The sequence below is a fragment of the Cupressus sempervirens genome, chromosome 3 (genome assembly GCF_028749045.1).
Source record: "Cupressus sempervirens isolate cs-2001-9-10 chromosome 3, ASM2874904v1, whole genome shotgun sequence".
Lineage (NCBI taxonomy): Eukaryota > Viridiplantae > Streptophyta > Pinopsida > Cupressales > Cupressaceae > Cupressus > Cupressus sempervirens.
In genome coordinates, this window is record NC_143120.1 from 350705141 (window position 1) to 350777229 (window position 72089).

General features: G+C 35.0%; 1 protein-coding gene across 1 annotated transcript; it reads right to left on the bottom strand.

The window, feature by feature from the left end:
- Positions 1–7674: 7674 nt before the first annotated feature.
- On the bottom strand, positions 7675–45518 carry LOC149566429 (nucleophosmin). The gene is made up of 7 exons (XM_089819785.1): positions 45125–45518; positions 29148–29258; positions 21484–21552; positions 12853–12984; positions 12089–12166; positions 11859–11981; positions 7675–8094 (listed from the first exon to the last, which is right to left on the bottom strand). Exons 1-7 carry the CDS (start codon positions 45326–45328, stop codon positions 7876–7878), a joined length of 936 nt encoding a protein of 311 aa, XP_089675911.1. The 5' UTR covers positions 45329–45518; the 3' UTR covers positions 7675–7875.
- Between the last annotated feature and the right edge of the window lie 26571 nt (positions 45519–72089).

The window sequence follows — 72089 nt, forward strand, 5'->3', positions numbered from 1 at the left end:
TTGAATTTGTGAGAATGGATTGTTTTTATTAAGTAAAGTAGGTTTTAACGACTACCTAAAATCTAGCAATTAACATAAGTATCAAACATTAAATTCAAAACACGAAATAGACAACATAGAAACAATAGCCCATAGAAGACCAGTAGAACAAGACCAAAAAAAAAATAGCCTCTAGAAGAGCAGACTAGCCTAACAAAACTAGAAACCAAAGGAAAACTTGAAAAACCAAGGGTTCTAGTCAGGAAGCGGTATTCTTGACCAGCTTAGCAGCCTTGAGCTCTAGCATATCCATAGTCTCAGTTGCATCACTGATCGGCTGAATTTCATTAGGAGAATCTTCCTTGTCCCTCTTCTTGATGCTCAGTCTAGTCCTGTTGTCAAGGCCCTCTTCTTGGGGGTGGACCTCATATTTTTTGTCCCTGTTATGCTCATTTCCCTTGTCATCTTTGACCCCTATGCTAACATCCATCATATTGTGCAGTTGTTTGATATTATCATTTAATGCTTTGATAATTTGGAAGCTCTGGTTAGCAGTGTTGTGGAGAGAGCTCTCCATTTTGTCCATCCTTTTTTCCACCTCGGTAACCCTATTTTCCTTATTGTTGATTTGGTCATGCCCAACATACCCCTCCATCCTTTCCAGCCCCTGCAATCTATTTTTAATCTCCTCAACCTCGTGGAAAATCCACTTGATTGACTGAAAGTTGTCCACCATGCCATTTCTAGCATTATTGAGGAGATTCATCTCCACTTCCCTAGCATTCTCATTGAGAATCACCATGGCCAGATCAATGAGCTCATCCAGATGAATTTTGTCATCATTACTCTCCAAAACCTTGGGATGAATAATTTCTTTGACAATGCCCATTTTAGTCATTTGAGTCTCAAAGTTTCTTCAGCCCCTTTTGTCCCCTTGGAGCCGATTATACATGGGTAAAAGCACAAATCTGTGTCACCTTTAATAAAGAAAAAGAATCTCAGAACATAAACTGTTCAACTTCAATGACACAAAAATGGTATTTGTGTTTAGAATTTGAATATGTTGTAAACTGATGAAATGTGTGAAATTGGATGAATTTTTTGTATGTAATTTTTTTTTATTTTTTTAAGTAAGAATTTATTCATTTTTTAATATTTTGAAATCCTTTTATGAGCTACAAAAAAAATAGGGTGTAGTTCTCGTCAAACATGTATATGCAAATCAAAAATTACATATTCTATAAGAGGACTCTCTCCTCTAGGGATAAATATAAATTTTAAATTTTTTTGATATAATTTACTATTTTTTTCCTTTTTTGAGTGAATCTCTTCTCAAATATTAAAAAAATCTACTTATGATATTTTGAAATTATAACATATTATAACTAATCAAAACACTATAAGATTTATATAATGATAATATTGACTCCAAGATCTATAAAAGGGTATTTTTAGTTTTTCAAAAAGTTGAGTTTTGATAGAGAAATGAGATTTGACCAAAATAGGTTTAGAGACCCTAAAAGGTGACATAAATATGTGCTTTTACCCACATTTGGTTTTATCCATGCTATATTCCTCATTTGTCTCTTCCTGGACGTGAAGGCGAGATTCCTGCCTTGTACCAGAATCCTAACCAGCATTCGTGTCATTGCCTCTTCTCTTCTTGGTTGGGCTATCCACCTTCCTATGAACTGGGACATTGCTTGTAACCTCCTTGTTCACATTGATATCCTCCTTCGTGTCCATACCCTCATCCTCATTGTAGTCATTTGTAGAATTAACTTTAAAAAAAATATTTTTATCTGATGAGCCTTTCCCAACCTTGTTGATTTTCTTCTTGGGTTCACTTTTCTTCTTGTTTTTCCCCAAATTCTTAATAATCTTAGCAACCTCCTCATCATCATCTAGATGAAGCCCTCTATTATCCTCATTATCGGATGGGAGATAGGAGCTCTCAATGTCCTCCAAGGACTTGATTTTTTGGGTTGTAGATCTACCACGGGTTTGAGCCTTAAAGTGCTCACAAATCAACAAAAGCAAGCCCTCATGAAAAGTAGGATTGACATAAGATTTTTGTTTATACCTTGTGATATTCCTATTAACAGAGAAGAAGAGGTAGTAAGGGATGGAGATTTTGGTGTCATACTTGAAGTTGTTAAGGATGAAAAAGTGATGGGTTCGGACTCTATCATACCTAGTATCTAGTATGATGTAAGAGATGATCGCCCTAAGAACAAACCTCCAAAGTTTCTTTATGAAAGTCAGTTCATAGTATGCCCTCGTCTTCACCAAATCATTATTCTCCTTAGCATTCTTGGCAAAATCTTTGATAGCATTAAGGAAATCTTCTTTTCCCTAAAGAATTTTATGCCCTCAGAAGGGGAGTTAGTGACCTCTGCAATAACACTTTCATTGACCTGGAAATTGACTCCATCAAATTTTATTTTCTCTTATCTACAAGAATTAACCATAAGCTCAGTCATCGCAAAGTTCCAACCATGTAATCTCTCAATGTAATTCGTAATACCCCCTTCCTTCAGCTTCTCCCAGACCTTTGACCTCCTTTTCCATTTCATCCTTCGGCTCTCTATAGTGTCTTTCGTCCACCATAGTGTTGTAATGAGTTGGGATGTTGCTCTGCAACTCCTGAAGAAGTGAACAACCCTATGATAATTCTCATTGTTTCTTAGCTTGCTTTTGCCCTCAGGATTATAAGAGAGATTGCATATACAAAACACCCATAAAGCATGCCAATAAGCCATCAGTTTAAGTTTCCTCATGTTTGACCTGTGCTTAGCATTCATTAAATGGTGATTGGAATTTAGAACATTACCTATCATCATTACTTTTAATAATTCTAGTCCTTCCCAAGATTCTCTCTTTTTCAATCATGCTTTTAACTTCCACCAGAAGCCTGTCACCATTAGTCCACCTAGTAGACGTGTCCCTTTTGACTACCTTGTTGGTCATCCAATTAGCAACAGGATTAGCCTCTTTATATTCATGTGACACATAGACCTTCTCAAATGTAAATAGGATTAGTTTCTTCTACCATATTCTCAATAGACTAGGAAGGTGAATGTTCACCCTTGAGGCACTTAATGATATTATTTGAATCCCCTTCAAGCCAGAGCCATCTAACTCCAGTATCTTGGGCCAGCTTAGTGGTGTGAAGGGCAGCACAAGCCTTAGCAAAGTGGTTGGTTTGGTGCCCCAAAGGAAAGGTGACAGCTGCAATGCCAAAGCCATAGCTATTTCTTATCACCCCTCCACTACTAGCTTCCCTCGGATTGTCCTTTTCTGCCCCATCAAAATTGGCTTTGTGCCACCCTTCTATGGGCAAAGACCATTGGCATTCTTTTCTTCTCTTCTTCCTGTCATTATTTCTATTGTCTCTTGCAAATGGGTTAGTGCCTTTGCAAATAAGAAAATTTTTCATAAGGGCATTGTGGATTTTACCCAACACAATCTTGGCAGGAAGGTTGGCATCCCTGAAAATACGATTATTATGTTCTTTCCATATCCCCCAACTAAAGTGGAGAAGAGTCCATTTGCTAATGGTGTGAAGATCAGTTCCCTTCCAAGAGTTGTCCCATTGACTAAAGAAGTCAATGATCATGTATGGGGCACACCAATCCAAACCAAAATCTTGACTGAACATGGACCACATTTCTCTCATAAAATTGCAATGAATAAACAGGTGATCCACATACTTGACCTGGTTTTTGCAAAGAACGCATCTATTAAGAGTATAGAGGCCCATTTTCAAGAGATTATCAATAGTAAGAACCCTATTTTGGAGGAAAAGCCAAAAGAAGATGTTGGTTTTTGGAATAAGGCCAGGGTACCAAGCATTCACCCACACCGGTTTGGAAACTTGTTTCAACAAAGCTTGGTACCCAGAAGCCACTGAGTAAATGCCATTAGAAGTACTCTCCCACACTAACTTGTCCCGATCATTATTCAAAATCATAGAATGGAGGATAGTCATAAGAGGTTTGAGATCCTCAACGATAGAAGAAATGTCTCTCCAATCTTGCCCTAATATGTAGTCGTTGACTTTAATGCCAAACTTTTGAATGCAAGTATTAGCCCATCTGTCATAAGCAAGAAAATTGATGAGAGGTCGCTGGATCAGCCAATTGTCCTGCCAGAAGTGAATGTCATTGTCATTCCCCTCTCTCCATTTCACTTTGCTTTTGGCAGTTTCTCTAGTTTGAACCTTTCGAAATGACTTCTTCATTGAAAAGGTATCTGATGGGAGGTATCTGTAGGTATTTGTCCACCATGATATCTCTCCAATCCCCATTGCTGGAAAAGATTCTCCATACCTATTTAGCTTAAAGGGCATTGTTGAGAGGTCTCAGTTTTCTAATGCCCAAACCACCAAAATGTTTGGGGAGGCAAACATTATCCCAAGCAATAAGAGGGAATCTCTTATGTTCTTTTGAACCAAACCATAGAAAATTCCTTTGGATCTTCTCCATAAGGTTAGCATACTTACTTAGTATCCCAAAGAGGCTCAGCACATAGGTGGGAAGATTTTGAAGGGTGGATTTAACCAACTGAATTTTGCATGCTTGGCTAAGGGTGATATACTTCCAACCAGCCAGTTTCTTGTTAAACCTATCAAGAAGATTGTTCCAAAAATAATTAGGGGGTTTGAGGCCTAAAGGGAGACCCAAATAAATAGAGGGAAGAATACCAGTGCCACAACCCATAATAGTCGACATCTTCCTCTGTCTTTCAACTGGGATATTGATGAAAAAAGATAGAATTCTTGTTCCAATTAATAAGTTGCCCAGTACCCTTAGTGTAAGAGCTCAAAACCTTTTTGATAGCCTTGGCTTCCACAATCGAAGATTCACCCCCCATAATGGTGTCATCCATGAATTATTGATGAGAGAAAACCAAGGAACCAGAAGAAGATTTAATCCCTTTCAAAGCCCCCAAATTTATGTTAGCTGACATCATCATTCCCAATCACTCAGCTAAGATGATGAAGAGGATGGGCGATAAGAGGTCCCCTTGCCTTAAACCCATCGAGGGTTTGAAGAATTCTGAAGGAGAGCCATTAACCAAGACAACAAGAGAGGGAGTAGAAATCATTTGGTTGATAAGCTTCAAACCTTGGTATCAAAACCAAAGGCTCTAAGAACCTTGATGAGAAAAGACTAGTCAATACAATCATAAGCCTTGGACAGGTTGAGCTTGAGGAGAAAATCTTCTCACTTACCCTCTTCCAAAGAGTGGATGACTTCATGAATAGTCATGATAGAATCTAGGATTTTCCTTCTCCAAACAAAACTAGATTGTTGAGGAGCAATGATAACAAGGAGGATCTTGATAATCCTATTAGTCAAGGCTTTAGAAATAATCTTTTTGAAAGAGTTGCAGAGGCTAATGGGTCTAAAAAGATCCAAAGAGTCTACCCCCGAAACTTTTTGAATAAGCACTAAGAAGGTAGTGTTAACCTCTGTCAACAAACTTATTGCTACAAAAAACTCTTGGACAATAGCAAAATTATCCTTATATTCCTTCAATGCTCTTGGCAAATTCTGGACAGCAACAAAAATATCATTGTGACAATTGGTGCATAGACTAAGTTGAAGAGCTTCGAGAGAAGAAATGGCTGGACATAATATTCCTTATTGTGAGACCTCACTAGCTTTTTCCCTAGTCATTTTTCTTAATTCTTCATTTAGCCACAATTTTACTTTGATACTGTTGATGACAAACATGGTCTAGCTAGTAACAATCATTATTGTTATGGTAAATGGATGTTGGTATAGTTGTATTAAACAAAGGAGATGAAAACTCCCTATATAGATTTACAAAGATGTTTCTACTATAAACAATCATGAACTAAACATGACAATGGAAACTACTTAATAAATTAAAGACTAACTACGATGACCTTAGTTACCCAATTTTCCCCCCGACCCTTTGAACCAAGCAAATTTTGAGTCAGTCCTTGGTCTTAGTCCCAACTCCCTTTTGGGTTCCACTTGGGTTAAAACCTAGGGAGGTTGGTTTCTCCAAGATGAACCTAGGTCAAATCATGGTTGAAACAAGGAAGACCCATGCAAGCTGAGTGCAAACTAGGTACAATTCCATTGAGAAACATTCTATAGTTTAGTGCAGAAAATAATTATTACAATATTTGAATAAAGTTCTTTAACATTACAAAACAACATTTGTTGAAGCTCAAATATTTCTTACATCAAATTAAACTAGCCCTCAAGATTTCTTCTAGTGAAATTTTCATATCCAATTGTTGGTAATGACCCTTGCTTAATTAATTGGAAACTTTGTATAGTGATGAATCATATTTTAAGCATTAAACATTATCTTGAATAGATGAAGGGAGTTGCAAGCTACTTACATAACATTTTTCAAGTAGGATGTTAATTACAAACTAACAAGCTTTATGTACAATGAAAAAGTAATAAGTGTTTGACAATTAAAGAAATATTGTAATATTCCAATACTCTCCCTTAATGGTTGTCATCTAATTGTTGTCTTTTGGTCACCGCTTCTTTAAAAAAAATTGTTGTTGTTGAGACGTTCCTTGGATCTACAAAATGTAAATGACCAAGAAACCAAAATCCATCCATAAAAGAATGGAGAAGGGTAATAATGTCTAACCGTATCAAATCAGATTGTTGCAACTGAAGAAGAATTACATCACTAGGTTGAGCAAATCCTAGAGGAAAAGCCATATTTTCAACAAGATATTTTAGAAGATCAAGGAGAAAGTATGACCCCTAATAAACGTACTTTGAGGTTGACGAGGTGACATGATTAGCTCATCCACAAATTGGTGTTGGTTGCCACAAATTGGTGTTATCTCTATCCTTCTACATAATATACATTAATCTAAGTATGTGAGGTTGACAAGGTGATATGATTAGCTCATCCACAAATTGGTATTATCTCTACCTTTCTGACCTATATTTCAGAAAACCCCTACAAACCTCTCCTAGCACCGTTATCTTTATCCCAATTCTAAACCTAGGAGTCTCACTTTGCAACCTTCGTGGCATCTTCTTCCAAGCTAATTTCCCTAAAAATCACTAGGATTGTGGTTCATTTTCATCTCCATTTCCCACTCAATCACCCGTAATCTATCCTACCATCCAACATCCCAAGCACGCTAAAACATTTATCTAGCCGCAAAGATATCGTGGCCTTCCACAAAAGCTACATTTTAATCCTTGGCAAAACAAGCAAATCAGTTGGCAATAAGTTAGCAAGACCTATTGTATTTCGAATTAATATCATTTGGAAAAGCTTGAATGGGAAGGATGTGTTTGAGGATAGACCCGGATGTATTACCAAGGTTAAAATTAGAACCAGTTGTTTAAAAAACAATAGTAACCAGAAGTTGTTTTGACAACCAAAAGTTATCCAAGAATAAAATTGGCTTTAGCATAAGCCATTTTGTATAGATACTGTCATCTTCAAAAAGCTTTAAAAATGCTCAATGCCATATAAAGGGTACTGTTTCGCGTATCCAAACTCCTCTAATCTAAGACAATTAATACACATCTGGAAGGCAAATGGGAAACAGATTTGAAAGACTAGAGATGAACAATCTAATTAGTAGCACATGAGCATTATAGGACACAAAAAGCAATGAATGGTTTTAAGATCTGATTATCAGACTAATAAGAAGACATCCCAATAAAAAAATTGAGAAGCGAAAAATTCAACACTCATTTCTATATTAATCTCCGTAAGAATACCCCCCACAGAAAATTTTCTTATCAGCGTCTCTTCTTTTGACTTGAGGCTTCAACAAGAAGGAGGAAGCAGGGAGAATATACAGCTCTATAAACATTAACTGGAAGTCCTAATTATAGGACTTTTATTTAGCTGTAAATGTGCAAAATGTTACAACTCATTTTTAGTAGATTTCTTTGACTTGGAACCAGGCTTTGATCCTTTATACCAATTCCTAACTTTATTAGATATTGTACGAAAGCTCCGTTTTGCACTGAGAATTGCACGGTTGCTTTGACTTTTCAAAGTAAGTAATGTAGATTGGGCTTTGGAGACTAAGTCTTTCTTCCAATCGCTTTTCCCAGATTGCACAAATCTTTTAGTATTCCCCTGCGCAGACAATTTGGTGTTACTTAGCAATCAATAATATGAACACACCAAAACGGACAAGTAGAAGGAAATTAACCTGCCACACCTGCTTCCTACTAATTGAAATAAATTTAACTGCACAATCCTTTCAGCATTACTAACTCAAAGAAGGAAGAAGTGTTATATACAAGAAGCCCATAAAAAGTTAGCACTTTTAACGTAATTATGATATTGCCCTTTTGGAAAAGGAAGTATACGTTTTGGCAGTCTTTCGAATGTTCACTAAGTAGATTGTTTTTCGGTAATTTGTTTGGCCACAGAAACCAAAATGACTTTCACAGTTCCATTGATAAATTAGAATGCATAATCTCCTCACTCTGCTATGAACAAATAGATTCATCTGTTGGGGACAAAATGACTTATGAACTTCACTTCGCAGTAACCTAACTCCTATAATAAAGAGTTCTAGTCATCTTGAAGGTGGCAATCTTCCCACACCAAACACATATCGCTGCTTCCATAACAGATACAGGTAGAATGCATTGTAACATGCATTACTCCTGTGTTTTGAACTCTTTTGCTTATCAGACCAAAGATGTTTCAATGAATATTTGGTTCCAGTGGATTGTGCAATTTTAATTTCTCTACATGTCTCTCTTTTTTATGTGTTTTATCTCTTGTACTGTATGTGACAATTACTTGTTTCAATCTGCAGAAACTCTCAGACATAAACAACGTTTGCATCAAAGAAACTAGTACGGTTATGATAAAAAATATGCTCCTCTTTATGCTTCCATTCTATGAATTTGAACAATACATGAATTAAAACCAAAATCTTCTCTAGAAATTCCAGGAAAAAAAGGCGGGACAGGTGGTGAGCTGTCCCCTACCAAGGAAAATAGCTCATAGCTAACCAAGGGTTCAATCAAGAGGGCATGAGATATATCACACTTCCCAACAACTACCTGTGTAGAGATTCTGTGACCAAAGATGAATTATTATTAGCTACAACTTTAGCCCAATCACCGAGGGACTACAACCTAGCATCTCAATCCTCTCCAATAGACTTCTGACATTTTTGTTTTGAATCATGGAAAAGAGATAAATCTATTTCTTAGAATTCAATGCCTAGGCAACAGTGTAGGAAGGCTACATAAGTTAAAAGCTGCACATAATTCTGATTTCACTTGTTGAAGAGTAGTGGGCCCACTCCCTATGATGTCAAGAATTTATAAACTACAAGTCACAATGTCATCACCATCACTTTTGATATAAGATTCCGGTTGGAAAGACTTCTTCTGAGTCCAGAGTCCTGGAGATGCTGGTCAAGTTTTATAGATCAGACTTGTAGAACTTGCTTAAGCACATACAATTATCAACCTGTACACTAGATGATTATCATCAGGTGCTTGAAAACTCTTAGGCTGCACCATATAGACCTCCTCATCAAAAAAAAAAATCAGTAACGTATCCTTAAAATCTATCTAGTACACTTTTCATTCAGGTTAGAAAGACTTCTTTGAGTTCAGCATCCTGGGGATGCTGGTCAAGTTTAATAGATCAGGCTTGTAGAACTTGCTTTGGCTCACACAATTATCGACCTGTGAAGTAGATGGTTATCACCAGGTGCTTGAAAACTCTTAGGCTGCACCATATAGACCTCCTTGTCCAAAGTTTTATTAAGGTACCCTTAACATCTATATAGAACACTTTTCTTCCAAACTATGTTGCTATGAAGAATACTTAATATGTGAGCATCTTGATTTGTAGCTGCAGCAGCAAAAGTCCCACACTATCTTCTTCTGTTGCAAATATCCTTTTGCAACAAGATGAACCTTACACTTAAAGTTGAATTCAATGGGTTGCTTAGCGGAAGGCAACTCCTCCAACTCCCAGGTATGATTCTTCATCGAGGTATCGCATTCAACTTTCGTAGCAGCTTCCTGTTCAGGTTGTCCTCCCTCTGAATATTTTTGTGTTTGAGGCACCTGAAAAAGATTAATGAAACAGCAAAATAAACATGCTCAACTGCTGGACCTGTCAATTTATTCTCGAGAAAAGTCCTTGGGTTTGCCCTTATACCATGCAACATATAGATTCTCTGAATTTCCAGATGTACACTCGTCAATCTCTGTTTGCTTGGTTACATTCTTTTTGCAACAAGTGCGTGCGATTTTTTAAACAAAAGTCAGAGTCAGATTTTCATCAAAAAGTTTATGACTCACAAGACGGTGACAAGAATTTGACATTCAAAGGTAACATCATCCTTGTCTACCTTTTTGTTTCCAATGGTGAGTTGATCCCTCGAATTCTTCATTTTAGGAAGGTAATTAGGCAAAGATCCATTCTGGCTGAGTTTGATGGAAAACAAGTTCTTCAAAGAGAAAACCTGACATTTGAAAATTTGGTACTTGTGTTTTTAGTTACTCCCACAGTTTGCTTGCATGTTTGGCATTACAATCTTCTGCAATAAGGTCATCAGACAAGTAGTTTTAACAATAGCAAGGCTTCCATATGATATTTAAGCACATAGTCCATACTTAGAAATCTGAAATAGACTTCAGATATTAAAATTCACTGAATCAACTTCAGTGACTCCAGGAGAATTAAATAATCTGCCATTTGTGAGGCAAACATGTATATGAACAGACCTTTAAATGTCAAGATTTATAGACCATAATATATATATATATTCAAAACTGTACATACTTGGGCATGAAGATTTAGTTTTACAGACCAACTGTGTTTATTCCTTTTATTCGCATCAGCTTTAAAGCAGTTTGAGACCTCTAGAACATACTTTGAAGTTTGTACTAAAGTCAAGGACTGTTGAGTTGCTACTGAAGGCATAGCAGGATACGTATAAGCTGGTTGGGCTTGTACGGGATATAGGTTGTAAATTTGTAATGCAAAGAGTGTCTGCAAGTAGGGTGAATATTGTTGGTTGGGTAGTATAGGTTGGTTTGTTTCCAACTTTCCATAGGTTGTAGTAACTCATGGCATATATTTAATAAGAGAAATTTTGCAATTTCTACTTGTTCTCCTTAGGCTTGGGCATCTGTTGTGTACATTGCACAATTGTTGGTTGGCTGTTCATCTCACCCATCATTTTGCTACATCAAGCTCCCTTTGATCATTGCGTGCAATATAAGGATTCAGCCACCTTAATATTATTTTGTATATACAGTTACAAAATGGTACTACAGATAATCTTCTAGAAGGTATGAGGCAAGGCTGATGTTCTATCAGGTGGAAACCATAGCATTAGCCATTGGAAGGATCTGACATCCATGCTTAAGTCCACAATAAGCTGGCCATTCTTATCCATCCATCTAGGCTCAAAATATATATCGTCAGCTCTTTTTGAATGATCACATCATCATAGGGGTTAAAATAATATTGGTGGATGCCTTCTGCAAGAAGTTGTAAATCTGATCCAAATTTTTTAAATACGAATAATTAATACACGATGCAATTGCATAAGAGCAGCAGTAATTAGCAAATAACTTTGTATTATCAAAACTACTGCTCTTTCCCTTTGATTACCTTTTAATACAGCTACTTGATTGTTCATCTATGTGGCTACAAGATGGATTATCCCCACATTGACCATTTTTCTATAAAATGATACAAAAGCTTCAAAGCTTAGAGTTATTTTGATTTTTATCAGAAAAATGTGTAGCAGTACTCAACTATAAAAAAATGTTTTTTACTAACCTAATATTCACAAAAAAATTTGCATAGCACTTAGCATTACAAATTTATTCATCAATGTTCATACTTACAAAGGCTGAAGCAATGGGATTGTCCTCTTCATCATCTTCATCCTCATCATCACCTCCAAAATTACGCATATTCAATATATCATCCTTTGAATACATTTTCATATTTGGTGCACCAGGCATGTCCTGTACCAGCAATTTGGCCCATGAATGTGACTTCTATCTAAATTCTTGTACCCAATGCAGCTGTCCAACTTTGTCACAAGCAAACTGAAAAAGAAAACTATACTTACAGACATAGATCTCAACATCTTTTCCATCTCAGCTTCTTTGGATGATTTTGGAACAAAAGGCTCCCCTGGTGCTCTATCCTGCAATAAAAGGAAATATTTCATCTGAATTCTGTGAAACAAGTATCAATCTCAAATTGATATAATATTTTAGGATGAGTTAGGACCCCTGAACTACATAGAAGATAAATTTAAAAAAGGCTCGGCCATTATACAATCCAGTTTAATGGATTGGATAGAAAAAAGTAAAAAATCTCCACAAAATGTAAGAATTTGATTCCTAGAAATGGATCTTAAGGCTATGGACAAATACAAAAAGTGGTGTGCCCTTCAAAGGACAAAACGTAACAATTGAAAAGGCAAAAATCAACCAAAGAATATCAAATACACACAAATAAAGATTTAAGTCACAAACAGCATTTTTTCCAGCACCAACCATATGAAAATTGCAAATGCTCTACCTTCAAACTCCCACCCACTCCTACGATAATATACCTCTGCACTTGAAGCCCTGCCAATGAACAGAAGGCAGCCTAAAATTTTATGGGCAGCTGGTAGGGTGGGTTGGGGGAGAGAATTTTTTGTGGTGGTTGGTTTGGAGGAGTTCTCAACTCAGTGAAGCTTTGCAATAACTATCCAATCTGTTAATTATCTATAGACTAAATAAAGAGGAAAATATCAAACACACGAACAATGTTGTATCAGGAAAGATTGACAACACGGGAATTTGAAGTATCAAAATCATGAAAAAAGTCAATTATCCTCACCTTCGGAACAGGAGGTGGTTTGTTTGAGCAAACTTTAGTAAGATCATTACAAAGGAGCTTTGATAATGCAGATTTTTGTGGCTCACTTTTGAATAAGAATTCTGCAACATCAGTGTCATGATAACCAATCACCTGCATGGTATTAAAAGGTCAGAGAATCTTGTGACGTGATACCTCTTTGATAAAAATATTTTCCACAAAGAACAAGAAAATTGAAACACATAAGGGAAGAAACTTTTGGAACCATCAACAACAAATCATCATGTATGTCAATTAGATGATAATAAGTCAATGATCCTAGTTAAAGTTAAGTACATTTAGATGTCTCCAATTCACAAGCCTAATGATCTAAAATATAATTGAGCACAACAATAGGTTCTAGCAAAGATTTAACAATTATTGCCAATATCACTTTTCACAGAATATTGCGTCAATGCTTTCAAAGATTAGCTGGATTTTGCCATTAATTTTTAGATGTGCACTTTAAATACAGGCCTCCGTGGTTGTGAAAACCCTAAAATAAAGCCACTATTTTAGATGAAATAAGAAATATTAAAAAAAAATCAGAAGATAATCAGAAAAAAAGCAACAAAAATGAGTACCCATAATTTATACATGCCTCCCACATAATCCCAGCAACAGACTGCAAACCAGAAAATCATTTTTTTGCCAACAGTAATTATGGTTAAGTTATAACTACATTCCATTTCATTGGATTAGAAAGAAATAATATATTTAAACACAAATAACCTGAAAAGGGTCACTGGGACTCAAAGAGAAAAAGAGAAAAATAGAATGTAAAGAGGTGGCAAGCAACCCCCATAGAACAAATGGAATCAAATATGAAGCTGAAATACTAGGTTTTACAGTCATCAGAGACTATCTTGGAGGCTCAAAATGTCAATGGAAGGAACATGAATCATTGAGTTTTAAGGTTTAAATTCAAGCATCTGCACAAAAAATATGAAAATAGTCAATGCATTACTTTTACTTGAAAGAGCAAGGTCTTAAAGTTCACCATCTAAGAGGAAGTATGGACACCAAAGTTCACAATTCACAGCATTTTTTTCTAAATAATACAATAAAAAATATACATTCAACTACAACAGGCAAGATGTTCCAATACTTAATCAGGATATGAAATGCAAATGATCTCTTAATAGATATTCATAAAATAGTAAGCTTATGTTGAGTTAATCCTCTAGTAATAGACATCCTATCCACTTCAAATAGAATACCAATATACAATCTAATCCAATCACTATAAGTCTACATCCTACTCTACTTAGAGATTTCCTATCTAAATCCAAACTTGATCTCTTATTCAAGCTGTGACAATATGTACCATTTTTCCTCTAAATGGCATTTAATAGTACTACTGCATACAACTTCTTGTGTAATTTTCACACCATCGCCCCAAAATTTTTTGGGGACCCCCTTTTTCGGGCAGGCCTTGGCAATTTCGCAAGTGTTGTAATTTTTCGTTTGCCTTTGCAAAATTTTGGAGTTGTCCAGAGGTATTTGAATTGATGATTTTACACCTTGGATGCCTTCAGGCCAGGGGGGATTTGGTTTGTTTTCACCCGGTGCAAAACTTGATTTTCTGGAACATGTAATTTCTTCTTTAGGCCAAACAGATTTCAACAACAACATTTTTTCAATAGTTAAAACCATGGTTACCAGGAGACCCGTCTCCCCCCTAAAAGTGGCGTCTTGGAGACCGAGACGCGTCGCGGAGACTTTTCGCGTCTCTGGAGACCTCAAAAAAGGTTGGAGACTTCATGACGAAGTCTCCTGAAGTCTACTCGTCTCCTAATCCAAAAAGTAAAGTCTCCTCGAAGTCTCCTGATAAAATATAAATGTAAAATATAATATTAAATAATTTTATATATTTTAGCCCTCATTTAAATGTTTTTAATGCAAAAATCTAAGGTACTATATGAATTTCGTAACAACTGCTTCGTGATGTACGTCACCTACAGGAACACGATACAAGTCTAAGACAACATATTGGAAGCTGTATAGGATTGCAGTAAAGATCCCAAATCACATAAATTTATGCGGCTGAGGAATTAGGGTGCAAAAACTGTTGTTAGTGCATTAGAAGATAGTATTACGTATGTTACAAAAATCTGATATGCAAATGCTTGATAATAGTATTATTCGTCATGAAAACCAAGCATCTATTTGCTGATAAAGACTCAGCCATAACAGTGATAGACTAGAGGTTTTATGTATGTTAACATGAATGTATTTGGTCCCATATTTCTGTTTTTTCAAGAGGATATCATGTTTCAGTTTGATGTATAAGTCGTATTTGTTATTTGTACCTGTTTATCTGCTGTTGGCAATATCCTAGTACCAATGTAGGAATCTTTGTTAGTTGAATCTGTGTAACTGGAAAAAAAACACTATTACAAAATGATTTACTCCCTTTTAAATTAAGCAATCCTAACTCTTAGTTAGAAAATAGAAATCCTAAGTGTGTCTCTATGCATGCATCGATGTTGAATAATTCAATAATTTTCACAAATTTTTTGTAGCAATGCCAATTTGTCAAGTTTTAAAATCTATTTCAGTAATGTACTTTTGTATCTGACCGCTTATTATTATTATAATCTTTGACAGTTTGACTCTATGAATCTATTTTAATTTTTAATGTGACAACACTAGTATTATTAATTTATTATTTACTTTAGTCTTTTAGTCTTACGGTATTACTATTTTGAAATTTTGAAATTTTGTATTTACTTTTAGTATTAGACTCTTTAAGTTTAAACTATTAAAAATTTATTTAAACAAAAAAAAAAAAAACTGCCGTCTCCAAGTACCCCCGTCTCCTATTTGAAAAATTGTCGTACCGGTACCAGTACCAGTACCGGAGACCTCAAAGTCTCCCCGTCTCCCGGTGACCTTGGTTAAAACGATATCTGGCAGGATAAGTTTGCAAATTTTGGACTTTAGATTTTTTTTTTGAAAATTTTGATATAATTGTATAAGCTTAAGCATTTTCAAAATGAATTTTAGACTAATGATGTTTTGGAAATCTTGAAAAAATTTCGGTGAAAAGAAATTTTGATAGTGAAATTGGATTTAGAGTTTGAATTTCGAGTGCCAAGAAAATGATTTATTTTGTTAAAAAATTGAAATTGTATTGCAAAATTGAAATTGGATTAAATTGCAAAATCTTATTAATTTGGTTGAAACTTTGCCTAAAGGATTTTAGAAAAGTTAAAGGAAATTGGTAATTTGCAATTGAAAATTGATTTTGGCTTGCTAGATTCGATTTTAATTATATTTTAATTGTCAAAATGTTGTTAAATGAAAATTTCGACATATCCTAGGCTTACCTTGCTTCTATTTAGCAATTCTGGATCAAAATCGCAATTAAAAGGGGTCAATTTCGCTATGGGGCTAAATTATTTTCATGTTTTATTTAAAATTGGGCCATCTTTGGAGGTCTAACTTAAATTTTGTTTCCCTCCAAGTAGGTTGGCCCACTCTGGAGATCGACAGGAGGATATAAGAAGGGGCTTCCCTCCTCTTATTTCCTTATTCATTCCCACCTCCTCTTGCTTGGTTGAGCGATTTTCTTCCAAAGGAGCGAATTTGTCCTTGGCAGCGATTTTTGGATGTCTGATTTTTTCTCCTTGGCAGCAATTTCTTTCTCCTTGGATGGACAATTTCTGCCATAAAACAATTTTGGAGGAGAGGATCTGATTTTTGCAAGATTGGCAGCAATTTTGGGGTCTGATTTTTCCTCCTAGGGAAGTGAATTTTTCCTCCAGCTATGGCGATTTTATTTGGTGAAGAGGCAAAGTGACTTAGACTAATTTTTTTTTGCAAGTGTGGGCAAATTTAGAAGGTCGAGATTCTGATTTGGAGCAGATTTTTCTGCCCTAAGGCAGCAATTTTCCTTAAGTTGGGCAATTTTGGCAAGGAGGTCGAAATTCTGATAAAAGGGGCAGATTTTTGAAAGCAATTCATTTGCTAGGGCATCATATTTTGAACAAGGATTGAAATTTTTGAGATCAGATCTGAATTTGAAGAGGCCCGATTGTTGGAAGAAAGCAGATTTAAGGTATGATTCTCATTCATTTTTAGAGGTGAAGATTGGTTTTAAAGGTGGATTTTATTCCTTATTCTCGGTTGGTTTGTTTCTCTTATCTTCTTCTTGCACTTCTCATCCACCACTTCATCATTTCCATTGATAGGCTGAAGTTGGAAGATATAAGTATAGATTTCATTATAGGACACTTGGAGAGGCAAAAATAAGCTAGACCACCCTAGGATTGAAGTTAGGAGATATAAGTGTAGTCCATCCTAAGGTAACGAAGAGGCAGAAATAAGTGGTAGTCCCACCCCTAGGATTAAAGTTTGGAGATTGATAAGTACGGAGATAGGATTTGGAGAGGCAGAAATAAGCTAGATTCCATCAATAGAAAGAAGTTTGAAGATTAATAAGTGTAGTCCATATCATTTAGAACGAAGGGGCAGAAATAAGTGTTTAGGATGTTAGATGTTAATGCAAACAAGAACCCAAAAGGAACGAATACCAAAAAAAAAAAAAAGGCATGATGCCTAAGACCACCTTCTTCTCGAAAGTGAGGCGAATAAGTGATACCAATATCGGCACGGTGAATATGGTAAAGTTGAAGGATAGATTGAAGGAAGGACAATCCCCCATGGCAAAGAAGATCTGCAAGAGCGGAAGTGTACATGAGGCGGCTTTCCCTCCTACCTTGCCTTGTCCAAAATTGGTAATGGAGTGTGCATCCCGGTTTGATATTGTGACCAGGTCCATCATTTTTTTATGAAGGGAAGAGAGTGTTGGCTAACATCAACGGACAAGTGGTCGAAGAAGTATTTAATATTCCCCAGCATAAAGGCATGACAGTGGTAATGATAGATCAAACGGCCAAGTTATTTTAGGATAATCAGGATGCCTACTTCATTCATCTAAAGTAGAATTGGTTACACAAGGGCAAGAAAGGAGTTACCAAGTCGTCAAAGCTCATCAAGTCAAATTTCAAATCAGAGTATGGTGACCTTATTATGCTTCTCAGCCGAATCATGGGCATGTCTCAAGGTATGCAATTCGAGAACTGGATGTACTAGTTTATTGATGAAATTGAAAATGGAAAGAGAAAATTTGAGTGGCCTAGAATTATAAGTGAAAATTTAGAGTTGCAACTAAGGACAATACAAATTCAAAAGCAATTCTATATGGGGTCCTACCTTTTCTATTTGATTGCGAGACTATATGAGAATCCTAGACTTAAGGCCTTAGGAGTGATTGGCAATGGGCCGAGGCAATGTTTGGTGCATGAGTGTTATCCATAGCTTCATTTGCACAACACCAAAGACTATAAGATGTTTTATGACGCATTTGCCATGAAGACAATAAGGATATTACAAGGGACACCTGCTAGGAGGCTCTCATCAAAAGCAAAGGCAAAAGTTAAGAGGTATGGGAGTTGGTTCATCCAAATTCCGCAATTTACATATCAGGAAGTACAATTTGTCCCAAGAGACTTCCAAGGTACCCACCCGACAAGATAGTTTTGATGGAGTTGGCTAGGCAACTTGAGCATTATGACAAGATTATTTAACTTAAAACTGAGATAGGGACTACATCTCATTTGGAATAGGCAATGATACTTGTCTCAATCCTGTCACCTTTGCAACTACAGAGAAGGAGTTAGAGCAATATCATCTAGGATGGTATAAAGCAAGACAGGGATTCGATCCTAATGGTCTTATCAAGGCATCTCACAAAAACACATTCAAACATATTCCTACTATATAAGATTTTTGGGCCAATGCACAGGATGACTTTCATGTGAGAAAGCTAGCTTTCTCAAGTTTGTCAGTGGGCATGATGAGGGCAATCAGATGGAGAAGCCTTGATATTCCCAATCAACTGGGAGATGATGAAAATGTGCCAAGAGCAGATTATGATACAGTGGATGGAACAGAAATGGGTCCAGTGCATTGGGATGATCATTAGGATCCTTCTTTAGAGGCAGTTACAAGGACAGTTGATCTACATAATGCGTCGTGGTACAATGAGAAGTTAAGGCAATTACAAAGTCGGAAGGTACGCCTTACTTATGAGAAGATGAAACCGGAGAAAAAGGGTCTAGCGGAGTCAATCAGACAGAAAGGTAGGGGCAGTAGCTAGCAACAAAGAGCAGTTAAAAGCAAGAAGAGAAATTTAGAGGTTAAGAAAAGTAAAGAACATCAAGAGCCTCCAACAAAGAGACAGAATGCAGCACTATCAAGGGAGAGCATAATTGAGGCCAGGAGCCAAGGGGTTAATACAAGTGGACAAAGGGTCTCGGTAGAGGTAAACTCTGATTCAGAATCAAGTTGTTATAGCGACAGTACCGAATACTCTCCTCTCTCGGAGAACCACCATGGAGATGATATGACAGTCACTAGTGAAGAAGAGGATAGTCCAATTGATATTGAGGAAGTAAGCTAGGCGCCTGAGGTCGTTGGTGATGCTTTGCTAGTTGAACCGAATCCAGATTTGGGGAGATGCACTACACCACTATGGTTAAGGCAAATGCTTATGCCAAGAGGCGAGGTGGTGACTATCCGAACAGTTGAAGATATTCAAGGGTTAGTGGAAAAGGAAGATAGCAAGAAACAGAAACAAATTGCAAGAATGGTGGCAAAGGTTATTAGCTGGCTAAGAAGATGAAAGAAAAGGGTAGAATCATATTAGAGGATCATTTGATGTAAGCGCAAGTGACAAATTCTCCTTTCTTCTTGGGTAGGATAGGTGTCTGATTCTAATTGGCTACCATTTTGGTGTCTTCTCATTGGTTGCCACTTTTCCTTTTTCCTCATTGGTCCATTGATGAGGTGGTGTCTTCTCATTGGCCGATGGGGTGGCAACCCTAATTAGGGTTTCTAGGATTTGATCTGGATTGTTGATTTTGCCTCTTAATCTCTACCACTGGTTGTAATTTTGGCCCCTATATAAGACCATTTGCTCTCATTTGTAAAGGGTTGAAGAAAATTGTTACTTAAGATAATACCAAAATTGCTTCTCTATCATTGTTGTGTCTTGCATGGCGATTAAGAACAATCAGTGTTATTGCATGGTTTCTACTTCCAAAAGTTAGAGTTCAATTCCATTGAAGTTGTTAAAGTAGATTTTATTTCAAGAAAGTTGTTAAGCAAGAGTAACAATAGATGGATAGTTGCATGGTGATATTAGTGGATGTTTGATAAGGATCCATAAACTAGGCCACTAGCATCCTAGCGGCTTGTAAGGAAGCCTTGCGTGGTAATCTAGTCATTTTCCCTCGAATCATTGCGTTTGTGGAGGTAGAGCCACTGGTAAGCTTTCATCAAATTTGATCCCCATCCATTTGCTAATCTTTCCATTCATAGGAGTAGAAGTAAAGCAGCGAGTAGTTCAATAGTTGGAGTTCATTCAAGAAGAAAGTTAGAAAGTTGGGAGCGTAATTGGTACACGTACCCTCCATCATCACCATCAACATCATTTGGCACTAGTATACATTGCAAAGCTAGATCTCATCATCATCACAGCAAAAGTTTGACATCCTTGAAAGAACAATGTAAGCCTGCCTACGTGACTAACCAGCAAATCACATTAATATAACTGAGTTAGTATCCATAGGTGTAAGGAACCTTGGAGTTTTTCTCATGTTCTTCATGAGTATTTACTTTTCAAGAGAGGGATTGAGTGTTTGGTATTCTATATCAAGTATTCAATTGCTATATGGGATTGAGTGTTTGGTATTCTATATCAAGTATTCAATTGCTATATGTTATGTAGTGGTACAAAACTGACATCAACACAACTCTCCTTCACTGCTTTGACCATACCTAGCACCATGAGATTACTTACATCATAACTTTTAACTTCTACATGTCTTAAGTTCTCTCTTGAGCCTAGCCTTATATTCATTTATTGCATATTCAGATCTGAATCATAAAAGGTCAAGAACTTAGTAATTTGTACTGGAATGTCAGGTTTAATCTAATTAAAGAGATTTGTCATCTTATTGTACAGTAACTAATTAGATTTTCCTAATTTAATTAATCAGTTATGAATTTGTACTTCTTAATTGCAAGATGATATCTTCTATAATCTTGATATCAAGCTCAGTGGAATCTGTACTTGAAGAAGCCTTTACAGCTTTCTCTGTTGTTCTATTGTTTTCTTGTTTAATTCTTGAATCTTAAGTAAAGCTCATGAGATTTCTTAATTTAGAACCCAGGGCTTCTCAATTTGGAACATGCCAGATAAACAGATTGCCTGTCAAGCTTTGCTTCAGAAACTTTTATGCAATTTGGCGGTACAATTTTATGCCAATATTGTGTATTGTTTTGTAAGTTTGCTCTAGTAGGTTACATATTTAAGAACCCATGACAAATATTCACACCTACTGAATGTAGCAAAATGAAATCCATGTACAATATTAGTTTCAACTTAGAAGTAGAACTAACAAAAAAGATCAGGAGAATGCTCACTTTCTATTGAGATTGAGAATGCATTCCATTGGCTTATAATTACTAATTGACTGAAAAATAAGACACGGTGAATCCTTAAATAATGTCTAGAACCGAAGTACATCAGGACAATAATACCTCTTGACAAGCCCGTTCTATTGTCTTGCATTCTGAATTACACTCTCCCTCTTCTTCTTGTTCAACAAGCTGAGCACACACAATGTATAGCCAAACTTATCAATCTTAATAAACAAATAAATACATAATGCAATTTATGTCAATGAATGTTTATATATATACATCAAACTAAGAAATTCATCAGTGAAACAAGATAAAAGAGTAATATATACTAATAGTTAGAAAGGATTTTCATTGACATTAAGGACAAACGTCCAAAGAATAACTGCCCACATTTTTTAGAAGAATCTCATTATCAGCAAGAAGGCATAACTGAAGAAATATGGTTTATCAAGTTCAACATTATTTGCTTTGACTCTTAAAAGATCTTTGGCATTATCTTGAATTTTCGTGACAGAAAATCAACATGAAAATACAGTTTATGGTTTTTTTTAAATCTCTGTTGGGAATATACTGAGCTAGATACAGTATATTGAAGCTTCACATCTAAAGGCAATTTTTTGTCAAATAATCACAGAAATCGTGGCATTGTTGTAGCCACCAATGTAATGCCATTGCGGGGGGTTATCGGGACGAGTTTCCAGAACAGGAAAAAAGGGCCTTGATTTGGGGAGGTGGGCAGGGGATATCATTCTAGAACATGAAATGATGTTTCAGTGTAATATACCAAATTGAAATACTTGCACATAGCAAAATTGCAACACGAATCAGAATCATTGAACATTCAATATAGTAACATAACATACCCAATAGTAACATTCAAAAATAAAAATAAAAATAGAAATCCAACTTATTAGCCAATAGAATTTAATTAGTTCTATCAAATATCAATTATATCATAAAGATGATTAGAATGAGTAGCATCATACACGATATGAATTGTGATCAGTATCAAAATGAGTAGACAATCATGTCAAAACGACAAAAAGTAGCGATGGGAAGCCTCTAATCATCCCCCAAGCCAAAGTCCTGAGCACTAGAACTACTAAACTTCTCACGCTCAAGATCTAACAAAGAAACACCAATAAATCCTATATTTGTTTCTAGTGCAATCTCATCCTCATCAATCTAAGATCGATCCTTTGGCTCTACATGCCATCATGTTGTTGGGCTCTCTTTGTTCACCTGTGTCTTGCAATCTACAATACGCAAGACGTTGTGTACGACAACTAGCTTCTTTGCTTTCTTAGAAGTAAGTTTGTTCCTCTTAACATGGTTAATAAAGCGCACAAGCACCCAAATACCCAAGTACCTTGACATCACCAAGCAGCCAAGTGGTGTCGTGACGAGGCGGTGAGTGCAGTCGCAGTGTGGCGACACTTGGGCAGTGGTGAGAGTACAGTATTCCAAGTACCCATCCCAGGGATGTCCTCACACCAGGTACTCCTAGGTTTTGGGTTGGGTGTGCATCCCTAGGTTTCACTGGTAGCCACCAAAGTCCAAATAGCTCTAGCGCCATTGCGATTGCAAGCATCATGCACTTGCTAATCCATTTTGCTCACAAATTTAAATCTTTGCAATGATACTAATGGTATTCATGCCAACCAAATTGATGCTCAAAACCCTCCTTGGGCTAGTGCCTTTATGAGCTTTTTGCTCCTATTAAATTACCATGCTCGTGGGCTTGGACTATTCATGTTAATGTTTTGCATTCTAAAATTTTTAAAAAACAAAATAGATTGCTTTAACAATACACTTTTAAATAGAGCTTACCAAGGTGTCTAAATAAAGACATTGTCTAAAAAAGACCAAAGGAAACTAAAAAATAAGCCCAAATGACCATTAACTATGGGTCTAGAAGAACAAGCTAAATTTAGCAAGAACTTAAGATACTAATAATAATTTAATACTCTCCCTTATTGGTCATTCTATGAACTCCCTTGCAAAAGATAGTACACGTCTTAAAGTTACAAATCCTTAAGGATATTTTGTTACTACTGAGACCCTCCCTGGATTTGTTCAGTGTCAGTGACTAACAGTAGGGAAAAAAAATTTGTCCCCTTCTTCAGAATGATCTACAACGAGCGAGAGAGAGAGAGAGAGAGAGAGAGAGCTTGTCACTAACCCTCCCAACATCTACAAAACCATTGACCAAAATACATCATAAAAATATCCAACTTAATGTTGGAATTGAGATACCCTTCTCTGTACAGTTGTTAAACCCTCCACACTATTGCAAATGAGCAAGATGCCCGAAAACCAATTGCATAGTACCATGATTTAAAGTTTAGAAAAGCATATTTTTTCAGAAAAAATACTATAAACCGAAATCCCACTCAAACTTCGCATATTATAAAAATAAAAAATTGATTTATAAGGAGAAAATCGAACAAAACCGATCACAGTTTTTGAGGTGAAAAGTTAATCAAAACCAAACAAAATTTTTGAGGTGAAAAATTGTTCAAAACCAAACACAATTTTTGAGGTGAAAAATCAATCAAAACTAAACAACCTGAATCAAAGAATACAAAATAGATAAAATTTGAGGAAAACATTATTAAAACCTAGTAGATAATTTTTGAGGAAAATTTGTTAAAACCCTTTAGAATTGTTTTAAGGGAAAAAATATTTCAAACCCCAACATAATTTTTGTAAGGGAAAAATTTATGAAAACCCATCACAATTTTTTTAAGGGGAAAACATAAGCAAACCCATGAGAGAAACCTTCATATAGAAAAACAAGAGACTTTGCATGGTAAATCAACACATGCAAGCGACATGCAACTCACAAAAAACACATGCATGCACATGCGAATACATGCAACCCTTGAAAACTAGAGACTTTTGCTCAAATCATGAAATTGTGCAATCAAAACCCATGACTGGGCTTGTGGTTTTCAGCAAAATTCTTTGAGGATGAATCACAAAATTCATAAGATACCTCCAACAAATTTTATTTTAGAAAATAAAAATAAATAAATAACATCCAGATCAAAAGAGACAAATCTTATGAAATCCCATCGACCCCTTGAGCTACCATGAAACTTTTTAAAATGGAATAGATTGTATTAACAATACACACTCTTAAATAGAGTTTACAAATGCTAAAACTAGCATCAACTGATAAAGCAAGTTGTTTAAATAAAGACAATGTCTAAAAATAGAGCAATCTAAGTAAACAAAAAAAAAAGCCTAAATGACTGTTAACTAAGGTTATAGAAAATAGCCTAAATTTAGCAAGAACCTAGGACACTAAAAATAACATAATATATTCATATCGAGGGATTGTTTACTGCCATGTGTAATAAATTAAATACATGAAGTATCAATAAATATGACAATACATGCAAGATTTAGAAGTAAAATAAATCTTTATTTGCACATGAAATTATTATGGAAGAAGACCTAAGATAACAGCCAAGGATTGGAATTCACAGGACTGCATTATACTACCTTATACGATGGTACTCAATATATTTAAAGGAAGTGACATTTACCAAGAGGAGCACAACCATAAACCAACCAACACTAATAACTACTCGAGAATGAAAAACAAGCAATTCATACATTGTTAACCAAGATTATCAAATCATAATAATAGATATTGTGTGTGGACTACAACGATGAGATATTTCCATTCGTGGCTACACCTAACTTGAGCTACACTAAAAATCCCTAATGTACCAATCAAATAATAATGCATAGATGGAAAGGATTATTAAGCTTGACATTCTTTTTGAGACAACCCAAAATATGTCCACTTACCAAATATTGTACCGCATGAGATCAAAATTATAGATAACTTGCTCATCTCTCACTATAATGGAACCAAATTTACCAGTTCAAGTTTGGAAAGGAATGCAAGGATCCAATATGAGGGTTCAGTATTATTTTTGAACCTTAAGTTTGATAAGGTTGTACAAAGTATAAAAATTATTGCCAAATAAATAAATTAAAACATAAAATGCATGAAATGATCAAAATTTATCATATTGTTCATGAAATAAACAAAATTAACCCAAAAATGGTGGGAATAATTTGTTTCAAATTTATCTATGAAAAGAGGATGAATGACATTGCAAAGTTATGGATTATTTCTTGGATTGGAAGTAAGTTGAGCCATGACTTAGGTGTTACAAAGAGAGGATACAGAAGTACAAGGGAAAAAATTCAGAAGATGACTATGAGAGATTAGCATCTAGCAATCAGGCTTATCTCAAAGCAGTCCTAGGGGCTACCGAGCATGTTCACCTATAAGATGAAGATTAAATCTTGAATTATCAGGAGTCTAAAAGCCTAATAAAAAAGAACAACTATTTAGGAATAATTCATCAATGAAAGAGTAGCGCATTAGTTTTGTCCAGGCTTTCAAGAAACCAAAGGTTGAATAAGAGATGCTAAAGTAGATGACATAAAGGGATCATTCCCCAAAGTCTATGAAGTGAACAGTGTGGGTTGCTCTAGAGGAATGACTATCTTCAATAAATCCTACGAGATCGATATTCAATGTTATGTTACTTAAAAGGAAGATGAATTTTTCAATTATATTACACAAGGGAAAATTATACTGGCTAAAATTACGTGCAAATTTAAAGAATATTGTACAAAATTGCAAAATTTGTCATCATGCAAAAGGGTTCAGAACCAAAATACCAGGTTACATCAGCCTTACCCTAGTCCAAAGAGTTCATTGAAGGATGCAAGTATGAACTTCGTTATTGGGTTACCAAGGGCAAGGGTTCAAAGAGGTAAAGACCCCATTTATGTGGTATCAAATAAATTTTCCATAATGGTACATTTTAGTCCATGTGAAAAGTCAAGCGATGCCACATTATTCTTTAAGAAGATAGTTCAAATCAATTGATTATCAAAAAGCATAGTTTTGGATAGAGACACAATATTTGAATCACTTTTGATGAGGAAATTAGACACCAAACTGAATTTCAACTCATCGCCACAAAAACCCAAAGCTGGCAAACAGAAGTTGTCATCACAAGTTTACATAACTTTGTTGAGATATTTTACTGGGGCAAAAAACTCACTCAATGGGATTTGATCTTGGCACGAGCAAAATTTGCTTACAACAACTTACTAGCATAAAATTTTACTAATTAGATACACGAGTTGCATACAAAGTTAAGAAAAATTTGGAGAAAAGCAAAATATAATTCAAGCAGCATGCAGATCTCAAGAGGAGCAAAGAAGAATTTCAACTTGAAGATTTGGTGTCAACTTATTTGCACAAGGAAGAATTTCCACAAGAGACTTGCAATAAGACAAAATGAAAGAAGATTTAGACTTACACTAATTAAGCCAAGAGGCTAAGCAAATTTGATTGTAAACATTTGGCCTTTAGGAAAAAAATGACATTCATTTTACTGTCTTGTGAGATGGGTTGGTGTGTACATAAAAAAGAATGATCGGTTACAACCGATTAAATTTAAAAATTATAATATTGAAGCAAAAGATCAAATAATTAAAAATTGGGCACATGAAGGGTCCCATGACAATTATGGGAAGAGCAATTATTTAATCCATAACTGCAAATGATTGTGGTAAATGAATCATTTCATCAGTAATACAACTGTTTAGAGCATTTTATTTTCCTTGTCTCCAAATCGCCCATTTCATAGGAGTAGTATAAACTAACAGATTTTGCAGATATGTTTATTTTTAGTTCAAAGAATTTGTTTTCATTTTGTATGCAATTCAACTGACTTATTGTGTAAAAGGCTTTTGCAATGCTCAAGCATTGAAGGGGATTCAATGGGGAGATTTACGATGGGCAGAAGCCAATTTTCAGTGTGACGAAACCATTAATGTTGGGCAAGAGTGGGATATGGAGGTATTTTTAGGACCCAATACAAGAAAGAAGCGTGCTAGTTATACAGAGCAAGGGAGTACAAGAAGCGTTATTGTAAGATCTACAATGGGTCCACGACAATAGTTGCAAAGGGATTTTGTTTTCTCGCCAGAGGATTATTGATTGATAAAGGTAAACAATTTTTATTGAAGCTATGAATCCAAAGGATCAAATCCATATAGAAAGCCAGAAAAGAATATTACAACAGCCTAGAACAACAGAAAACATCAAGCATCACAATAACCAGAATATCATTGTTAATTGATGGTTTATTGACCAACTGGTTATTTCCTAGGACACGTCTTTCTGAGTTTTAGGCATAGATCAAGTAAAATTTTTGTATGAACTGCATTTATGATTAATTATTAGAGCATGATGTATCTAATTTAACTTATGAGTTGAGGTCTATTTTGCAGGTGAAGGGGAAATTTGCTACATCAAACGTCACATTGTCGAGAGATCTTTTCAGCATTGTAGTGAAAATGGGGGTTGATCAAGCTTTCATCATGGATTTGATTGTGATTCTCAATCACATTAGCAGAGGAAATGATGAATTTTATGTCTGAAATCGGTACTTAGCAATGAAAATGATGAATTTTGTGTCTGAATTTAGGGCTCAGCTTATGTCAAAATTTGATTGGATAGTTGTCTGAGGAAACTTCTACGTATGTCTGTCGTCTTATCAGGAATTGCCTACTTATTTCTTCCAGTGCCTGGGTTTGGATAATATCTGTTCATTTTTTCATGGAAAAACTGTGTATGGTTAATATCAAAAAATCAAAGGTATAAATAAGATACCAAAGAGAATAGATCCATACTTAGTTAATATAAAAAATTAAGCTGGCAATTATAGATTTTAAATGCCATACAAATGCTGAAAATTTAGCAAATGAGATGTACTCTTTAGCATAATTGGTATGTATTGATTAAAGTGCTTTTAAGAGATGGAAGACACATTGATGTAAGAGGAATATAAGTGTAATGTCTTAATGTATATGTTTAGTTATATTTATGTGTATAGTTTAACAATGCTAATTGTTTATTACAATTTTAATGTTGCATTAAATTTCAATTCAATTCATTTATATATTTGATTTTTAATCATTATTTTAACATTTATTATGATTTTGTTGGAGATAAGTCTAGTTTCGCTATCTAACTTAGGCCTAACCATCATTCTACAACATGCCTATCCTACAGAAATAAAATTAGTAAGTTATGCAAATGATGAGCCATTTCCATTCAAACAAGTCTTAGGAGTTGTGGAGGCCTGAGAGGTTAATTAAATTTTAAAAGGAAATTATCTAAAAGAAAATAATGTAGCCTTATTCCGGATTCATTACCCTTGGAGTGAAGTCAATTACATAAGAATATCAAGCATTTTTTTAATTCTTTGTATTGTAGAAAAATTGAACTTTGATATTGGAATTTAATAAAGATTCCATTAATTTTAATGGGCCCATATGTAAATGTGGTAAAATCAAAAAACAAGGTTTAATGGATGGTATAATTTTAAAAGTGTATTATCATATATTTCTAATAATTGTTTTACTTCAGAAAATATTTCATCATCTGGAAAACGATATCTCTCGGCTTATTTTACTTATATTTTATAAAATATGGGTATCCTAGTTTGGTTAAGCTAGTTAACTGAGTTTCTAGTTTGAGTGGTATAAATTTAGGGCAAGATCAATAAATCTTCAAAACTGAATTGGTCATGATTTTGTCCTTTTACTTTTCCTAAGTTTAACTTTTAAAACAATGCTTCAATTTTTCTGTCTTCCTCAGATGTAAAGGTTGAAAAATTGCAACCAAATAGCACAATTGCTTGGTTAAAAAAATGAAGATTGAAAGAAAGCACCTTCAATTTGTCACCATCTTCAACAATATCAAGATGGAGGAGCCAATCACCTTCGTGCTTCTTCAGACTACAGATATTTTCTGCTACTTCTATAATTTGGTACTCTGAAAGCTGCATAGAAAAAAATCCCAGAATTATGCAAGATAGTTTTGTTGATGCCAACCTTTAGTAATTTGGCATCCTACATTCTCAACATGAAACCCTAAAATTAATATTTGAACATTTAAAAAGGTAAGCCTAAACCAATTAGCAGGCACAAAATTTCAAGAATTTGACATTTGATTAAGATATATGCACAGTTGTCTTGAAATTTATCATTCCGATAAAGCAAAATCAGTACAGCACAGCCAATCATCCAAGATTTAACATTTCAACTTCAGCTGTGGAGATATCTATGGATCTATACAGTTGAAATTCAAAGCGTCATTATTAAACAGCACTTTATATTGGCACCAACCTCAAAAACCATTCATCCTACATTTGCTCAACTTTAAATCATGGCATTTCCATTTAGGCAGTAAAACAGCAATTTCACAGGCATTCAATTTCTGACAGTCAATGATAGATCTTCCAGATCTTTAGGCACAGACTTCCCAACATTATAATTTGAAAATATTTATACACAAATTTCAAGGATTTGACATCATAACTCAGGAAGATTAACACAAATAGCTTTCAATAATATAAGATTTTAACTAAGGGTTTTGTAAACAAGAAAGCAAATTACCAATATAACAGTTTTATATTGGGGAGGTTTATAACAAACAAAATTTGAAATGTTGAACACCCAACAATCAAAGAGTACTGTTGTATTGGATCCAATTTCAAACCCAGGGCATTGCTCTTTCAAATCTTAATATTATAATTTTAATAATAAAATTTAAAAATAATATATTTGTATCAGTTAGTACGCAAGAGTTCTGATGCTCAACAGTAGAAGTGTAGGAGTTTAACCGACAAATTTTCTGGGATTTGATATTAGCGTCAAGTGAGAGTTCTACAGAAAAGTACTAAGATTTTATGTTAGAACCTGGGGATATCCTGCAAGGAAAAGAAAATCTGAGGCTTGATGTTAGAAGTCAGATAGAACAAATGTTAAAACTTCCTGGATTTCCTTTGATCAGTAATAATACTGAAATTTCCCAAGGCTCAAATGAGACCTAAGCATTGGAATGAAACAACACTATACAGTGGTATCCAGATACCTGATGACTGGCCTGAGGTAGGATGGCAACACACAAGTGAGTGTTCTCAAGTAGAGTAGTCACAAAATCTGCATGAACCTAGGCTTGAACTAGAAATTTTGAGAGGGCTATTTCTCGAAGTGAAAATTTGGAGTCTTTAACTTCCCAATTTCGACATCAGAACATCAGAAGATTTATGCACAATTATGCAGCCGTTTTGAATTGATCTCAACATTAAATCTATGTCATCCTACATGGTTTAAATTCATATCCTATTTTTTAGAAGGCACAGCATTTCCAATGTGCAACATTAGAGCTGAAAGACTAAAAGATGATTTCTGAAAATTGCAATTAAAAATAAAGGAGCTTTATGTACAATTTTTTCCAACTTAAACTATAATTTGAGTACACTTGTGCATAGTATTTCCAAGATATAATATTACAACAAAGGGAAACTTAAGCACAAACTTTTTATGATATAAATAAGAACATCACAATTTAGTAGATTTATCAACACAACTGTTATTAAAAATTCCAGACAAGGAGACGAATAAAAAAAGTTTTGAGATTCAACATAAAATATAGAGGAGATTTATGCACAAAACTTTTAAATTTTATCATTAAAGCACAAGGATATTCATACACAAACTTTCTGAGATACCTACTCTAGCACAGGGGAGATTTATGCCAAAAAATTATAAATTTAACTTTGTAATTACCATATTTTAGGTTCCAACAGTTTAAAAAATTGAAAAATACTAATAGGAAAAGACTGTTATATTAGTACCAGCTTCAAAACTTGGTGATCCAATATTATTTGCATTCAACAATAAAAGTATTTTTTTACAGTAAAAATAAGAGATTTGTACCAGTTAGTGGGCACTGGGCACAAAATCAAACACTTGACAGTGGAAATTGGAAATCTATGTACCTAATTTCCTAGATTGGCATAGGAACTCAGGAAGATTTATTAAAAAAATAAAATCTAACTGTATTTTACAATTAGAAGTTAGGGAGATCAATATGCAATAGCTCCTATATTTGATATAATACTTCTTAAGATAAAAAATCTGGCACGGATACTTTCAGGAAAGACTTGTGCTCAAGTTTTCTGATACTCAACCCTATAAGTCAAGCAGATCTACACCCAAAAAAACTGAAATAAGAATTTGGGGAGGGATGTACAAATTTCCAAGATTTGGAATTAGACCTTGAGCTGATTTACTCAAAACATTCAAATTTAACATTGGAACATTACAAGTCAAGGGAACTACTACAAAATTATTTTGAAGATTTATACAGTGATTGTGGAGATTTATAATGAAAGAGTTCTGAGCTATGACAGAGCTCAATAACCTTCTCAGATTATCAGAATAATACAGGGATATTTATGCGCAGAATTTCAATATACTTAACAGTAATTTATATAAGAACCCATTTTTAACCCTACCAGCTTGATTTTGTTACCCCAGCCAACAAACATGTGTGAGCCATTTCACGTATAATCTTTCCAGATATGGGAAAAACCCTCATAGATGAAGCTTTTTAAAGAAAGAAAACGAATGAAATCTATACCTGGGCCTTAAACCTTTTATCTCTATAGGGCTGGAAGCCCTGAATAAAAGGGAAGCAGTGGCTATTAAATTCACAAGTGAGCAAGGTACATGAGATCGACTATCTGCTTCCACCAACCCTTGGAGGGTGGATATAGTTGCATAGGCATGTTGTTGAAGATTGTAGCTGCAATAGAGATGTTGATCTCTGATTTTGCTATATATTGAAATTGAGATAATACCTATGTATTGTGTTTACAGCTGGAGAAGATATTTATGATAATATTTGAGATTATATTATATGAAGAGACACGTGTCATGCAAAGAGTCATGCGTTTGGGAATATGAAAAGACTTGTTTTTGGAAATTGAAGAGAACTTCGGTTGTGATATGAAGAGTCTCTCAATTCTCTATGTGTGTGTGTGTGTGTGATGCCTTTGTATGCTAAGATATAGTATCAAGTAAAAGCATTGTACTTGCAGTCCTCCCCTCGTTGCTTCTTGGTTTGCTTTTTCACAGTCACCATTTGGTGTTCCTGTTGCTAGTTGTCTCCCTGTTTGTAGCTTTCAGTCCCTTGGGCCCTTTTAGTGGTCTCTTGTTGGACATAAATAAATTTATCTTATCTGGTGTGGCTGGATTTTTCCCTCTAGATTGAAGGGTTTTCTTAGAATAAACTTGTTGTGTCTTTTGTGCCTATTTTGTTCCTCTTTTATTGTTATTTATCATTATTTCTGGGCAAAGCATTAACATGGTATCAAAGCAGTTTAGATAACAGAAATTAAAGAAGTCTCTCTTCTCTAGCTCATGTATATGTTGTGAATATTTTGCACATTTTTCTGATGTATATAGTAAGAGTCATGCGTTTGGGAATACGAAGAGACTTGTTTTTGGAAATTGAAGAGAACTTTGGTTGTGATATGAAGAGTCTCTCAATTCTCTATGAGTGTGCATGTGTGTGATGCCTCTGTGTGTTAAGATACAATATCAAGTGAAAGCATTGTACTTGCAATCCTCCCCTTGTTGCTTCTTGTTTTGCTTTTTCTCGGTCACCGTTTGGTGTTCCTGTTGCTAGTTGTCTCCATGTTTGTAGCTTTCAGTCCCTTGGGCCCTTTAGTGGTCACTTGTTGAACATAACTAAATTTATCTTATCTTATCTTATCTAGCATGGCTGGGTTTTTCCCTCTAGATTGAAGGGTTTTCTGAGGATAAACTTGTTGTGTCTTTTGTACCTATGTTGTTCCTCTTTAATTGTTTTTTATCATTATTTCTGGGCAAAGCATTAACATGGTATCAGAGCTGGTTAGATAACAGCAATTAAAGAAGTCTCTTTTCTCTAGCTCATGTATATGTTGTGAATATTTTGCACATTTTTCTTATGTATATACTAACCATGATAGAGTTATTTTACTTATGACTGCCTTCAATCAAGTTCTCAGTTTTTGTATGTGTGTGCTTTGCTTCATTCCATCTACCAAGCCAAGGAAATGTTAGACCTCTCGTATGATCCTTTATCTCTGTTTTTACATTTGGATATGCAGCATATATGTGACTTTATGCTCTATTGGCTTCGTGCGCATGGGTCTATGCTTCATTCTCGTCATCATCATGACTCTTCTTTATGACATCAGTTTTTTTATTTTGATTGATTCATTAACTGTCATTTATTGCCATTTCATCATTTTGGTTCCTTGATGGTACCCTGCGTGAGTTACCTTCATGCTGGAAGTTTTTGCATTGAACAATTTTTGTGTTGTTCTTTTGCAAGTGTCATTGATATGCTAGCTTCTTTGAGTTATCAGTTACTCTTGCAATCATCAGTTCTTCCTTTACGGTGCTTGATGCTCTTTATGGTGTAATCCTTTCTTCTTTGATGTTGCCATCTAAATGAAATCTGTCACTGCTGAGTTTTATGGAGTTCTGGTGTGCAGCAATCTTGCTTAAGAGGAACTATCCTTCGATGTAGATGATGGTCTTGTAATGCTTTGGGTAATTCCTGCAATAAATATCATGCTCTGTGAAGTAACCACGATCAGTTTAATGATTGTATAAGCATCCTTCTTATATCAGACATTGGCGAAGCCCCTTTTTACTCCAGTGAATCAAAGTTGAAAATGTATCTTCATCCTTGTTTATCATCATAGTGTTCATCTTCTTTCTTCATGCGAAAATATGAAACAGAATGATTTGTAGAATTGCAGCCCTTTCTTGGAGTTGTTCCTGGTTACATCGTGTTTATCAGATGCAGGTGTCTACTGATGGCTTCTTGTGCTCGAATATCTGAGGTGGCTCTTGTCTAAGTATGCTGCTTTATATGGTTTGTGGTGTTTCATCTTCTTACCATTACTATCATCAGTGATTATTGTTCTTCAATTCTTGGAATCTTGTCTAAGTGAATTGACTCTCTCCTTACCAATAATATGAAGGGTCATTGAGAATTGAGTTTTATGAATATTGTCATACCCCTTGACAATGTTGTTGTTTATAAGAGAACTAGCTCGCATAGCTATTGACATGTATTCGCATTTTTGTAACTGTTGACGGTATTAATGATGCTAGAAGTGATGACCTTTTGGGCTTCCTGTTGTTTTGGCCTTTTTCGGTGCTTTCACATGTTGTTTGCAAAATGTTCTTTGACGACTTTAGATTTTTCCATTGTCATTGGCCGGCTGGGGGAATGATTGGGTACGGCATTTATTTGCTGGTTGAATGGATTAGAGGCTACCAAAACAGCAGTAAAGAAGAAGAGATAGTGATGTCATGTTAGCAGAATGAGTTTTAGTGAGGACGTATCAGTAAGTGTTGGCCAAATAAACTTTTCATTACTTTTGCCTTGTTATTTTTAAAGTAAACACCAGTTTGAAATTAGCAAAAGACTGGATTGGCTGCATTACATATATCAATTGATCACTGCATTGGAAGGAAAGACCATTTGTTCAAGATTTAAAATTTTCTTATAGACAGTTGTTGGGAGTAAAGACTAGTTCAGAGATATCAATTATTGGCATAATTTTTTCAAAAAACGTGTTTGGATGTATATTTTGTAGAACTCTTCTGGGCATAGATTAAAGTATCTTATCTCATTCTACGATATATGAGCTTTGATATGTTGTGCTTCACATGTTTGATCAGATAGGTATTCTTTGGTTATATCTTGAATATTGATCATAAATAATGTTTTATTTTTAGCATTATATCTCTTTATGATAGTTTAACTCTATGAGTTATATTAATCGGTCTTGATTGCAAGACGCATCTAGAAGCAATGAAATGATGAGAGATTATATGCAAAATCATGAGAACGGGGATGTTGCTTGAAGTATTGGATTGAATCAATGATAAATATACTCATTAAAAGAGAAAAGATCGTATACAGGAAATGATATTCAGAGGGAGACTATTTGGATTTAGAAGGTTGCGTCTAATTCTTTGCATGCTTATGTGGCAATGTAACCACTAAAATTCCATGTTTGGTCAAATTGAAATCAGCTACCTTATTGTGGTGATCAAAGTTGTCCTTGCTGAGAGGGAGCCTCTGTTGAGAGAAAATCTCAGCCATTCTTATACATGTTGTTAATGAGTTCTTATCTATGAGAGAAGATTGAGGTGCAATACCTTGCTAATGAGTTCTTCTCAGCGAGAGAAGTTCAAGGTGAAATTCATTGATAATGAGTTCTTCTCTATGAGATAAGTTTGAACTAGAATCCTTTGTCAATGAGTTCTTCTCTGTGAGAGAAGTTTGAGGTAAAATCCCTTATTCCACCCTTTGCAATTAGGTATGGTGGATCCACCCTCTGTGATGAGATATGGTGGAAATGCATTCTTCTCAAGGAGAAGTTTGAGGTGAACGCCCTTGTCCTACCCTCTGCAATAAGGCATGGGGGAAATGCATTCTTCTCAAGGAGAAGTCTAAGGTGAAAGCCCTCATTCCACCCTTTGCGAGTAGGCATTGTGGAAGTCATATAAGTCACTCCATGGCTTTAATTTTATGCTACTATGATGAATTGTGTTATGCTGAGTTAACATGTTTTAATCAATGTGATGAGAATTGATCATTGATATCTTTGGTTGGAGCTATGTGTTCTTGCCATACTAGAGATCTCTCTCTTTTTAAGAGGGAGTGTTGAAGATTGTAGTTGTGTTAGAGATCTTTATCTCTAATTTTGCTATGTATTGAAATTCAGATAATACCATAGTTCTGAGAATCGCCTAAATCGTCGATTTGGCGATTTGATTCAAGCTAGGCAATTTTTTATGAGTCGTGAATCGGTTCAGCCAATTTTTTCCCATGAATCGCCTAAATCGCCAATCACCAATTCATGCGATTCATGGGAAAATTGCCTTAATCGACTCCATGAATTGGCCAAAATAAAAATTTAGGAAAAAAGAAAAAAAAACCTTAGCAACATCTTATCTCTGCAATAGCTACAGAAGTCATGCTGTCATATAGAAGAACAGTGAGGCACCATAGTTCCGAATTCATATGGACCACTAGAACATTGGATATTCAATCAAATAACACTCTCCCATTCTTACCAAACATAATACATCTGATAAATCTTATTATAGAAATCGGGCCTAGGACTGATATATTAGTAATATAAGTTATATTCAATAAAGGGTGCATGAAATAAGTTTTAAATTGTTAAAATCTCTAAATCTAAAGCGTTTTTTTTAATTTGCCGATTCATAGCTGATTCGATTCCAATGCATGGCCGATTCACGATTCAATTCATCCTTGTCGATTCCAATCCGATTCCGATTCTCATTACTTTGGATAATACCTATGCATTGTGTTTACAAATGGATAAAATATTTATGATAATGTTAGAGATAATATTACACGAAGTGACATATGTCATGCAAAGAGTCATGCATTTGGAAAATAAAGAGACTTGTCTTTGGAAATCGTTCGGTTGTGATTTGAGGAGTCTCTCAATTCTATACGTATGCATATGTATGTATGTATGCGTGTGTGTGTGTGTGTGATTCCTTTGTGTGCTAAGATATAGTATCAAGTGAAAGTATTGTACTTGAACATTTATATTAATATAAGTGATATTTTTATGGTGTGGTGGGTTTTTCCCTCTAGATTGGAGGGTTTTCCTAAAATAAACTTGCTGCGTCTATTGTGCCTATTTTGTTCCTTTGTTTATTGTTCTTTATCATTATTTTTGAGCAAACCATTAACACGTTTTACGTGTACAAGAGTGAGAACATGCACAATAAGTGAAAACTATGTACCCCAATTATATATGTGTGTATGCACGCGCACAAAGCTTTCCAAATTTGAGACTAAAAATCAAAGAATTGAGAAAAGATATTCAAAGACTCAGGACTAACACTAAGGGGGACTTTTGTTTGTAATGTCAAAACTAAAGCATCCTAGAAATAACTTCAAATTATATTCAAACAGTGAGAATAGAATATCTTATGTTGTTGGGACTTAGAGTCAGCAAGCTGTTTTTCCCTGAATAAAAGATCAAAGCTTGGCAATTAGAAATATATAGAATATATGAAAATATTTTTAATGGTTTTGTTTTTCAAAGTTTGAATCTAAGTTGCCGATTCAGGTTCGGGTTCGGGGTTCAATTCGTGGATTCAGGCAATTTTTTTTTTTCCCATTTGGGTTCGTGGGTGGGTTCATGAGTGTATATATATATATATATTATATATATATATAAACACACACACACAAAAGAAACATGCATAGTTGCAAAACAAAGTCATTTCACAATATGAACAATTGTTGCTTGATCATTGATCAATGCCAAATGCCAAAGGGTTTCGGGTCCCTTCAAAACCTATTTTTACCTAAATCTAAAAGCATTAAATACTCGCTCAATAATCTATCTTCATGATTGTAAAGAAAATTATACATTGAATTACTAAATTGCAAAACATAGACTAGTTCATCAAATAATACATTGAATTACTAAATTGCAAAAGAAAGACTAGTTCATCAAGTAATAAAGATTGAAACATGATGATAGATGACAAGTTTATAGTAGTTTATCAATAATCATAGTATCAAATGCCCTTCAAGGGTCAAATGGATCATCACAAAATGAGGGATCAATGGCTTCATCCCCAATTGCAACTATATCTAGATCTTCATCATTGGAACCCAAACTAGTTCCACTAGTCCCATATGCTGCTATATCATCGTCCTCCTCCTTGACATAAGGGATTAGATGAGTGAAATGTTTTTTATTAAGTTCCTTTGAGAGTTGCATAAGAAAACAATTAAAATTTTAATGTTGTTTCAGCCTTGGGTTCGTTGTGGGTTCATCTAGGTTCGCTTCAGCAAGGACCCGGACGAATCCACAGTCAAAACTAAGGACCCTGCCCAGACCCGAACCGAACCCAGGGACGAATCCGGACCCGTACAGACCCAAACCCGAATCCGGGCAGCAGGGGACAAATCCGGCAACTAAGGTTTGAATTGATTTTCTTCTTTCGTTTTGGAGGACATGGCCAAGTCTTTGAATTAGACTCATCAAGTATGCACTGAGACACGCCATGCCTAACTCAGACTCAAGTGCACTAGTTCTTGCCGAGACATCTCAACACTATGGCATATTCAAACAACAGAGCAAATTCAAAACTTCTACTACTCAATGCTGATATGTGCACATATTTTCAAAGATTTTGAGATTAGAATCCAAGGAGTCTTAGGGACAAGGTTTGTGAACTAAGAAAATATCAAATTAGAAATGGGGAGATTTGTCATTTAGGTAGACAAGTACTAACATTTAACATTAAAAAGTAACGAAAATTAAAGCACAAATTTTTAAACATTTACTTTGAAACTCAAGCATATCTGTAACAGAAGAAAACTATACTAAAACTTGGAAAGATTTAGGCACCAAGTCTTTGAAATTTATTATGAAAAAAAGACATTTATGCATAAAACTCTGAGATGTGGCTTTCTAATAGGGAGAAATTATTTGTAATACTTCAGAGGTATGACATTCAATAGATTTATGCACAAACCTTGGATGCTTATACATAAAAATCTTAGTTTTTTTAAATTGGTGACCACTTTTGACTAGAGCTTGTACTAGTGGAGCCATTATGGGGGTCCCAATCCCCAAGAGCAACTGAGGCATTAATACCTCATTGGTGAGATTCTAACCATGTTTATAGTATTAACACTACATTCAACTGCTATTGCACTATGGGGACAACCCCTCCTTATACACAAAATCTCAAGAATGGGTACTTATGCAATAACCCCAATAGGTTATAACTTCTTCAAAAACCAAAAATCTTTATACTTCAATTGTTTGACATTTCGTCAAACACTTTGCAAGCAAGCTTTGATACCACTGTAATAACCCTCCTCAAATCTGCTCTCAAAGATATTGATTGAAGGCTCAAAGAATTTTGTCAAACAATTCACATGCAAGAGACATATGACTGATATAATATTTCAGCTTGCTTTAAATGACTTTTTTTCAATTTGCATTAATGAGAAACTTGTGCTAGAAGACTCAAAATGGACTACACAATGACCTAACATGAGTGTGCTCCTAATTTTGACAATATTCAGTGCATATATTATGATCTAAGCATGAGAAAAGAACACCTACAGCCAACTGGCATTTTTGCAAACAGTTGGTATGCAAACTATCTAGCCGATAAATAATGAGATTGAATTACTTAAATGACACCAGCAACTATTATCTTTTTGATTGCAATCAAATTTCTAATACAATGCTCATGAAATATGGCTAAGACTTTGGCATTTACATGGATTACAAAATGATAATGCTAGTACAATGCACACTTACAGCTAAAAGCTTATAATACCCTAAAAAAAACAATACTAACAAAGGAACCTGGTTGTAGATGGCTGTAATAATTTTCCTTCAATGCTGCCCCTTCTGCTTTACTTTTTCGAACTGCTTTTACGGTTCCGCTTTTTCCGCTTGCTTTTTCGATTCCGCTTTTTCCGCCTGCTTTTTCGGTTCCGCTTTTTCCGTTTGCTTTTTCGATTCCGTTTTTTCCGCTTGCTTTTTCGGTTCCGCTTTTCCGGACTGCTTTTTCGTTTCTGCTTTTTCGGATTGCTACCCTGTTGAATCTCAAGACTGCTACCCTGTTGAATCTCAAGACCATATCTTTCAATGGCGTCAAGATTTTCAGCTTGAAGGGATTTCGTCCTTCAAACTATTGAGACATAACCTCCAGAAAATTCTCCAATTTCTTTGATATTTCCAACCATGCATAAAAGAAGCTCTTCCATTTCTTTTATAGTGTTCTCACAAGAGCTCCATCCTTCGTTTTCTCAATGTGGGATAAAACATAACTCCCTTTATGTAACTTATGTCTCCAATGTGTTATAAAATAAAGGGGACTCTTTTAATTTAAATATTTCCCACAAACTATAGTCTATGCATTAATAAAGTTAAATATTTAAATTTAACTTTATAAAATAGCTTTATCAATGCATAACAAATCTTATTAATGATAAACAAGTCTTTTTGTCGATTTTAAACAATTACCATCGACATACCGCTGCCACTAGATGTCCGACCATGTCCAAGATGACTTACTATAAATAGTAAGTATGCCCAAAGTTGCCTCAGAATCCATCAGAAAGACCTGTAACTGAAACTATCTTGGCCAAATGGCCTCTAAGTCCCTTTAATGTCCTGGTTAGCCTACGAGACAGTGGGGAAATAGGCCAACGACAACAACATGCTATGAATGCTAAAAAGGGGACATTACAATCCGCCCTTCCCAAAATTGCTTGTCCCCAAGCAATGGTCGAACAACAACCCAATCAATCCACCTGGATCCCAAATGTAGTCATGAACTATACTCCTGTCAATCAACATAGGCTCCTGCAACAACCTCTGAAAATTAACCAAGAGGAATCCATAATCAAACTGGCAAATACAACTCACCCAAACTCCAAAGTCGGGCACCCATGAGAAACAAGCTCTCGAAATATCAGAACCCAAGTAGAGTAGATAACCCAAACTGCCAACATAGTAAATACCATCAACACATCCCACTAGCCTATGTGGAATGTACAATACAATTCTGCAACAACAATGAATACTCCCGCATGAAACTGCACCAAATACAGAGAATCCACACACTGCACACCTACTGCAATTATCACAACTCTGCAGATCACCGGTCACTGTCTCATAACCATAACACCCATGCACTGCTGATGGTGAATAGTCATTACACGGTAGATAGCAAAAACGAGAGCTCAGACCAAACCTATCTACCATCAACTCCTCAACACATGGATCAAAAGCAAACCGATGAACATATCCTACAGTATAATGCCGGTAAAAAGAACCAATCCCAGTCAAAGACTCATCCTGCAGACGTGATACAACCAACTGTGACTGATCATCAGCTAAGTCAGAGGATGATATAGCCAAGAGTGCAGAATCAACAACAGCATCACTAGTCTCTGTGCCCTCCAAGTCAAACATATCATAATGCTCAGCTGCAGCACCCAACTCAGTTGAACCTACCTCTAGCAGAAATGGACCAAATATGCCAATACTAGTGTCGTAGACAGATATATCCTCATCTCCACTACCTCTATCAACCTCGACCATGGACATCCGCGGATCACCAGACTGATACCACTGTAATAACCCCAATAGGTTATAACTTCTTCAAACACCAAAAATCTTTATACTTCAGTTGTTTGACATTTTGTCAAACACTTTGCAAGCAAGCTCTGATACCACTGTAATAACCCCAATGGGTTATAATTTCTTCAAACACCAAAAATCTTTATACTTCAGTTGTTTGACATTTCGTCAAACACTTTACAGGCAAGCTCTGATACCACTGTAATAACCCCAATAGGTTATAACTTCTTCAAACACCAAAAATCTTTATATTTCAGTTGTTTGACATTTCGTCAAACACTTTGCAAGCAAGCCCTGATACCATTGTAATGGCCCTCCTCAAATCTGCTCTCAAAGATGAAGAGAACCTGGTTGTAGATGGCTGTAATAATTTTCCTTCAATGCTGCCCCTTTTGCTTTACTTTTTCGAATTGCTTTTTCGGCCTGTTTTTTCGGTTCCGCTTTTTCCGCTTGCTTTTTTGATTCCGCTTTTTCCGCCTGCTTTTTCAGTTCCGCTTTTTCCGCTTGCTTTTTCAATTCCGCTTTTTCCGCCTGCTTTTTCGGTTCCGCTTTTTCGGACTGCTTTTTCGTTTCTACTTTTTCGGATTACTACCCTGTTGAATCTCAAGACCATATCTTTCAATGGCGTCAAGATTTTCAGCTTGAAAGGATTTCGTCCTTCAAACTATTGAGACATAGCCTTCAGAAAATTTTCCAATTTCTTTGATATTTCCAACCATACTTAAAAGAAGCTCTTCCATTTCTTTTATAGTGTTCTCACAAGAGCTCTATCCTTCGTTTTCTCAATGTGGGATAAAACATAACTCCCTTTATGTAACTTATGTCTCCAATGTGTTATAAAATAAAAAGGACTCTTTTAATTTAAATATTTCCCACAAACTATAGTCTATGTATTAATAAAGTTAAATATTTAAATTTAACTTTATAAAATAGCTTTATCAATGCAAAACAAATCTTATCAATGATAAACAAGTCTTCTTGCCAATTTTAAACAATTACCATCGACATACCGTTGCCACTGGATGTCCACCCATGCCCAAGATGACTTACTATAAATAGTAAGTATGCCCAAAGTTGCCTCAAAACCCCTCAGAAAGACCTGCAACTGAAACTATCTAGGCCAAATGGCCTCTAAGCCCTTTTGATGTCCTGGTTAGCCTACGGGACCGTGGGGAAATAGGCTAACAACAACATCATGCTATGAATGCTAAAAAGGGGACATTACAACTTATGCATAGAATTTTGACTTTTGAAGTTCGTTAAATTGAGAGATTAATGCACAAATTTTAAGATTCAACATTATAAGTTCAATACTTATAAATACATAAAATTTCTCATCTGTATTAACTATAAATTTATAACAAAAGATATTTATAGAAAAAACAATAAAATTTAAAATTGGAACTTGGAAAAATTGATACACAAAATATTTAGGAATTTATGCTTAAACCTCAGAATCATGTTAAAACGCATCATGAAAAACATTAAAACTGTGGAAACATTGTATAGAAAACTTTCAATATTTCAGGGTATTCATGATATTGCCAAGGAATTGGAAGAGTAGGCGAAGGGGGTGAGGGGTTTCCTAGTATGAAACACCAAATGAGCAGGCATCCATTCATGGCATATTTCATATGTAGATTTATGGCTAATGGTCTAAATGCAAAAGAAACAGAAAAAAAAGGCATGCATAAAATCCTGAATCTAACATAAAAAATGGTGGAGACTTCTGTGCAGAATTTCTCACATTTAACATAAGGCTACAGTAACATTTATGCACAAAAGCTCTGAGATTTAATGTTACAACAAAGGAATTTGTGCAGAAAACCTAACAAATTTAACATTTGAGGAAACTCCAAATTTTGGGATCGTGGACTGGGGAGATTTATGTACAACTTTTCTGAAACTAAACATAAAATGAAAAGAATGGAGCACAAATTTGGTAAGATTTTTGCAGACTTTTTTTTAATTTACCAATAGGACTTGAAGTATGCACAAATCATGTGGGAACTAACATGGAATCAGTGGAGAGTATGCACAAACTTTACAGCACTTCATCACGACTAAGGCAGATTTATGCACAAACCTTCCACGAAAAACCTTTATTTCTAGGAATTATATTAGAAGATTTAGGAGCACAATTTATATAATTCAATAATTTTGAAATGCCAATTCTCTAAATTTCTCACACTGCTTTTTCCAGAAGTGCTTCATGAAATCTTTCTAAACATTAACGTTGTAATTTAGGTTGGATTTAACAATATAACTTTAAAATATTTGACAACAATAAATGATATTCCTTAGATACGACACTGGCAGTAAGGAGAGTACACGTGATGTCCTGAGATTTAACGTGAGAGCTAAAGTGAATCGTGCAATAATTTCTATATTGAACAATATAATATAAGTAAATATGTTCGTCAATTAACAAATAACTTCGTAACATAAACAGCCCAGACTGGGTGAAATAAAGCCTTTGTCAACAAGTTAAAAAGTAATGGCTTTCACAAAAAGACCCTGCTTGAAATGCCCAAAGGACCTGACAAAGTGTTAAAATTGGATAAATTGCAGCGTCCAACTCATTGACGAAAGCACAGAAGCCCAAACCAACGGCGCAAGGTGTACAAACAAGAAAAAAATAACTCTTTGTTGTGACATGTAAAACCACAAGAAGAAATTACCAAATCCAATAGGCCATTAAAACTAGGAGAAAGAGGGCACACCATAAATGAAATTCAACATTAGATCCTGGGAACGTTTATGGACGGAACTTTCTGAAACTTTACATTAAAAATCCAGAAACTTGTTCACAAACATTTTGCAATTTTACAACAGAATTTGAGAACGCATTAATATGTGAGATTTAACATTAGAGATCAAGGAGATCTATCGATAAAACATTCAGAATTGTAACACAAACTATGGAAAATGTATGCGGAAAACTTGCTGAAATTTTCTAAAATCTAAAAATACATCTGAGGATATTTATCAACACTTATTCTTTAGGTTTAGGACGGGAACCAATGTATGCACAATTTTTCTCACAATCAAAAAGATATAAGAAGTGGAAGGAGAAGAGCTCAAGTAGTCAAGAGTTGTAGCTTGCAAAGTAGAGCAGTGTACTAAAATCCAGGATTTTGATCATGATCTGTTGTTACTGTTAGATAGAAGTTTGTGACCATTTGGTTCGATATAGTGGAACATGAGTAAGGAAGTCTTTGACAACTTTGACAAAAAAGATACCTTTAAGTTGTAATATCTAACAGTATCAAACTCGGAGAAATTTCACGTTTTTTTATAATTTTTTAATGACAAAAAGCTGGGGAAATTTCATAAAAAATTCTGATATGTTAGATTGGAAAATAGAAAACCGTTTAGAAAATAAGTAAATAAGATGAACGTCATAATAGCCGACTGGCAAGAACTGCTGAGATTATAAATTTAAACCTAGGAGATTTAAAGGCAAAAAAATTCACAGACGATTTAAGTCCAGATTCTCTGAGATCTAACACTGGCCTAAGTCGAAGTGAACTCAGTAACCTACTGCAATAACTAAGCCTAAATTTCTAAAACAGAGGATAATATACACAACGAACTATTCAATGAATACCTACCTTTTGGGGGGCGATTTGCTTGCGCTTCTCTGTCACTTGGCGGTGCAGCTGCTCAGAGATTTTTTCGCAAACTCCACATTTGATGTAAGGAATGTCTTCCTTTCGAACGATTGCATTTTGTTTCTTAGGACCTCCAGTTGCTCTGCCAGAAAAAACTGTAAAAACTATAACAAATACCACGGCAGTTAATCTCAACAAAGCCATTGCATTTGCGTCCAATCCTCTCAGGTACAGTTAATGATCTCTGTGATATATATTCACGGCATATATGCACTTGAGTATATTTGTTCTGTATATCTACTTATGGCATTTTTTAAAAAAAAATTACAAAAATATAGATTGTCTTTGATTTGTATTTTGAATACGTGTTGACTGTTATGGCTACCGCGAGTCCACTCCATGCAGTATTTGAATGGCATTAAATATTAAGACTATTGGTTCCGTAGCCCTTGGAGGCTTTGTGATTGGCAGAAAAAGGTAGCCCTAGAAGATGATTGGTTCCTGTCCGCTTGGAGCCTCTCTGATTGGTCAGAAGCAATTAATGTGATGTAATGACGATGCGGTTGGGTCGAGACCCTTCTTTTATTTTACATGACAGCAAGTTCTATGTGAAGAGGAGCATTTCTATTTCAAGGTAGCGGGCCATGAAATGGGCCCCATGGGAAGTTCGTTTTTATTATATTAGAATTTTACAATTGGTCGAGGTTATCAAACTTTTCACATTTTTATATTTAAATTTTACAATTGGTTGAGGTTATCAAATTTTACAAGTAAGTTGGTTAGGAGATCTACAATTTGGGGGGAGGTCATTATAATGAGAAAGGTGGTGTTTTAATGATGAGAAGGGTTTTTTTTGGGTGGGTGTGAGGGTGCGGGGTGGTGGAGCAGGTCATCTTTAAGTTTAAACATTAATTAGATCATTGATTATATTTAAAATGATGGGCATATGGGATCGGTCATAGGTAAAAAGTGAAGTTTTCTCAGTAACTAAAGGTGTTTGAGGGTACAAGGGAGAAGAGTCATCTGCAACCTATCCAATGGAATTCAGTGTTGATGCAACTTGGGAGTTGAACCATCAAAGAGGCTGTCGAGAATGGGCAACAAGTCCTAGACAATGCTAAGTTTGTCGAGCAGACCAATATTGTTGTCCCCTCTCCTCAAAATGCAAAAAATAGCTTGGTAAGACCCTCCCTATAGACATTGTATCATCAAACCTACTCTCCAAATGTTGCACGCTCTTGAATCATAAAGTTGTAGATTAAGAGAAATTGTTGTACTCCTTGTAGCTCAAGATCTTTCTAAATAGCCATCTAGGACTTTCTTGAATGATTGGTTACATGATGTTTGGGGTAATAGGTTAAGGTTTTATTTTACATATCTTTGCATGGTTCAATTTTATTATTTTGTTCAAATCTTTCTTGCTAACCCTATGTTTCATAAGAAGTTATCAAACAACAGTTTTGGAGGATTGGTCTATGTAACTTCAGAGTCATTCCTTGGTCCTTTGAAGTGATCCATAATGAGGTCTTGGCCCTTTCATCTCCTCGATGGCTTATGGTAGGTAATCTACCCCCATTCTTGTCGAATCTCACCCCACAAATGATGGAACCAATTGGCAAAGTTGTCAAAATTGATAGAATTGATAATCTCCTACCCCATAGAAGTGTCAGAGTCTTGCTTACCATCACTCCTTGTCTTGACTTGCTAAGTGAAACTTATTTTGATCTGGAAGACCATATTGTTACATGCCCTATTGCCTTCTTGGGTGGTAGTAACATGTGCTTTCTTAGTAGGAAAGAAGGTCATACAAGGAAGGCTTGCCCTATTAAGTAGAGAATAGTAAACAGTTTTCCATACAAAGCAAAGCTCAATACCCAATCACCTTCTCAAAGTATGATTTTATCAAATATCCTTCATATTCAAGAGACCTATCAATGGTCAAACACTCACTAACCAAATACAACCTTTCATCATTCACCATACCCAATATCAAACCCTAGAATGGATCCATACCCAATACCTTGACTCTCCATTACTCTTTCACATGGAGAACCTCTTGAGTGTATATTGAATCACAAAAAACTTTACATTACCCAACTTTATTCACAAACAACTTGACATCATAATCCCTATCCTTATGACAGTTACCAGTACCCCTATTTATGATAGTCATAACCAACCCTCTAATTTCATGTCACTTACCCCTAAGCTTAGAAACATCTACTAGGTTCCTTTAGACTCTCATGTGATGGAGCGAGGTGGGTCCAATCAATGGGCTCATTCAATAAGGACAAACATTTTGAAGTTTTTGTGAGATACAACTTCTCACATCAAAAGTGTCACTTCAAGACACTACTCAACTTCTCCCAACAAGGAAGAACTCTTAGTTCCCCTAGCCACTCTACTACTTCAACTCAAACCTCTAATAGACTCTTCAATAGTCACAAGATCCTTAAAAGGATCATTTCACATCACATATCCAACACTTATCATTCTTGTCCATTATTTTTTGCATTTACCTCAAATTTGGAAATCAGAGAGTTCTGTCAGTCTCCAAATACTCCAAATTCACCTTTTATTAAGTCACTTTGTTGCTTTTATTGATTTCTAGGAGGGTTTCAGACCTATCAATACAAAAACACCTATAAATCTAAGAACAACAATCACCAAATTAACTTAGACCAACTGCATTAAAAAGGTATCTCAAAACATTATCCAACCATGTCACATGATCTAGTCTATCAATCTGTACAAGGTTGACAACTTTAGAAAAAAAGATTTAGATAGTATTCATCAAACTTCAAATCTATACAATTTCCATCCAATGATTAGGGAACAGTTCAAATATATCTATATAGAATCTTACCATGACCAAAACCAACTTTTGAATAGGTATAACTGTTGGTAAAGAAGTTGCATTTATCGATCAAGTTTTGTAAAAAAAGTTGCTTGACAACATTTTAGCAACTCACATGAAAGATTAATCCAAACTTGATATTGTATATCTTCTCACCTACTCTTCATTTCAATAGCTCCTTTGCAATGGAACCTTATCAATCAAACGTATATTTCTCTTGTAATTATTGATATTTTACATCTCTTTATTAGGCTATAACCCGTTTCAAGTTTTTAACAAAACTGATCGCTCATTCACACTATTAATGCAAATAATTTCTTCAAGGGGCCTCTATATCTCTTGTCTTCTTTTCATCTCTCCTTATTTCATTATGGAGATTTTATGTTTCATATTTGAGGTATTTGCAGGTCATTTTGTTGTAGAGTTTCATCTAGCATACATTTCTTGAAAAGACATTTTTTGTTTTCTTTAAAACATGATAAAAACTATTTGTACACTTGCTTGCATCTTCTTGTGATGGATTTAACTTAAATCTTTTCCTTCATTTTGTATATTATATTTCACAATAGATTAAAAGGGATTATGTACATCTTTTTAAAGTTTGATATTTCTCTTTTGCTTGGCTCATAGTCCACCAATAATTTTTCAAAACACATATTGACCAGTTGGAGATTGAGGCTCCTAGTCAATCAATTATTTGCATCCATTGTTTGTGCACCAAGAAACAAAGGCATGTAACTTTATCACTTGTAAATATTATTCACAAACTCTATAAACAAGTAGTCTAGTTACTCAAATATCCAGCCAATGATATTATAATTTTTTAAATCGGCTTACATATTTATCCATAAGTCTTATGAAATGTTTTTGTTCGTTTAAAATTGGCTTACATATGTTGCTTTACTTGACATAGTGCTAGAAATGAAATAGATATATAGCATTATATAATAACTTAGAAAGTTAAATGGAAAGAAACTATTTCAAGAACATCACCTTAACATTATGCTTATGTTAGAAACTCATTGTGGAAAAATAGTTCCATGATTAAATTTAGTAAGTATAGTTTAAACTTTACAATGGCTTGTTACAAAGAAAACAAACTTAAAAGTCTACCAGTGAAAATATAAAATGAAGTAAATTATGAATGCTTCCCCACGAACCTAAGATCAATCTTTTGTTGTGAACTAATTTGGTTTCCACATTTCAAAACTCTCATAGCACTCCCTAGGGGAAGTTTTTTTTTTTATGTATTGTTATGGCACAATTATAGTAACTTAGATGAGTAGTATACATTAAGCCTGGGAAAAAGACTTGTGATAAGTAGGAGATATTTTGCACAAGTAAAATTGTGATATTGCTATCAGGAATTAATTGTGTAATTTTTGAGTCAAACTCATTGCCCCATGTACCATGAGTAGTGATTCACACATGAATCCATATCTTATGAGAATAAATAGAACACTTAGCACTCATTAGATCTAGGTGATGCTCATAGAGGTGAAGTGTCGAGACTTCCCTGGAGGTCACCATCCCAATACTATTCTAGCTTGAGCACACTTAACTATAGAGTTTCCTCCATGGTTAAATCCACTCTTCTTGCAACCCCATTTTCAAAACCTTCACCAAGTGTTGTGCCTTATGAACCATTCATTAGAAAGCCCCTTCAGCTCATCAATTGATACGTGGGAGATATTTTCTACAACTAATCAAATTGTGATATTGCTATCAAGATTTAACTATGTAGTTTTTTAGTCAAATTCATTGACTCATGATTCATGAGTAGTGATTCATACATGAATCCATCTCTAATGAGAATAAATGGAACAATTAGCACTCATTTAATCTAGGTGATGCTCATTATGGTGAAGCATCGAGACTTCTCGGGAGGTCACCCATCCCAATACTAATCCAACATGAGCATGCTTAACTATAGAGTTTCCTCCATGGTTAAATCCACTTTGCTTGTAACCCCATTTGTAAAACCTTCATCAAGCGTTGTGCCTTATGAACCATTCATTATAAATCCCCTTAATCTCATCGATTGATAAGTATGGGATATTTTCCACAACAAATCAAATTGTGATATTGCTATCAAGATTAAACTATGTAGTTTTGAGTCAAACTCATTGACTCATGTACTATGAGTAGTGATTCACACATGAATCCATCTCTCATGGGAATAAATGGAACACTTAACACTCATTGGATCTAGGTGATGCTCATAGAGGTAAAGCACTACGACTTTCCAGGAGGTCACCCATCCTAGTACTCCTCCAACTCGAACACACTTAACTAAGGAGTTTCCTCCATGAATAAACCCACTCTTCTTACAACCCCATCTAAAAAACCTTCACCAAGTGTTGTGCCTTATGAATCACTCATTAGAAAAACTCTTAAGCTCATTAATTGATAACCATGAGATATTTTCCACAACAAGTCAAATTGTAGTATTGCTATTAGGATTTAACTATTTAATTTTTTAGTCAAACTCATTGACCCATCTACCATGAGTAGTGATGAATCCATCTCTCATGAGAATAAATGGAACACTTGTTTCAAATTTTCTTTGCAATTTTTGGCAATTGACTAGTTATTGCATCAGATGTCTCATAGGCAACCATTTACATACCCCATCCACCTACCCTTGTCATAATCATAATAGCAACACCTTTTTGGTATAACTAGAACATCATGGACCTCCTGTTCTATGATTAAAATGTTAGTAAATCCATAATGTACTTTCATATTTTATATTATTCTATTTTCTTTTAACTTGCAAATCACATCAATTCTATCATGTTGGTTTCAGACAATGTAGGAGGCAACCCCAGTTCAATATAAAAGATCAATAGTGGTCTTGCTCAGGTGATTTTTCTTCCAGTAGCATGTACACACATAGACACACATGCATGCGTGCACACACACACACATGATACTCTTGACGAAGTAAGTTGAGCACAATTGAAACCACAATCCATAAGCATGGATGATAGGTGGAGTTGGAAAACACATTTTTTAGCACATCTTTGCATGTCTTTTAGAGATATCTATAGGTTTTTTAAGTTATAGATTGTGGTAGATGTTAAAATTCCAACTCCTGTAGGTGAGAGATCTCCACAACAAGCAAGAAAATTGAAACAACTAAAAGACTAAAAGACCTCTAATCAAAATAGCTAAGAGCTTCTATGTTAGTTCTTCATCTTTGAGTTTCAACCACCAATAACTTTTTGAATTTCCTCAATATATATTACCTTTACCTGTGCATATAAGCATTAATAAAAAAAGGTATATGCAAAAGTGATGAGGACACACTATTTGTCGAAACATTGTTGGCTCAAGCTCCAAGCAATGCTTTGGAAAAGATGAGTGTGTGTCACCTCTGCATATACCTTTTATGAGAAATTCATATATGCATAGGTAAATATTGTATATTTTAAGGAAATTTAGAAAGTTATTGGGGATGAGAACTCAAAGATAGAAATCTAATAGGGGAGATCATAGTTATTTTGGTTCAAAATAATTTGGTGCTTTAGTTTTTTTCAATTTCTTGCTTGTTGAGAGCGTCCCTCACCTATAGAGGTCATAATTCTTACATTCACAATGACTTGTAACTTAAAAAACCTATGAAACTCTAACATTAATACAAATGTGTTTTGAAAATTTTATTTTTTCAGCTCTACATATTCCATGCATAAGGTTTATGGTTTCATTGCCCCTAACTTTCTTACTCAAAAGTACCATGTGCAGGTCATCTGACTTCTGACATTACAACAATAATTTCTGATAGGCAAACTGACGATAATTTCTAATAGGCAAATCAACGAGGATGTTATAGTTGCAATGACATGCTTTTTAGTTATCTGATGACACATAGATAATGCAACTATCCCAAATAAAATTCTTTGCAATGTTATTTTCTGACATTCAAGGTGTCAACATTATGATGCAATAAAGTTTCTGACAACTTCTTCTCAATGTTGAAAGGCCAACATTCATGGATATCATTGCAAGTATCAACACCAATTTAGCGACAACTATTTCATAGGATGGCTAACGATATTCCATCACTTTGTTTGATGAATTGACATCAGAAGTTGATGCCAACTGTAGTAGTGTAATAAGAGGAATCAAGGATAGCTTGTGATGTTGGTTACTTGACATCTTCTTTTCTCTTTAAGTCCCCCTTTATGGAATCTCTTCCTTGCTATTTGAAGCCTTTTGGTATTTTGTGTATTAATTACCAATACAAGATGATTTTATAGATGCCAAATAATATATCTACAATAGATTTTCATGCTCCTAATGAGTAAAGACCGATGAATACAAAACCAAGAGCATGCGTAGTTGAATAAAATGTAGAATCACAAACTAACTAATCAAGATAAATTTGGAAACGATCAAAAGAATCAACTAGGAGTTATATTTATTAATATGACATTTTTTTGCTATAATCCTAGTTATTTGGATTTAGTAAATAAGCTTGGAATGTTATGAAAATTACTAAGATTCAAACTCATGAGATTGTTCTCCAATTAAAAATTATTATAAGTATCACAATTCTCAAATAAAATTTCTGATATAGTCCACCTTTGATTTGGTACATTGAGCATAACTCGATATAAAAATAAAATGTATATGATGAACTAATGAATATAATGAACACCTGAATACCAAATTAGAAAGTATGAGTGATGAAAGTGTCTGACTCGCCAAAATGTATATGGTGAAATGGTTATCAAAGGTAGATTTCCACTTCACACCTATGCACTATAAGGGGTCCTAAAATGTGACCCCTTTGGACCAAATCAAATTAGCACAACTTGAATAGATTGAAGGGGCACTAATACATGATTAGTTAATGGATAATATTACTTTAGGTTACTTTCCTCATATAGATAGAAATGTAGTGTATATGCAATGTAAAGGAGATTTATCCGCCAATGATAAAAATGATATAATATCTAGTATATCAAAGTAAGGGCTATGAATAAGTAAGGATGATGATGTACCCACTTTGAGGGCTAATGTAGGAGGAAACTTCAAATTTTTAAAAACCCTATGGAAAACTATCAAAACTAGATATTCTTATGGATCCAAGGTCCAGAAGACTATATTTGCCAAATGTCAAAATGTTAGAGCTAGAGGAATATATCAAAATAGGTTCAACCTATACCAAGTACAAGTCAAAATATGTTTGATCTATACCTAGAAGGAATAAAACTAAATTTATATAAACTATAACCATCATAGTGTCCATAAATTTTCAAATCTACACCTATATACAAGAAGAATGGAAAGCAATTAGGGGGAGGGCCTTTCATTAGTCAAACCCTTATATAGCAATTAGCCTTGTAATTGTTGATATCTAATTGAAAAGATCATTGATTAGAAAGATTGTTGAAGAAGACTATGTGTTTCAATCATTGTTTTGTCACTGATGCAAACCTGCTATTTATTGCTAAGATAATTGCTTATATGTTTCAAGTACCATCGCTTAGTTGATTGATGAGGAGGATTTGATCAACAAGATGTAACCAAAGTACCTAGAGGAAAGGTTGAGTTATGATTATGTAATGAAGTACAAGGATTAGTTAAGACAATGATAACATAATGTATTGATGATCTACTTGAGGTTACAAAATGGCTGGCTACAATTAGAAAGTTCAGAAGAATAAGTAAAACAAAGATCATCTGCCAAGCTTGACCAAGTGGATAGTAGATGCCGAGCAAAGTTAGTTCAAGCCGAGAAAAAAGTCAGGTGGAGCTGAGTGAAAGTAAAATTTAGTTGATGTCGAGTACTAGTAAAATCTAGTTGATGTCAAGTGATTTTACAGCTGATGTCGAGTGATGCAATATGTGTCGAGCATCAGAAGATTAATAATGCTGAGCTACTACATTATGACAAAGATCAAAGATTCACGAAATAAAAGTCGATAAGTTTGTTTTCTTGGAACTTGTGAATTAGGAGGAAGATAAGATTGATGAGCTAGTGGCACATAATCTTATGTAAACCATTTTGGAGGAAAATTCAAATGGATTCTAAGAGAAGTTTCTAGAGAAGACAAGATATGGGGTAGATACATTGTATCCTAACTAATCTATCCAAAACCCTAATTTAGACAATGGAAAATGAGTAGGAAAATGTTATAATTTCCTATATATAGGAATGTTTGGTCATGAAGCAAAAGAGTTAGAGAATTTGGTGCGAGATCTTGAGAAGGAGAAGGAAAAAAGGGGTTTTGCTTCATCAAGTGACCCAAGAGAAGAGTCTGTAATGCCGTACTAAGAAAGAAGGCTTAAGAAGATGAATGCTTGAAGGGTGAACAAACTGTCAGAACTACAAAGAATGGAAGCCAAGCAGAATTGAGGATTGAATAGAGATCTGTAATCTGCAAGTGAGGTCATAAGTTGTATCAGATCAAAGCTCTACTGTTACTTTCTAACAATTGTATCAGTCCAGGGTAAATCCTTTGGAGTAAGGTTGACTTAATAGTCATTGGAAAATCCCTTACTAGGGTGGCATTCCAAGTGAATGGCCTAAAGTCCTCTAACAAGGCTCACTTTTAGCAGGGTAATTGAAATCACTTAACTAGGTCACATTTGACAGTGTGTATTGTAACCTTTAATAGGGTTGGCCTTTCACAGGGCATCACTTCAGAAGAGTGAAAAAGGAGTAGCATGTTACTGATGGTTTTTCCCAAATTGGTTTTCCATGTTAAATCATTGTGTCAAATGTGTTGATGAATGTGTTGTGTTTCATGCTTTATATTTTTGCAAATTGACTTGACTGTAACATATAAGTTTCAATTGATACACAATGAATACATGCATGGGTATGAATATTTTATGGTTTATTGAATTGTGAGAAAAGTTTTATTTGTACATCTAGACCTTAATAACTAATTCACCCACCCCCCCCCCCCCCCCCCCCCCCCCTTAGTTATTCTAAAAGAATTCCAACAGTAATGAAATAAGTAAAGCATGTAAAACAAGATAAATGTAAGTATTCACCTTTCTTGTCAAACCTTCATGGATGGATACAAATTTACTATATCCACAAAGATGGATGAATTCTTGCTTGGATGTTGTGTTGTAGGCTACACAATGTCTTCATATATGCAATAGATCTAAATTTACCCAATTATAGATAATGTATGCATGTATTCTTGATAGCTTAGATGGAGAAGGAGAGGAAAGAAGAATGGTTGTGGATCTTCTTGCTCAATTGGGAATTCCTCTATTAATTTATCATATTAGAGAAATTCACACAATTAATAGAAGATTTTACTTTGCATAGATGGATAAGGGCTTGAAGATATTGAATAGATATTAGCCTTTAAATTTTAGATCCAAATCCTTGATTTCTTGTTGGAAGTCACTAAAATTCTCTTGAATGCACCTTGGACATGATTCCTTGTTATTGCTTAGAATTACATGTGATGTCAAAATGAGGGTAAGAGGCCTCCTCTTGTAGTGATTTTGGAGTCCAAATTTGTATATGTCAACTATAATAGGTAGGAAAATGAAAATACCTTGCATCAATCCTAAAACCCACAAAAATACAACCCCTTAGGTATATCTATATATATGAAAATGGGTTGGACCTATACCTAATATGGGTCCAAATAGGTTTGAGATATACCCAAAAAGTGTTAATTTCAAGTTAAAATTGTGATATTTAAGAAGTATTATTAGTAGTTTCAAGGAAAACAAAAAAGTGAAGCATTAAAATCAAGCATAAATGCATATAAAATCTTGTAAATCATGAAAATGGGGCTCAATAAGTCCTAGAGCTTCCAAACTATGGTTGCTAATTTTTTAGGAATATACATTTAGTCCCTACTTTAGAAAGAATATGAGGCAAACTCATGATCACAATAAAGTAGATCAAATCAATAAGATGATCTCATCAAGGATAAAGAGGAAGGGAAACATTAATCCCCTATGTACCTAAGTCCTCATCAAATCCAAAATCAAGATGAGTGAGACATCACTAAGAAAAGAGAGAGAAGAAGAGAAAGAGGGAGATAGGGAAGTGTGATCTCCATGCCCAGTAAGATTATATGTCTTACTAAAAAATATAAAAAGAAATAAAAGTGTGAGCATCATTCCTAGTGACATTGTATGTATTAATATAGAACACACAAAGAAAGTGTTGCAAAAGATGTCATTGAAAGTTATAGCAAGTTGTATGTCATGCTAGTCAACCCATCTAGGACCTTTCCATAAGGATTGTATGTCCAATAAGGGATTCGACAAAGAGTGATGTATCCTTAATGATTGTATATCCATAAGAGATCCAAGAGTAATGGATCTTTTATAATTGTGTGTGTTTGTGTGTGTGTGCACAAAATGTGAGCAAAGTATATGCCCCCACATTAAATCTATTGCAAATTCCTTAACAATAACAATATTTTTAATGGAGAATATTTACACTTTTAAATGAACCCAATAAAGGACGAATCAGGGGAAATGAGCACGTGAAAAAAGAGAGCACAAAATGGATCTACCGATTTTGGGTTTAGTATTGTCATATAATAATATATAAATAAAATTTTATGTCAAAATGAAAACACCACCATTCTCCTAAGGAAATAAAACTATAACACAATGAAAGAAAGAAACATAAGATATATGAAGAAGAGTCTTTTTGGGCCAATATCACGAAGATTTACATTACCCCAAGTAGACAATATAAAGACACATTTTTAAAAATGACACCTATACAAAAAAACATTTAACAAAATATAGAAGAAGTGAGATACAAATAGAAGAATTATAATAATAGTTGTGATCTCTTTATCACCTTGTTCCAATGGAGAAAAAAAGATAATTTAAAGAGATCTAAATAATGCATATAAAGAGCAATACGTGATGAGGGAAGTACATTACACCAAGAAAATATGCAATCTATTACACAAGAGGAGATTATCAAGTATGTCATTTTGCCCCTATCTCATTCTCTAGTGTTTAAGGAAGGTGAGAAACTCTCAAGAAGAGCAACATAAAGAATGCCATGTGGAAAAATAACCAAATCCAAACAAGGACCATGTTGTGAAGATAGGTCACTACGTTAATTACTAGGATGTATAGATAACTATTATAAAAGTATAACTAGTAAACCATTATTAATATTAATAGTCTCATACATATCATCAAAATCAATAACATGAATACAATTGTTAGTGTAGGATACGAAATGGTTACCAATGGTAGAGTCCCTCTTCAAAACCATAAATTGGGAAGGCGATCCTAAAATTTGATCCCTTTTAAGGCTAAAATATGATTAAAACAACCCAAGTATATTTAGGGGTGATAATGCATAATCCAGGCATAAAAGGAAGTGTTGATTTCATAAATGATCATATGAGGATAGTTGGAAATATTGCATCACCTAAAAACTTTTTTTTTTCTTTTTTTCTTTTTTTCTTTTTTTCCAATTGGATAGTTTTGTGCAATTTAGGTAGCAATTAGTCCATTTGGCCTATTATCTTATATGATCCTTATAGTGTGATATAGGCATCATGAAGATCCTATATCTAACTTCAAAACTTTATTTGACATTTCTAGATGAAGTTATTTCATTATTGGTTCAATCCTACATTTGATTTCTTGTTCTAACGACCAAGGTAGTAGGATTCAACTTGCAATGTAGATCCAAATCATTTGAATCCTAATGGTGCATTATTCTATATTTTTATACATGTTAAAAGGCTCCTTGTGTGTTTTTACATCATGATGTATCATATTAAGAGTGTTCTTGTGGATTTGGATTCTCACCTATATGTTTTAATGTATTTCTTTATCTTGGAGATTATTTATTAAATAAGATGACTTTTGGTTACTGATTATGTATATAAATAGGGTAGTAGTTCATGTTTTGGAGGAGGTATTATCTTGGTGGTAGTAAGAATAGACAAGAAAATTGATAGAAAGTATTGAGAATAAGGCTCATGTCCTTAGTAAGGAGTTATGCCTATCAGATAATGATGGGCCTCCAAAAGGCCATCTTTCTTAGTTATTTTTCCTCCTTTCAAACAGTTATTTTTCAAGCAAACATGAATTTATGGTTTTCAAGCATATGAACTTATGGTTTGTGCGTGTGTATGTGTGTGCGTGCGAGCACGTGTGTGAAGACATGGAATAGAAATATGGATAGTTTAAAGACATGATATTTGCTTGAATTCATGAGCAAGAATGGTATAATGTAGTAGCTATACATGCTAATAAATCTTTCCCTATCTATGCTATGTTTTGGGTAGTCTTCCTCCTATAGCCATAGGACTTGAAAGAGTGTTAATTGGAACTTTACACCTTATTCTTAATATTGATGATAAGAATATATATGTATATGGAAGTTTGTGTGTGCATTGATTATTTTGCAAGTGTTTATCGTGGGCATTCAAGGACTAACACTATGGTGCTGGAATAGTCAAAGCCAATCGTGGATTGAAAGACCTTTGTAAGTGAGGAAGATAAATTATTACTTTTTGTTGCATGCATCGCGCAGATGTAGTTCCCTCAACATGTTATATTCCTGGAAGATTTATTCATGTTTAGTGTTGTTTCTATTCTAAAACTTTATAAATTTGTAACTGATCCTCGTTTATGGAGTGATCTTAGATTTAGGAGGTAGTTGTAAGTTTTTCTTCAAATAAATGACTATTGTAACCTTTTAGAAGTTAAGTCGAATGAGTTGATTTTCATAACAGAACTATTGTGATATTATTTTTCAATCAAGTGCAATCTTTCTCCATGAAGGGATAGAATGCATAGCTCAAATTTATATATTTTATCTTGATTGTATTTTCTGTTCACTCATCCAAGGGGGGGCTCTTGGTGAGTGAGTTGTTCTGTTAGAGTAGAATTCATTTTCCTATTCATTTCTAAGTAAGGTGGAACTTTGCTACTCCTACAACCACTGATAATAAAATTGGTAGAGCAGTATAGGCCATTAGAGTAACTCCTACCTACACTTACATGCTTTGTTAGAGTAAATTCATTTACTGGTTTTAGCATAGTTTTTCGTTTGAATTTTGTAGGTTAGTCTCAAGATTGAGAGAGTTTGAAGCATATACTTTGTGAATACCATTCCAAGTTTACATCCCTGTTCGATAATTAAATGAGACTAAATAATTCATTTAGAAACCAATTAGGTTGTCCAATCCTTAATAGGCAGTCCATTGTTGTGGGTTTCTAATACCATTATTTGGCCAAGCATTTTTTGGCACCATTTTTAGGGATGGTACTAATTCAAACTTGTTTTAGTAGTTAGAGTTCTAAAAATCTAGAAGCTTAGTCTTAAGAAAGAATTTTATGTGTAGAAGGAGAGACCACCTTGGGAGATTTCTTCCTTGTAATAATAAGGAAGAACCATTAGATATTTTTAATTCTGATCCTGAAGAACCTCACAATGAGAGTGAAGAAGAAGAACCTCACAATGAGAGTGAAGAAGAAGAACCCTTTGAAAATTCATTTGTTGATGCTCGAAAATGAATATCCTCATCTTCATCCTCTGAAGGATCATTGCATTTGAATGACCTTTTTTCTAAACTTGAATACCAAGACAACCCATTTGTCCTTGTTATCTATCAACCACCACCATGTCCTCCTCCAAGAATGAATCAACTTACATTTCCTTTTCCTATCCCTCCTTAGCAAGGTAATCAAAATTTGAAGAGCATACCTTCTATTGCACTTTCCAAATTCTATGACCTAATTACAGAAGATCCTGAAACCTTCCTCTTTGATTTTGACATCTTTTGTAGGAGTTATGACTATACAATTGATGCTCACAAGCTAAAGTTGTTCCCATCTACTCTAAAAGAGGCTTCCTTGAGATGGTTCATGGGGTTGGGCATCAATGTTGTAGTAGATTAGCCTATAATGAGCAATCTATTTCTTTCAAAGTATGAAGAATATTGTAGGGGTCGAGATTTGAAAGGGGATGACATTTTCAAAATGTCCCAAAAGGAAGATGAAACCTTGGAGGATTATGTCTCAAGGTTCATGTTCAACTTGTAGCATAATACTCAACACTAGTTGAATAATGAATCATAAAAGCATCATTTTCTGAAAGGTGTGACTAATGGAAGTATTGAGGCCATAGACCTTATCGTAGGAGGAGACATTACTCATAAAAACTAGGATGACATAAAGAATATATGTTTGAATTATTCAAGGGCTACTATGAAGAAAGGTAGGGAACTTCGAGACCTACCACATAAGTCCAATGGTGGTTCAGGAGTATCCAAGATGGAGCTATCCAATCTTTTGTCTGACTTCAAGCAAGACATCATCAATGATGTTACCACTCAGTTGGATAGTATGCAAGCAAGAAGAAGGAGGCAGATGCCATGTTGGCTAAATTTTGTTCTCATTATAGAGAAAGAAGAGAAATTGTAGGTGCAAGATAGTTGCATCTGTGGACACTAATCCAATGCCCACTGAGTTTAAGGCCATAGATGAGGAGAATGGAGAAGTTTTCTATGTTGCTTAAAGGCGTCCATGGGCTCAAAGATAATGTATGCCTCTAGACCCCTTGAATACTTTTGGTTATAATAATAATATAAGTCAATGGCCAAGCCATAACCCTCAAAATCTTGCCCCTCAAGGACATAATTGGAATTATAAATAGTATAATGAACAGTTACACTATAACCAAGCCTACCAGCAACAACTACCATTTAACCCATACCAACAACATTTTAACTCCTATCAGTAGCCACAATAGGATAGCCAATGGCAATTGCATGGTAACTGGTAGCAACAACCTCAATGGGGACTTAACCGACCTAATTAGTAACAAGCTCTCATGCCTCCACCTCAACAACAAGCTCTAATGCCTCTATTTCAACAACAAGCTCTTATTCCTCCACCTCCTATAACTAATAATAACCCTCAAAATCCAACACAACTTCTTGCACAAACAACTCCAAATCCGAACAAAAAGCAACAAGTTTATTCCCTACAAGTATATGATATCCATCTCAAATTAGGAACTACATTGCTTGCACCCAAAGAGCCTATAATAACTAAAGTTGTTGATGTTGAGGACATACCTATGAACCAACCTACTATTGTTCCACCTATTCCTCAATGTGTACCAGTATTTACAAATCCCCCTTATCCGCAAAGATTGGCTCAATCAACTCCCCCCAAAGAAAATCATATAGTAGCAAATCTAATGAATCAACTCAAACAAATGAATTTTCATTGGATGCTCTTAAAGAAGTCCCAATTTATAACAAATCTATAAAAGAAGCCTATATTAAGCAGTCTGAAAGGAAGAAAAAATACATTGACATTGTCCATGTTTTGGGACAACTTTCTGATCTCATGCTAAGCAAAGTCTTAATGTCCAAGTACTCTGATCCAGGGAGTCTAGTAGTCATTATTCATATTAATTACATCCAAATATAGAATGTCCTGATTGACCTAGGGGCATCAATCAATGCCATGACTAGGGAAATTTTGTTGAGGCTTAGCATTATTGGTTTTGAGAGATACATCTACAATACTACAATTATGTTATAATTCCACTATTAAACTAGATGGCATGGTTAAAGATGTTTTTGTAATGTTGGATTCATTAAATTACCCTTCAAATTTCATAGTCTTGTCACCCAAAGCCACTTTAGGAGGATATCCATTAATCCTAGGATGACCTTGGTTAGCCACAATAAATGCTTGCATTGCATGTCACTTAGGAGAAATGACCATATCAGATGGGATAAATACCAAGAAGCTAACTCTATATTCTCCAACAAAACCCCAAGTAGAGCTTGACCAAGTTGTCTAGCTAGATTTAGGTGATGTTGCCCTTGAAGCAAACTCAATGCAAAAACTCATGGTCATTGAAAGAAACCTTTTTTTAGTGTCACAAGAAGAAGATGATATACTAGTAGTCTAGTAGCAATCCTCACCAACTAATATGGTTTTGAGGAATCTTCCTATGATGTCCCTAATTATTCCCTCCAAACAATATTGCCCAAGCAGACCTCACATCAGTCTCTTGCATCATTTGATTATGATCTCCACATATTTTTGCCTCATGAAATAAAGTCAACATCACTTGCATAAACTTTGATGTTGGATAAGGTCAAAAGAGTTGAAATTGCATTAGGGAAAGAGTTGGATGTTAATAAGAATCTCACTACATCTCAAATGTCCAGTCTTCTCAAACTTTTGCAAGAAAGTCAACAAGCCATTGCATGGGACTACACTGATATGAAGGGGTTAGATCCTAAACTTTACACCCATATAATCTATATAAGCCCTAGGTACAAGCTAGTAAGACAAGCCCAAAGGAGAATTAATCTTGCTTTGAGAGATATAGTGAAGGCAGAGTTGTAGAAGCTGCTTAGCACAGGTTTCATTTATCCTATTTTTGACAGCCAATGAATTTCATCGCTAGTAATTGTCCCAAAGAAAGTGGGGAAATGGAGAGTTTGTGTGGACTATAGGGAGCTTAATAAAGCCACTAAAAAGGATCACTTTCCACTACCTTTCATTGACCAAGTGCTTAATAATCTTGTCGGTAAAAAGTATTTTTCATTTCTTGATGGCTTTAATGGATATAACCAGATCCAAATATCACTAGAAGATCAAGATAAGAAAATGTTCACCTATCCATGGGGAGCATTTTCTTACTTAGTCTTAAAATTTGGATTGTGCAATGCACGTGCTACTTTCTAGAGAGTAGTGCTTGGTATTTTCTCTGACATTGTTGTTGACTATGTTGAAATATACATGGATGACTTCACTATTTATGGAGCCACATTTGAGGAGGCATAAGATAAATTGGAGAAGGTTCTTAAGAGATACCAGGAATATAACCTCTCCCTTAATAGTGAGAAGTGTTACATGATGATGGAAGGAGTTGTCTTGGGACACTACCTTTCATCTTTTGGAAGCCAGGTAGACCCTGCAAAAATTACCATCATCAACACACTCCACATGCCAATCAAGCTGAAAGGTGTTAGGAGTTGTCTTGGTCATGTTGGTTACTACAAAAGATACATAAAGGATTTCAACCAACTTGATGCACCTTTGTACAACTTACTAAAAAAGGAGGTCAAGTTCGAATGGAAAAAAGACTGTGAAGCAACACTTCAATAGCTGAAAGATGTTTTGACAAAAATACCTATCCTTAGAGGACTTGTTTGGAAGTTGTCATTCCACATCCATACTAATGCATATAAGTATGCCATTGGAGTAGTCCTAGGATAGAAGGAATGTATTATTGAACATGTTATTTACTATATTAGTAAAAACTTGCAAGGTGCTGAGCTAAATTATTCTGTTATCGAAAAAGGGTTAGCAGTCATCTATGCACTAAAAAAATTCAAGCACTACATCACAAGTTTTGAAGTATTTGTTTACACTGATGATTCAACCATCAAATACTTGATGAACAAACCTGTCGTTAGAGGTAGATTAACACATTGATTACTCCTTATGCAGGAATTTGATGTGAAGATAATTGACAAAATAGGCAAAGCTAATGTGCTGGCTAATTTTTTTATCAAGATTGCAAGTGCTAGATGATCTTTTAGCAGTTGATAACAACTTCCCTGATGAGAACCTATTTTCTATAGATTCTTTCAATTCATGGTATGTAAACATAGCCAACTACCTTGCTACAAGAAGAACACCGCCTCACTTTTCGCCTAAGCAACACCAAATTTTGGTTGAGAAGAGTTTTAAATTCTCACGGATTTGAGGATTTATGATCTATACAGGTCTATACCAGGTCACCTAAAGATGTGTTTGAGAGGATGAGACATATGACATTTTATGGGCATGCCATGATGTGCCATGTGGAAGCCATTTTGCAGTGAAGAGGACAACATATAAAATTCTAGCAACTGGATACTACTGGCTTGCTTTGCATAAAGATGTAGCAAAACATACCAGGTAGTGTGATAGATGCCAGTGCATGGGCACCCAACAAAGTCTGATGAAATGCCCTTGTAACTTCAGATAGTGGTCACGCCATTTGACAAGTGGGGTGTCAACTTTGTTGGACCCATTGAACCATAATATCATGGGAAGTCATATATCTTAGTATGCATTGACTATGCCACAAAGTGAGTCAAAGCTAAAGCAATGAGGCATGCCAAGGATCATAAAGTTGCTAAATTTCTTTACGAATGTATATTCACTAGTTTTGGAGTCCCATGGGAGATAGTTACAGATCAAGAAGCACAATTTACCTCAAATCTTATCTCAGAGTTGATGCAAGAATATATGGTGCACCATCATAAATCTTCACCATATCACCCTTAGGACAATGACCAAGCTAAGATAACCAACCAGGAGATAAAATTTATTTTAACCAAGACAAATGTTGTTCACAAAAAATACTGGGCTACGTCTTCCTGAAGCCATTTGGGCTTATTGTACAACATGGAAAAACACAATTGGGTTTACCCCTTTTGAGCTGGTGTATGGAAAATCAGCATCCATGCCTATTGAAATGATATAAGATGATCAAAATAGCCTAGGACTTGGAAATTGATCTTACTAGAGCCCAAGAAGATCAATTATTACAATTGAATGGGATACATAAATACAGGAAATCTGCACGCCACAACATTGAGTTGATCCAATAGCAAAGAAAAAATTGGCATGAAAAACTTGTCTGAGAAAAGAATTTTTTTGTGGGAGATTGGGCACTATTTTATGATTCTCGATACTAGTACACACCAGACAAATTTCAAACCAGATGTCTTGGGCCCTATGAGATAATCTTAGTATTTGATAATGGCGCACTTTAACTTTCAACCATTGATCCTGTACAGTTCAAGATACTTGTCAATGAACATAGACTCAAACTCTACAAAAAACCAATTAGTTGCAAGGAGTTCATGTAGCAATTGTAGCATAGTGAAGACACATTCGTTCCTGTAGTTGAAGTATCTGGGTCTCCTACCCAAGCTTCTGTTGATTCTTGATTCTATTCAAGATCTCCATAATAAACATTTCACATTTTCTAAATTTATTTCTCTGTAATAAAATCCACCTCACCTTCTCTCTCAACCATCTTTCCATACCATCCCATCACTCCATTAGTGCAAGTGATATTTTCCAGAGCACTCTTCCTGCAATGCTCGCCAGGTTCATCCCACATACCCTCATACATATTTTATTTTATTCATTATTATTAGGAATTCATGTCATTTTATTTTTCTACTCTTGCATGTCCTAGCCTAGTGGGACCCATGTTCCTACCTATTTGGGGGGGAAGGGGAATATTGTATTTTGAAAATTTTCAAATTAGCATGTAAACATTGAGTTTCTTGTCTTTATGAGATGATTGTCATCATGTACTTGTCGATGTCCTTCCATAATTGCATCATAATATCTGTAAGAACATTAAATATATTAAAAGATGAATTTTAACTTCTAATGATATGTTAGTGGGATGCTTAGGGTGGCAGGCCTTCACATGAGTGAACTATTATGAGATTTGATGAAAGTGAAAATATCATCAGATTTTGTGCACAAAAATCTTTTAATTCCATGAAGAAAATAGCATTTGGTACACTGGCTTTTTTGTTTGCAATGTCTTGTGTTATGACACTATGAATTCTACTGATTTACCATTGTTGTGCTTTGTGAAAATACCAAGTTTTTTCAAAAAGTTAAATTTTCTACTCATAACAATGGGAGGAGACCTTTAGAGACATGAGCAAGTGGATCATAGGGTTGATGCATTCAGTTGTGAAATTTTCAGAAGGATAGGTTGGTTGGACTACTGCTTGAGTCTTAAGGGGTTTGATGAAGAAGTTGTTATGTAATTTCTAAGCATTATGAAGGTTGGATTTGCAGTAGTCAAAGGCTGAAAAATTGAATTTACAAAGGATATTATGGCTAAAGTAACTAGTTTTCCATAGGGAGGTGAAAAGTGTGTGAAGTATCTTGACTTGCATTCAGCTAAGGCTTAGTTCACTTTGCACGATGACCCTCTACTAGATGTAGTTAAGAAGGAAGGCACTTCCAAAGTATCCTTGCCCTTGAAATTCATTCAACTAGCTACATTCATCATCCAATATTTCACATGTGAAGGGTGCTACAAGTATTTTCATGGCCTACATTTCAAAATTTTGAGTCATCTTCGACGCAACAATAGATCCATAAATCTTTCTAACTTCATGTTCAATATTGCGAAAAAAAAAGCTTCCTTAGTTTAGTGAGGAAAAGACTAGTCTATTTTGTATCATTGTTTGATAAATTTCATTGTAGAAAGAGAATTAAATAAGTAATTGATTGGGACATGGGAAATTTTTTTGCAAATGAATGAGGTAGAACCTAGGATGGTCGGCCCTAGAGGCTAGGGTATTGGGCATAGAGAACAATCATCCACTGCATTTTACAAATTCATCCAAAGGACAAAAAATGTTCTTAGATTCTCCTTCCAATTGTAGACCATCCAGGAAAAGAATTTACAAAATTGGTGCTTCCACTTCTAAAAGGAAGAGAAGTATAAATAAAGAAACTGCTAATGTCCCTAAAACCCCACTATCTATAAAGACCAAGTCCACCACTAGGAGAGACAAGGGTAAAACTATGGAAACATAAGAGGGAATATCAGAGCAGCAACTTGGAAGTGATAATGATAATGTTGATGAAACTTGACAGTCGCATGGGGAAGAAACTTCAGAGAAAATGACCACTAGAAGGATGAAATGATAGAGTCCTCCATGCTCGTCCATACCCCCTAGAAGAAGAAGTGCAAAGCTATTTGAAAGTAATAGGGATGTTGAGGCTTTTATTCCAATTGTTAACCTAGAATCATCTGAATTTGTGGAGAGGCCCTCTTTGGAGGTAATATTTTAATAAAATGTAGCCAGTGACACTAAATGGAACAACCAGAATCCACAAACAAAAGTTAACCCTAGTGTTAACTATATACTTATTGACAGTGATGAGGATTCTAAGGAGTCCAAAGGGTTCGAATAAAATCCAGTTATGCAAGACATTTGTAGGGATTCAAAAGACTCTCCTTTTGAAAAATACTTAGAATTTGGAAATGTTAGAATTCTTTAGAATAACTGAGAGGGGGGGGTGAATCAGTTATTCAAGGTCCAAAATTCCCTATTAATACCTTTTTCTACTTTTAATGAATCCATATACTTTTCATCCATCCAATACTTAAATCAATCATATAAGCAAGTTACTGTAAATCAACATGCAATGACAAAACATCCAAAATCAACACATGACACAATGATTTATGTGGAAACCCAATTTGGGAAAAACCACCAGTAACATGCTACTTGATTTTCACTCTTCTGAAGTGATGCCCCGTTAAAAGCCTGCCCTGTTAAAGGCTTACAACACACTGTTAAATGTGACCTTGTTAGAGGATTTCACCAAACTATTAGGAATGGGCCTGGTTAAAGGTCTTTAGAACATTCACTTGGAATGTCACCCTGTTAAAGGATTTATCTAATGGCTATTAAACCAACCTAAGTCCATAGGATTTAAACTTACTGTTACAATTGCTAGAAAGTAACGATAATGGTCTTTTGATCTGATATAACTTACAACATACTTTGCAGATTTTAGATCACACTTTCAATTCAATCCTTATGCTTGGCTTCAATCACTTCAACTCTGACTGCTTGTCTCCCTCTCAAGCTTTGTCTCCTTGAGTCTTCTTACTCATTCTGCCAATGCAATCATCCTTGTGGTCATCTATTCAAACTGAGTTCCAGTGTTTTCTTCTCCTTAGCACATTCTACAACACTTCATGCTTTTATGCTCGACCACCTCTCTCTCACTATCCCCTTTTCTTCATTAACTTATGTCTTCTTAAATAGGAGTCTAATTTGCCTTTGCTACTCAATTCTCCCTCTCCAATTTTAGGGCTTCAAAATGGGTTAGGTAGGATACAATGTATCTACCCCATATCTTGTTCTCTTCTAGAAACTTCGCCAGTTGTATTCTTAAAAGAAAAACGTTCTACATGTTTTGTGCCACCAACTCATCATTCTTATCTTCCTTTTAATTCACAAATTTCTAGATAACAACCTTGTCGGCTTAGATCTGGTGAATCTTCGATTTCCAAAATAATGCAGCAGCTCGGCATTATTGAGTTACTGGTGCTCGGCACCTCTGTGTTACTCGGCACCTATACCTGTTCGGCACTTGGTTCTACTCGGTACTTGGTTTTGCTCAGCACTTGGTTCTGCTCGGTACTTGGTTTTTCTCGGCACTTGGTTCTGCTTGGTACTTGGTTTTGCTCGGCACTTGGTTTACTCTGCATTAACTAGGAATTTGCTCGGCTCTTACTAGCTTGCTCAGCTCCTTCTCTCTAATGATCTTAGTTTGAGCTTTGCAAAAGACTTAGCTAAAACCTTAAATCTTTGATATGTTTCAGTGTGCCCATTCTTTGTTTCTTATAGTATTCCATCAAATACAGTTTTTCATCAATGGCTTAGCTGATCCTTGTACTTCATTACAACATCGTAACTTCAACCTTTCTCTAGGTGTTCTAGTTACATCTTATTGATTGCCTCCTCCTTGACAATCAACTAATTGATAGTATTTGGATCACTAAAGCAATTGTCATTCCTGCAAGTAGCAAGTTTGACATCAATGACAAAACAATGATTGAGGACATTCTTTTACCAGTTCCATATATTATTCCAGCAACTCTTCTTATGATCATTTCAATCATTTCCAACAGGAAAAGATAATGTTGAGGAAGTGTTAGAAAAACTTAATCAGGATGAATTAGAGACATTGGCTAAGGAAACAACTAACTCTAGTGAGGAGAGAAATGTAGTGACAAACCTTTCTTTATTGAAGGGAGAATCTTCCACACCACAAAGCATAGTAAAAACTTCTCACGTAGCACCTGACTGGGTAGAATCCTTGCCACTGCCTGATTTGACTACACCCCTGGTTGCAGGGATCAATTTATATCAATAATTATTGTGGGAAATGGCACAATGGAAATTAGAAAGAGAAAAACTAAAATGTGTCATTGATGAGCAAGGCCAACAACTAGAGCAAAAATTGGACCAAATTGAGGTTTTAAAGAGATAGATTGATCAAATCATAGGGTTGATTCTTGAGCTTATGGCATGCAAATCACCGTCTCTGGTGTATACATTATTTCTTAAGGAAAAATTTATTAATTTTAAATTGACAAGAATCATAGAAAGAGATAAGAACTATACTAGCATGATAACTATGCAAATAGAGGAGATAAGAAATGCTTGAGACAAGGGCTCTATTTATAGGCTTGATAGAGGCCTTAAGGAGGTGGCATCTATGTGGCATCCAAGTAGGTGGCACAAGGGAGACACATGGGCTAAGGAGACAAGCCATGCAAAGGTCAACATAAGCCTTTTTGTGATAGAGATGGCTCAAGGTTTTCTCATACATGTGTCAAAAAACTTTGGGGAAAGGAAAGGGGGACAAGTGTGTAAGAGACTTTTTGGATAAAATAATAAAATGGGGGCTTTCTTAGATTTTGAGTTGCTCACACATGTGTGAGTAAACACTTAGGGACTAAAATGTGTTTAGGAGGGAGGTTAGGATTTATAAAGTGGGTTTAGCAAGTGGGTAGGCTTAGAAGGATGAGAGTGATAGGTGGTAGACTAGGTTTTAGTTGGGATTAGGATTAAATTAAATAGGATTTAATTTAATCATAGGATTAGAGAATTTAATAAAGTGGAGGGATTTAAATAAATTGGAATTTATTTAAAAGGGGATTTATGGAGCAATGTGTATTAAATAAAATTAACACATTAGAGGGAAGTATTTAAATTAAATTTAAATATATTAGGGACGTGAACCTATTTAATTAAATAAGTAGAAGAACATGACAAATATAATTAATTAATTATAATATCAAGGGAAATATTAAATAAATTAATATAGTGTTTGGGACAATTTTAAGCATCTACAACTAGAATAGTCAAAGCCAACCGTGGATTGCAAGTGGGGCAAATCAATTATTACTTTCTATAGCATGCAATGCTCGAATATAGTTCCCTCAACATGCTATATTCCTAGAAGATTTATTCATGTTTAATGTTGTTTCTGTCCTGAAACTTTATGAATCTATATCTGATCCTCATTTATGGAGTGATCTTAGATTTAGGAGGTAGTTATAAGTTTTCCTTCAAATAAATGACTATTGTAAATTTTTAGAAGTTAAGTCAAAGGAGTTGAATGAGTTGATCTTTCTCCATGAATAGATAGAATGCATAGTTAAAGTTTATATCTTTTATCTTGATTGTATTTTCTATTCTCTCATCCAAGGGGGCCCACTTAGTGAGTGAATTGTTTTGTTAAAGTATAATTAATTTTCCTATTCTTTTCCAAGTAAGGTAGAACTCTGTTACTCCTATAACCATTGATAATGGAATTGGCAGATTGTTCTTGCAACATAAGCGGTTAGAGCAACTCCTACTTATGATTACATGCTTTGTTAGAGTAAATTGATTTACTAGTTTTAGCATAGTTTTCCTAAAGCTCAAGCATTTGAATTCCATAGATTGAGAGATTTTGAAGCATATAATTTGTGATTGCTATTCCAAGTTTACATCCCTAGTCGATAATTAATTGAGATTGAATAATTCATTTAGAAACTAATTAGGGTGTCCGATCTTGAATAGGCAGTCCATTGTTGTGGGTTTCTGATACCATTATTTGAACAAGCAGATAATTTGTAATATTCACTTATAAACCAACTTGATGATAATTGAAGGTCATATTTCCTTATTTTCTAGTGTTCGTTATTACTTTATTTTGAATTTTATTTTTAGTGTGTCTAGTTACATGGTTCAACATTTCCTTTAGGGATTTCTACTTCCTTGACTACATCAAATAACATCAGAGTAGGATTTCATTTTTGTGTTTGTAGATATGGGCTCTTGAACTTGCAAAGATGTAGTTATTTTTTTTGTGGGACGATAGACCTAAGGATTTGACCTACACAAATAAAGAGCTTACACAAGTGGTGCAGGAGCACCTAGGGGTAAGGTCAAACCATAGAGGCATTTTGGTTTTTACATGGTCTAACCAACCATGGAAATAATGACTACTTATAGAGTCCCAAGGTGAGTGTAGGAAATTTAATTTGGTTGATTTGATTCTAGGAGTTAAAAGTTGTCAATAGGTCCTAGGAAGCAAAAAGTTGCTCAAAGTGCTTAAACAGGAAAAATAATGTGAAAAGACCCAGTGAGTGGTTAAAGTAGGTGAAAAGTGGTCATTTGATGATATGAATCCATGTGGAAAGGTTTGGGACCAAATTCGTCAAAGTTGGAGTCTTGGTTTGCAACAATTGCAAAAGTTGTCAAAAAGTTGCTCATTGACAACTTTTCAATCTTGCAAAGTTTCTTAGCAAGTTTTCAAGAAGTTTTTGGAAATGAACTACTTGGAGTAGTTATGGATAAGTTCAATGACCAAGAAGGAGGAGCAAGACTACTTAAATATACTTTAATCCAGTTTTAGGGGTTGGATACTTGGTTGTACATACAACACTTATTAGTGTAGCACTGTATGAGCACTGGAGCAATTTTTTGTGAACTAATGAATTAGAGGAGTTGATTGTGTTACTATTTTCATTGGTTTGGATTCCTTGGATCATGTTTTGAAATTGTATATAGTTTTTTGGATTCAAGTGTTTGATTTCTTTAGGTTTACAAAATCATTTGGTTTGTGTAATACTGCTATCTAGTTTTGAGTTGTTAGCATAGAGATGGCTATGGCTTGAACTTCCACAAGAAAAATCTCATGCCTTTGGAAATCAGGCAATAGCCTTTTTGCAGGTTGTAAATATGGAAGTTGGGGTTTGTGCAAGGTAGTTGGCCATGTTTACAAGCGATCCTTAGGCAAGCTAGCAGAGCTTGGCAAGACACAATGTATGCTTGTAAAGAAGTGCAATGGTGAATAGGGGATTGGTTTGAGTCAATCTCTATAAGGTATGGAAAGAGTAGGATACTAAGAGTGTTGGATTTAGAGGAGCAGGTAGGAAGTGAAAAGGAACACATTAGAAGAAGAGAAACCTTGCTTTGACCTTAGAGACCCTCAAGATAAGGGTTTTCAAAAACCATATTGTATGGACAGTACTATGACCTAATA

Excerpts from the sequence above, each read along its gene's own strand:
- LOC149566429 (XM_089819785.1), bottom strand. The coding sequence starts at position 45,328 with ATGGCTTTGTTGAGATTAACTGCCGTGGTATTTGTTATAGTTTTTACA. Across the intron at positions 11,982-12,088 it reads AGATGTTGAGATCTATGTCT|GACATGCCTGGTGCACCAAA; the intron begins GTAAGTATAGTT and ends TTGCTGGTACAG. Across the intron at positions 8,095-11,858 it reads ATCCCATTGCTTCAGCCTTT|GGGAATACTAAAAGATTTGT; the intron begins GTAAGTATGAAC and ends TTGTCTGCGCAG.